This window comes from Pipistrellus hanaki (genome assembly GCF_964339955.1).
Source record: "Pipistrellus hanaki genome assembly, chromosome: 15".
NCBI lineage: Eukaryota > Metazoa > Chordata > Mammalia > Chiroptera > Vespertilionidae > Pipistrellus > Pipistrellus hanaki.
Genome location: NC_140517.1, coordinates 42,586,629 through 42,655,197, shown reverse-complemented (window position 1 = coordinate 42,655,197; position 68,569 = coordinate 42,586,629). Strand labels below are relative to the sequence as shown.

At 59.4% G+C, this 68,569-nt stretch overlaps 3 protein-coding genes across 3 annotated transcripts; all 3 read right to left on the bottom strand.

Moving 5' to 3' along the window:
* Positions 1–2,059: 2,059 nt before the first annotated feature.
* Positions 2,060–14,219, bottom strand: BCAM (basal cell adhesion molecule (Lutheran blood group)). The gene is made up of 15 exons (XM_084860719.1): positions 13,546–14,219; positions 11,149–11,270; positions 10,460–10,688; positions 10,251–10,321; positions 9,908–10,004; positions 9,612–9,794; positions 8,650–8,786; positions 8,284–8,440; positions 5,241–5,356; positions 5,010–5,151; positions 4,680–4,816; positions 3,949–4,093; positions 3,673–3,817; positions 2,639–2,753; positions 2,060–2,523 (listed from the first exon to the last, which is right to left on the bottom strand). Exons 1-15 carry the CDS (start codon positions 14,177–14,179, stop codon positions 2,518–2,520), a joined length of 2,436 nt encoding a protein of 811 aa, XP_084716845.1. The 5' UTR covers positions 14,180–14,219; the 3' UTR covers positions 2,060–2,517.
* A 6,355-nt stretch (positions 14,220–20,574) lies between these two features.
* Positions 20,575–36,389, bottom strand: CBLC (Cbl proto-oncogene C; the record flags this gene model as incomplete). Its single annotated transcript, XM_084860757.1, has 12 exons — positions 20,575–20,733; positions 20,840–20,913; positions 21,028–21,143; positions 23,654–23,752; positions 24,935–25,096; positions 28,045–28,176; positions 29,280–29,367; positions 29,866–30,003; positions 32,190–32,311; positions 32,455–32,611; positions 33,140–33,286; positions 36,037–36,389. 11 exons carry the CDS (start codon positions 36,387–36,389, stop codon positions 20,904–20,906), a joined length of 1,524 nt encoding a protein of 507 aa, XP_084716883.1. The 3' UTR covers positions 20,575–20,733; positions 20,840–20,903.
* A 14,326-nt stretch (positions 36,390–50,715) lies between these two features.
* On the bottom strand, positions 50,716–62,005 carry BCL3 (BCL3 transcription coactivator). The gene is made up of 9 exons (XM_084861404.1): positions 61,518–62,005; positions 59,245–59,398; positions 54,096–54,204; positions 53,082–53,286; positions 52,882–52,970; positions 52,634–52,711; positions 51,818–51,985; positions 51,459–51,573; positions 50,716–51,321 (listed from the first exon to the last, which is right to left on the bottom strand). The coding sequence occupies exons 1-9, from the start codon at positions 61,762–61,764 to the stop codon at positions 51,134–51,136; spliced, it is 1,353 nt and encodes a 450-aa protein (XP_084717530.1). The 5' UTR covers positions 61,765–62,005; the 3' UTR covers positions 50,716–51,133.
* Between the last annotated feature and the right edge of the window lie 6,564 nt (positions 62,006–68,569).

The following is a 68,569-nucleotide window of genomic DNA, read 5'->3' as shown; positions in this document are numbered from 1 at the left end:
CAGGACCCTCTGTGTGTGTCTGCTGTATTTTTTTTTTTTTAAAGAATACTCAATTCTGTTACAGAGAGAACAATAAAATCACACGGATAAGGAGACAGATGAGCCCTAACTGGTTTGGCTCAGTGGATAGAACATCGGGTTGTGGGTGCATCCCCAGTAGGAGGTGTGCGGGAAGCAGCTGATCGATGTTTCTCTCTCCTGGATGATTCTGACTCTCTATCCCTCTCCCTTCCTCTTTGTTAAAAAAAAATATATATATATATATATTTAATGGAACTTTTAAAAAAATATATTTTGATTTTTTTTACAGAGAGGAAGGGAGGATAGTTAGAAACATGGATGAGAGAGAATCATCGATCAGCTGCCTCTTGCACACCCCCTACTGGGGATGCGCCCACAACCAAGGTACGTGCCCTTGACAGAATCGAACCCGGGACCCTTCAGTCCGCGGGCCAACACTCTATCCACTGAGCCAAACTGGTTTCGGCTAAAATATATTTTTTTAAAAAGGAGGGAGACAGATGAAACAAAGGTTGATGTTAAGAAGGGACTCGTGAGGCCTGTCAGAGAGGTGAAGACTGTGAGCTAAACAGGGTGGGAAGGAGGTAAGGAAGGAGTGAGCCCCCACGTTCCACACACCCTTAAGGGGCTTCCCCGCTGGCGCCCAGCTCTGTCCCCGGGGTCCCGTGCCCACGTCCTGCATGACCCTGGCCCCTTCCAGGCGCAGCCCTGCTGGCTCCCTCCTCCTCCGAGGGTTGGACTCACAGCTGCTGTGAGAGAGACCGACACGGAGCCACACGCACCGCGGAACGCAGGTGTCCGGGAGCTCGGATCGCCGGTGCCTGCCCCTAACTAAGGTGTTCGCCTGGCCCGTCTCTTTTTGCTTCTTGCATTTGTTTTAAACGGATTCAACCAACCGTGGAACGGGAGCCCCTGAGCCAGAGGGGCGAGGGCCTCTGTGAGGCTGCGGGGCAGGCTGCTCCGTGGCCCGCCGGGCTTCGAGAGGCTCTCGTGGGGTTCCCCGGCCACGGCCACGAGGGCCCACTTTGTCCCTTTTGTGGCCGAGCAAACTGAGGACTGCGAGGTGAAGGCCCTGGCTGAGATCAGAGGCTCCTGAGCGGGAGACCTCCGTGCCTGTGTCCCACAGGATGGTCCCGTCCCCTCCTCCCGCAGCCGCACGGGGCCTGGAGCCCGAGTGTGATTTATCTCTGCGATGGGCGCGGGGTCAACATGCCGCCTCCACCGCCGCTTCTGGGCTGTCCTGGTCCCTCTGCCTCCCTTCTTTCCCTGCTTCCCTTTGTCTCTACTTGACTGTCTCCACCGCCCTCTCCCCAAACCTTTCTGTCTGTCGGACTCCAGGGCTCTCATCTCTGAGCGGCCCCAGCCTGCTTCCCCCTCTCCCCCAGGCCTTCCCGCCCCTCTCCCAAACCCCCCTTCCTCAGTGCGTCTCTCCGGCGGGCCTCGCTGCTCCTGCCGCCTCTCCTCCCTGCCCCAGGCCCCTCGTCCGGGTCTCCCCGAGCCACCCCTCCTCCCCCAGCCGAGGAGCGATGCCATCCCCAGAGGAGGCAGTTCATCTCGGATTCCATCCAGCCGGCAGCTCAGAGAGGCTCTCCTCTCCCAGCTTCAATTCCCTCGAGGGCGCTGGCAGGAGAGCCTGGGAACTTTACTTACGGGGCCAGCGCCCCACCCGCCGAGCAGGCCCTGGTCCTCAGGGGCCACGCTCAGCGCCCTCTAGACCCCCGGCTGAGTCACCCTGCGCTCGCGCTCTCTCTCTCTCTCTCTCTCTCTCTCTCTCTCTCTCACACACACACACACACACACACACACACACACACTCACACACGTCTTTCTCCATGACGTCAGACCGCTCCCAGATCTGGCCAGGGGGCACGCACACACACACACACACACACACACACACACACGCACACATGTCTTTCTCCATGACGTCAGACCGCTCCCAGATCTGGCCAGGGGGCGGAGGAGCAGCGGGGAGGGCAGCGTCACCTGGCCCCTTCCCCTCGCCTCCCCCAGAGCAGGCTCCGGCCGCCGCACGGTGTCCAAGTGACAGACAGCGTTTATTCCAGACTCCAGTGTCCTCGAGGAGGGCGGCGCGGGGGTGGGATCCAGTGTCAGACTATGTATGCAGCAGGGTCAGGTGGGGGGCCAGCCATGGAGGCAAGAGGTAAAAATAGCCTCGGCCGGCGGACCCTCGGAGCCTGGTCCCAGGCCGGGCCCCAGGCGCGGGGCCAGAGCTATTCTGGGGCCTGGGAGAGTCATGCTCCCCGGAGGAAGGTCCCGCCCACCCACGGGCGAGTGAGCGAGGGAGCGCACCCCCTCCCTTCCTCCCGGCTGTGTGTGCCGTCCCTGCCCAGCGGCAGAGGAAGGAAGGGAGGGCCGGAGAGGGAAGAGGGCAGGCCGGGAAGGCGGGGGAGGGCAGGGCGTGAGCAGGGCTGCTTCTCCGGTGCCTGCAACTCCAGGTTGTGTCCGAAGGCTGCCTCCGGGAGGCCCTCAGGCTTAGCACTGGGGAGAAAGTGGGAAGGTCAGCCTGTGCCCCAGGGGGCTGTGTGTCCCCACCCCCACCCCCCACCCCCCACAGCCGGTCCCTTCTCACCAGGGTGCCCAGGCCCGCACCCACCTCGTCTCCGAAGCCCCCGCTGCCACGCCGGGCTCCTCCGGAGGCGCCTCCCATGAGAAGGCCTGTCTGCTCGGGCCGCTGGGACCCTGCGTGGCTCAGGTCTGGCTCCCCGGGCCTGGGGAGCAGAGGCGCCATGTTGGAGGGAGTCCTGCTGGGGAAGGCGCTGGGGATGGGCTGTATCGGATGGAGGAGACAGACTCGGAGGGCAGGGGGTGGGAATGGGTTGGGGATGGGGAGGGTAATGCATCGGGGTTAGGGATGAGTTGGAGCGAGGGTCCAAGATGCTGCTGGAGTTGGAGATGGTGTTGAGTTGGGGTCAGCCCTGGGGCAGGTTTGGGGGGGAGGGGCTATGGATGGGAGCTGAGGGTGGCCATGTGATGGGGTGGGAGATGAGGTGCAATAGGGGTGGGTTTGGTGTTAGGAACGGGAGTGAGGTGGGCTGGAGGGGCCAGGGGTGGGGATTGGTTGAAGCTGGGTTTGGTGCCGGTTATGGTTGGAGCTGGGATGTGGTTGAAGCTCAGGGTTGAAGGAGTGGGGGGTGTGGTTGGGACGGAGGCTGGAGATGGGGTGGTTATGGGGGGTTGAAGATGGGGATAGAGTCAGGGTTGGAGAGGTTAGATGGAATGGGTTTGGGGATGAGGGAGGACTGGGCCTGGAGGTGGGGCTGGATGTGGGAGGAGGATGAGATCAGGGTCGGAGAGGAGACGGGTTCAATGGGGTTGTGTTTGGTGACGGTGATATTAGGGTTGGAGTTGGAGGTGGGGACAGATTGGGGTTGGAGAGGCCAGGGAGGGTGCTAACTGGGCTTACGGGTGGGTGTGAGGATGACAGAGCCGGAGGAGGCTGTTGGAGCTGGGGATGAAGCTGGGGGAGGGGATGGCCATGGACTAGGTTTGAGGTGAGAGACGGGATTGCATTGCATTTGGGTTTGGCATTGAGGACCGGCTGCTATCTACTGAGGTTGGTCACGGGGAGGGCTTGGGGCTGAGGTCAGGGAGACCTAGGGGCGGGGCTGGGTTACAGAGGTCACTCACGGAGCCCCCTTCTCCCCCTTCCGGCAGCAGCCGGGGCGCCCCTTGCGTCTCATGCAGTAGAAGGCGGCGACGACGAGGAGCAGCAGGCCCACGCTGACGGCCACGGCCATGACGGCGACGCCGGCCTGGGAGGTCTGGGGGGCCACTGCGGGGACAGACGGGGCGGGAGCTCGCCAGCAGCTCCCCACGGCCCGCGGCCCCGGCCCCGGCCCCCGCGGTCACTCCCCCGCCCCCGCGGCGGTCACTCGCGGCCCCGCCCCCGCGGCGGTCACTCACGGGGGCCGAAGTGGAAGACGTGCCGGGCGCTCCCGTGGGGGTTGGAGGCCTCGCAGGAGACGCCGCGCTGGCTCATGGTGCTGGTCAGCTTCAGGGTCAGGGAGCTGCTCACCCAGCCCTGCCCCCCGGGCAACGGCTCTGTGGACTGCGGGGCTCGGGTCAGGCCTGGGCCCATGGGATCGAGGGCTGGGGTGAGGGCGGGAGGGGGCGTCCAGCCCCTCAGGAAGTAGGAGAGGGGACACAGCGTCTGCGTCCGTGCCCCGTGGGAGCTTGGGGAGGGTGCCTGTGGCCCGGAGGGCAGAGGGGAGGGCAGAGGGGAGGGTGCCTGTGGCCCGGAGGGCAGAGGGGAGGGCAGAGGGGAGGGGGCCTGTGGCCCGCAGGGCGGAGGGGAGGGTGCCTAGGGCCCTCAGGGTGGAGGGGAGGGTGCCTGTGGCCCCCAGGGCGGAGGGGAGGAGGGAGGGAAGGGGGCCTGTGGCCAGGAGGGCAGAGGGGAGGGCGGAGGGGAGGTGCCTGTGGCCCGCAGGGTGGAGGGGAGGGCGGAGGGGAGGGGGCCTGTGGCCGGGAGGGCAGAGGGGAGGGGGCCTGTGGCCCGCAGGGTGGAGGGGAGGGCGGAGGGGAGGGGGCCTGTGGCCCGCAGGGTGGAGGGGAGGGCAGAGGGGAGGGGGCCTGTGGCCTGCAGGGCAGAGGGGAGGGGGCCTGTGGCCCGCAGGGTGGAGGGGAGGGTCCCTTACACTCTCGCCCTTTTCGCTCCAGATGAACTTGGGCTCTGGGTAGCCCTGGGCAGAGCAGACCAGCCTCACTTCTTCTCCTTCTTGCCAGCTGTCCCCGGACTGGGGCTGGATTTTCTCCGGCTTTAAGTCGGGGACCCCTGTGGGTGTGGGGCAGACGGGCGTGAGCAGGAGGCCCCGTGGAGGGGGAAAGAGGAGAGTGAGGAAGAGAAGGAGGGAGGGGAGAGGAAGAGAGGGGAGACAGAGGACCAGCCGTCGTGGTCCCTCCCCATTGGTCCTGTCAGCCGCCACCCACCCCCATTGTCCCCATCCCAGCTGCCCCTACCCCCAAACCTTCAACCAGCAGCTGGAGGGCCCGGGTGCGGCTGAGGAGGGGGACCGTGGGCGTGTAGGCCTCGCACTCGTAGGTGCCGGCGGAACTGAAGGTGACGGAGCTGAGCGAGAGCGTGGGGCCGTCCGCCAGGGGGGCGGCATCCTGGAGGGGGGGGAGAAGGGGCCAGGTGGGCCACGGGAGAAGGGGGGCGGTGTGGGGGGTCCCCCGTGGGGGTCTCCCTCCCCTCTCACCTTGGTCCAGCGCAGAGCCGGGGCGGGCCGGCCTTGCACGGAGCAGGTCACGGTCACGCTGCTGCCCAGGGGTAAGGCCAGCTCCTCCTCGCTGCTGAGCTCGATGGGGTCCAGGTCTGGGGGGGGGGACACAGAAGGTCACCGTCCGGGACCCTCCTCACATTGGTGAGGGGTGCCCGAGGGCTTTTGCGGGTACGATGTGAATGCACCATAGCCAAGAGCTCCTCACTGCTCTCCCCGACTCCGTGACCTTCTGCTCTGCCGTCGGGCCAAACCTCGAGCCCGAATCGAGGGGTCTGACCCAGACCGCTTTCCCCAGAGCCCGAATCGAGGGGTCTGACCCGGACCGCTTTCCCCAGAGCCGATGTGGGGCCCCAGGGCAACGGACAACCTCGGAGGTGGGAGGTGTTTCTTCCCTAACTTTCCGCTCACACCCCTGCCTTCTCCTCCCCACGGCCAGGTCTTCCTCTGCTCTGCCCCCAAACCGATCTTTCTGCTTCTGTCCATTTCTGGACTCCAAGTCCAGCTGCCTGGACCACTGCAGCCGCCTCCTCCCTGGCCTCCCTGCGGGGCTGGTCTCTGGTCCTTGGAGCAGCTAGATGGATCTTTCCAAAATACACTGGTCAGGCCCTGACCGGTGTGGCTCAGTGGATAGAGCGTCAGCCTAAGGACTGAAGGGTCCCAGGTTCGATTCTGGTCAAGGCACGCACCTTGGTTGCGGGCACATCCCCGGTAGGGGGTGTACAAGTGGCAGCTGATCTATGTTTCTAACTATCCCTCTCCCTTCCTCTCTGTAAAAAAAAAAAAATCAATAAAATATACTTTAGCCGAAACCGGTTTGGCTCAATGGATAGAGCGTTGGCTTGGGGACTGAAGGGTCCCGGGTTCGATTCCGGTCAAGGGCATGTACCTTGGTTGCAGGCATATCCCCAGTGGGGGATGTGCAAGAGGCAGCTGATCGATGACTCTCTCTCATCGATGTTTCTAACTCTCTATCTCTCTCACTTCCTCTCTGTACAAAATCAATAAAATATATTAAAATATATATATATATATATATATACTTAAAAAAAAAACCACACGGTTAACCCTTCCCTCTGCTTACAATCCCATGGTGGTTCCCCTCGGGGTTTCCCTCCTTAGTTCCCCCTGGGCCCTCCAGCTGCTGGCTGAGGGTTTGGGGGTAGGGGCAGGCCGGGATGGGGACAACGGGGGTGGGTGGCTGCCAGGACCAATGGGGAGGGACCACCCTAGGCCTAGAGGCCAAGTTCCTTGACGAAGCCAGCAGGTCCTCCTGGGGTGTGACCCCTGCCCTCGTCTTTGACCTCCTGTCCCACCCTCCCTTCTCCCCCCTGAGCTCCAGCTACCCTGCCCGCGTCCTGTCTGTCTCCAGCACGCCCAGCTGGGTCCTGCCTCAGGACCTTTGCATCGGCTGTTCCCTCTCCCTGGAGTGCCCTTCCTCTGCCTCGTTGCATGTCTGATCCCAGTCTACGGTTTGTTGCTCACATGGCCCTCCTCAGAGAGGCCGCTCTAACCCCCTGGCGTGGCCACTCGGCTCTCTCCTTCAGCTGTTGAGAGGGCCATCAGCTGCCAGCCCTCAGCTGTCAGCCCTTTCCCGGAACTGTGTCAGCTGCACGGAGCCCCTGCTCAAGGTCACGCCCCTTCCCCAGGCAGCCGGTGGCCCAGGACGAGCCGGTGTGGGGGTACACAAGCCAGGCCCCCTCGCCCCCCCCTTCCAAGCACCTCATACCCCCAAGGCTGTCCATGAACCTGGGGCCCCACGTCCCCGTGTGCCCAACCGAGGCCTTCTGAGACGCGGCCCAACTTCTCCCTCTGCCCGATCCTGCTTCCTTCCCCTCCCCGCCCCAGCAGAGGTGGATGCCAAGGCCCTCCACATAAACTTCCTGCCCTCAGATTTATCTCCACGGCAGAGTCTGCTTCCTGGGGATGCAGCCTGCCAACACCCCCAAACTGCTCCTGGCTCTGCCCGGCCAGTTCCTTGTCCCTTCACTCCGCACGGGGCCCTCCGACGCGGGATTGCTACCCCTGAGCATCCTGTTTCCCGTTTGCCCTCCGTCTCCCCTATCGGGCCCGGGGGCTCCGTGAAGGTGGGAGCTGGGCGGACTGTTCACGGGGGTGTCACCGCCATCAGGCCCAGGGTCTGACTCTGGAAAAGGAGACAGAAGAGCCGGGCTGGGGGCCGGGGGGCCTGAGGAGGCTCCTTCGAAGACGGACCCAAGAGACGGGTCAGAAATGGATGGAGAATAAGGCGGTGACCAGACGTTCAGCTTTTGGCGGGACAGTCCGATTTTTAACTATTTGTCCCGCGTTGCCGAAACCGGTTTGGCTCAGTGGATAGAGCGCCGGCCTGCGGACTGAAGGGTCCCCGGGTTCGGTTCCGGTCAGGGGCATGTCCCTTGGTGGCGGGCACATCCCCGGTGCGGGGTGTGCAGGAGGCAGCTGGTCGATGTTTCTCTCTCATCGACGTTTCTAGCTCTCGATCCCTCTCCCTTCCTCTCTGTGTAAAAAATCAATAAACTATATTTTAAAACAAAACAAAAACAATTTGTCCCGCGTCCCGCGGCGTTTTAAAAAAGTCCCGATTAGGACTTTTTTAAAACACCGCGGGACGCGGGACAAATTGTTAGAAATCGGGGCTGTCCCGCCAAAAGCGGGACGTCCGATCCCGGAGCTGAGAGGAGCGTGGGTGGGATGAGGAAAACGCCTCGGTGGGGAGCAGGGTCAGCCACAGGCGAAACCAAGCAGGGGGGCCTGGACCACGTGGCGAGGCCCCTGGGCTTTCCCAGAGGGCACTGGGGAGCCATGGCAGGTTCCGGAGGGGGGGCGGGGCGGAGAGGAGGTCAGGCTTGCACTTCGTAAGGGCTCTCTGGCTGCCTGGTGTGGGAGTGTAGAGGGGCCTGGGGCAGGGTGCCTGGGAGGAGGGAGGCATGTGCGATCCAAACAGGGACTGCACATTGGGAGGCAGACCCTGGAGAGGCCGCAGGGCCCGGGCCCCCTCCCGGTGGGCTCCCCAGGCTCTCACAGGCCACGCGCAGCCCCAGCGTCTGGGAGAGCTCCGCCTCCTCGGCGGCGTCGTAGTCCAAGGCCCGGCAGCCGTAGGTGCCGCTCTGGTTCCGCTGCACGGCCTCCAGCGTGAAGTTCCCGTGCAGGTTGGTGCTCAGGGTTTTCTCCTCCTGGCCCTGCGTGAGGGGGGACGGGGACCGGCTCAGAGGCCTCCTGGTAGGTAGCAGGGTCCAGGGGCCCCCCGACGGGCGGGGTCCCCCTCCAGGTGAGGGTCACGTGAGGTCAGAGCCCGCCGGTCAGGGGGCAGTGGGCGGGTTAGCCGGGGCCACGGGGTGAAAGGGGGGGAATCGAGGTCAGGGTCCCCAGGGAGCAGCGGGCCGGTCACCTGGAGGCGGTAAAACGTGAACTCGGGCGTGGGGTTGCCGTCCCCGCGGCAGACGAGCTGGACGGAGTCGCCCTCGCGCACCCAGCCCTCCGTGGTGGACGCGCTGTCCACCCAGAACTGCACGTGCTCCGTGGGATCTGCGGGGGCAGCGGGGGGCGGGTCAGTGTGGGATCCGGGGGCCCAGCTCGGTGCAGGAGGCTGCCGGACGGCGTGTGGCCGTTAAACTCCCAGAGTGCTCTGGGGGGGAGGGAGGTCAGAAGTCAGGTGGCGCCGAAACCGGTTTGGCTCAGTGGATAGAGCGTCGGTCTGCGGACTGAAAGTTCCCTGGTTCGATTCCGGTCAAGGGAGGCAGGGGTGTACAGGAGGCAGGGGTGTGCAGGAGGCAGCTGGTCGATGTTTCTCTCTCGTCGATGTTTCTAGCTCTCTATCCCTCTCCCTTCCTCTCTGTAAAAAAGTCAATAAAATATTTTTTTTGGTTTAAACAAACAAACAAACAAAAAAACACCAAAAAAAACCTCAATTGTCTAATACTTCCTTTAAAAAAGAAGAAGAAGAAGAAGAAGAAGAAGAAGCAGCCGAAACCGGTTTGGCTCAGTGGACAGAGCATCTGCCTGCAGACTGAAAGGTCCCAGGTTCGATTCCGGTCAAGGGCATGTACATTGGTTGCGAGCACGTCCCCAGTAGGGAGCGTGCAGGAGGCAGCTGGCCGATGTTTCTCTCTCATCGATGTTTCTAGTTCTCTATGCCTCTCCCTTCCTCTCTGTAAAAAAATCAATAAAATATATTAAAAAAAAAAAAAAAAAAGAAAGTCAGGTGGCGCTCATGGGACTCCTCGAGGTCACAGTTCAGCCTAAGGCAGGGGATGGGGGCCGGCGTGTGGGCCGAGGCTGGCTGGCCGCAGGAGGGTCAGGCTTCCGGGGGTGTGAAGCCCAAGGTCAAGGTCGGGGCGGGCGGGGACGCACAGTGCAGGGTGAGGCCGAAGGCCTGGCTGTCCAGGTGGCCGTGCTGGCCGCGGGGCAGCTTGTAGTGCGCGGAGCAGTGGAAGCGGGCGTCCCGGTCCTCCTTGTGCACCCGCAGGTAGAGGGTGCTGGTGAGAGACTGCAGGCCCGAGGCCTCCCGCACGGTGCGGCTGGTCATGTAGCTGTCTGCGAGGGAGGGAGGGAGAGAAGGAGGGAGGGAGAGAGGGAAGGCCGTCAGCCAGCTCCGCCCCCACCCCGCACCCCTCCGCCAGCCCAGCCGGGCTCCTGCCCCCGCTCACTTGAGTTCACCTCCATGGGCACCTGCAGGGGCTGCCCGTTCCGGTACCACTTGATCTGGGGGGCGGGGTTCCCGTTGAGGCTGTGGCAGGTGGCGATCTGGGGGGGCGGACACAGGCACGGCCCGAGGCTCTGAGCCAGTCCTCGGAGCGCTGAGGGTACCCCGTCCCCGGAGGAGTTCTCCCCCTCGGATCCAGGGCCCCGGGCCCCCCTCCCTCTGCCCCGCCCCGGGGAGCGGGAGTCAGGCACGCCTGCCCCTCCCACCTCAGGACCCCAGGACCCAGGATTCTAGGCCCCCAGCCTGCCTTCCCCTGGGCCCCTGGAAGCAGAGCCGGGCCGCGGTACCTCCTGGGCAGACTCATCCATCACAGACAGCGTGCCCAGGTTGGGGGAGACGTCGGTGGTCTCTGGCTTTGCTGTGGGGGGGATGGCAGGGTCAGGAACCCCTTCCCGGGCTCCCCGGCCCCGCCCCCTGCCCCGCCCCGGCGCCCCCGGCCCCGCCCCGGCGCCCCCTGCCCCGCCCCGGCCCCGCCCCGGCGCCCACGGACACTCACCGAACACCTGCAGCTTGGCGGTGGCCTCGGCGGTGCCGGCCGCCCCCGCGGTCACCACGCACACGTAGTCCCGCTCGTCCTTCACCTGGGCCTCCACCAGCACCAGGTGGCCCTGGCCCTGCAGCTGGTACGGGGGACTGCGGCCCCGGGAGGCGTGCACCCGGGCCTGCACCTCGGAGCCCTGCACCTGGGCCTCGGCCAGGAGGTGGCGGGTCCCGGAGCGGTCGGCCTGCGGGTGGGCGGGGAGGGCCTGGGCTCAGGGCCGCCCGGAGGCCCGCCACCGTGTCCACGTCCCTTCCCTTCTGCTGCTCTGGGGCCCCCTTCCCGTGGTTCCCTCTGCCCTCTCTCGGCCTCCCCCTTTCTCTATCTCACTCTGGTTCCGCTTATCTCCCTCTACCACCCTCCCTCTGCGCTTTCTCTCCTCTCTCCCTCTCTCAGTCCCACCCCCAGTCCTGCGTCCTGGGTGTCAGTCTCCAGATGTTCTCTCTCTCTCTCTCTCCAGAGCCAGCCGAAACTAAAGCATGCCTTTCCCTGCTGGCCTCAGTTTCCCCGGCTGCAGAATGGGAAGGCAGCGAGGTGGCGTACTCAGGGCCCTTCCACTTCCGATGGAGGAAGGAACGGTTGCAGCCCCCCCGGGCTCTGGCTTTCAGATCCCCCTCCGCCCCCGGCCCCCAGCCCCCAGCACTCACCAGGAACCACTTCAGCTGGTACTGGCCATAGTCCCCCAAAGGGGTGCAGTCCAGGGTCACCGTCTCCCCCCGCATCACCTCCACCAGCGGCGCCACGGACACCTGCATGGCCGCCTGGACACCTGCAGGACCGCCACAGGCTCTGGCCACGGCCACCGTGGGAGAGAGCCCTGCGGACAGAGCCCTCTTCCCGGGACAAAGGAGTCCAGAACCCGCCCCCCCCCCCCATCAGCGCTCCCGCCCCCTCCATCTCTCATCTGTGTGTCTCTGGACTCAGATCCCACCAGTGTTTCTCTCCAGCTCCCCCTCCACGTGCAGAGCTGAGGGCTCCTCCCACTGGGCCACACAGGCAGCCACCTGGGGCGGCACTGCTCTCGCCAGGAAAAGCATCACCTGTCCCTGCTTTTACCACCAAACCGAACGCCCGCCAAGGGCAGGGCCGGGCCGGGCCGGGCCGGGGCTGGCTCATCCCGTTGCCTCCGCTGCCCTGCGCAGGGCCTGGCACGCAGTGGCATGAGCTAAGCGTCTCCGTCTCTGCCCGCATCCCTCCTCCTGGGGCTCCATCTCTTAGCTCCGCGCCGCCTCTGCCTCCGTCTCTCTCAGCCTCTCAGCCTCGGGGGCTGAGGTGGGGTGTGGGCTGCGGCTGGGCCTGGAGCTGAGGCGGATGGGTGTGTGGGGTGGTGAGGGGGGAACAGGGCTGGGCAGGTTTCAGGAATGTGGGAGGGACAGGCTGGCTCAGACATGCCCGACCTGGCGCCAGAGCCCCCTACTCGCCCCGTGGCCCCCCTGCCTCTTTGATAGGGTGGGGAAGGGGTGAGGTGGGGAAGGGGTGAGGTGGGGAAGGGGTGAGGTGCATCATCTCACAACGGGATTGAGGCCCTACATCTAGGTCCTGAGGGAGGAGGGCTGGGTACCTGGACTCCTGGGTCTGAGGGAGGAGGGGCTGGGGGCCTGGACTCCTGGGTCTGAGGGAGGAGGGCTGGGGGCCTGGACTCCTGGGTCTGAGGGAGGAGGGCTGGGGGCCTGGACTCCTGGGTCTGAGGGAGGAGGGGCTGGGGGCCTGGACTCCTGGGTCTGAGGGAGGAGGGCTGGGGGCCTGGACTCCTGGGTCTGAGGGAGGAGGGGCTGGGGGCCTGGACTCCTGGGTCTGAGGGAGGAGGGCTGGGGGCCTGGACTCCTGGGTCTGAGGGAGGAGGCGGGGCTGGGGGCCTGGGTCTGAGGGAGCAGGGTCTGGGGCCTGGACTTGTGGGTCTGAGGGAGATGGATTGGGGGCCTGGACCCCTGGGTCTGAGGGAGGAGGAGGGGTTGGGGGCCCGGACTCCTGGGTCTGAGGGAGGAGGCGGGGCTGGGGGCCTGGACTCCTGGGTCTGAGGGAGGAGGGGCTGGGGGCCTGGACTCCTGGGTCTGAGGGAGGAGGCGGGGCTGGGGGCCTGGACTCCTGGGTCCTAGGGGACTAGGTGGCTGGGTCTGGACTCTTGTCCTAATATCCTGGCAGAGGCAGCTGCTCTCAGCAGGAAACCACGCTCTCTCACCCTCTGGGCTGGCATCCTGGCATCAGTGCTCATTTCTTAGAACCTCCTCCCCCCCCCCCCCCAGCCCGGCCCATCCCTGCCCCTGGAGACCACTATTGGCTATGCTCCTGCCAGGGGCCTGGATTCCCAGGCGCCCACCTCTGGCCCAGGCCTGTCCCCGGGGAGGGGGCACGGGGCCAGGCTGCCGCTGGGCTGGGGCTGAGCAGCTGCGGGCGGGCGAGGCGCGGGAAGAGGGAAGGATCGCCCTCCTCCCCAGCCCCTCACTCCGGCCGCCCGCCGCGGGGCGGCTCCCTCCCGCCAGCACACAGGTGCGGGCTAATCTGGGGCCCCGGAAGGGGCACTGCCACTAGGAAACACTTTGTTCACTGTCAGTGCCGCGGCTGGCGCTCCAGCCTTCCCGAGGGAGGCGGGCCCTTCGGAGTCTGGGCTCTGAACCCCTCAGATGCCCTGCTCCCGGGTTCTGGCTGTAGGATTCTCTCCAAACTTGAGACTCTCTCAGGAGGGGCGTGCTGGTGTCCTGGGCCCCCTGGGAGGAAGCCACCGGAGCCTGGACCTCTCCCTGGGTCTGGGGGTGCAGGGGACCTGGGACCCCGATCCAGGGGCAGCGGAGAGAGGGGCTGGGGGTCCCAGCTCCTGTTGGAGTGGGAGGGGCTCTGACCTCTCGGGGGGTCTCTGCCCACTGCCCTGGTGTCCCCGGCTCCTCTGCCTGGCTGTCCCCCCAGATCTCTCCTGGGGACGGGCGCCCCGCATGCCCCCAGACCCCTCCTTCCCGGGGTCCCCCAGGTTTGGCTCCCTGGGGTGGCTCCAAGGCCCTTTCCCCTTCCGTCCCCGGGGCACCCCCCCTCGCACCCTGCACCCAGCATACCTGGGTGCGCGCCCAGCAGGAGCGCCAGCAGCAGCAGCAGCCGCGGGGCCCGGGCGCCCGGGGGCTCCATGTCCTCCCGCAGCGGCGGCGGCGAAGGCACTGAGCCCCAGCGCCCGGCTGGGAGGAGGCGGCGGCCCCGCCCCGCCCCGCGCCCCGCCCTCCGGCCCCCGGGCCCCCCCAGGCCGGGCGCCGGGCCAGGACCTCCCAGCGCCGCCCCGAGCCGCTCCTCCGTCTCTCGCCCCGGGCGGCCGCTCACGCGGACCAGCGGCGGGCCGGGCGGGTGGCCGGCCAGACCAGTCCGGCCGGTGCAGGGGCCTCGGCGCTCAGCCGGGACCCTCTCCCCCTCCGACCGGCCCGTGTGCATGTGACCCGGCTGCACCGGCTGCACCAGCACGGCCAGCGGCCCGCACCGGCCTCTCCGCGCAGCCAGCGGCCCAGTGGCCAGAACAGCGGCGCCCAGTCTGCCCCGGGAGGCCCCCCTGGGGCCTGCACTCCGGGCTGCTTTCCTGCCTGCCCGCTGGCCTGGAACCTTTCCGTTTAATCTCCTCCGAATGGCCTCCGAGCTCCGGCCCTGCCCGGGCTGTGTGTGTGAGGTGCTCTCCCTTTGGCTCAGGGCTGACTCTCTCCCCCACATCCAGGGAATCCCAGGAATGCCACCCCCCTTCCTCCCCGCTGCTTCCCTTCCCGCCCCACCTAGGGGGAGGGGAGGAGAGCAGGCTGGCAGCAGCAGGTGAGTGGGAGAGGGGCGGGGGCAGGGCACCTGAGGGGCGGGGGAGGAGCTTGCCCATGCGTCCAGGGAAGGGTCACAGGTCACAGATCAGAGGGCCCCGGCTCCTCACGAGCTGCAGGTCAGACTGCTGGCGGAGGGGTCAGGGGTCAGGGGAGGTCACTGGTTACCAGGGAGAAATGGCCGGAATGGGGGGTCACCAGGAAGCCTGGGCTTTGCCCATCTGGCACAGAGGGAAGGCTCGGGTTACAGGTCCACCTGGGTGCGCGGCTGGGCAGAGCTCCTCCGTCCGTCCCCGATACAGGGGAGCGATTGTTGCACCAGGAGAGGTGACCTTTCCTACCGGCCGCCCCATGCCCTCCTCCAGGAAGGAGCCCTTCCCGGTGTCCTGCCCGCAGCACCCCGCTGGGTCCGGTGCCCCCTCTGGGCTCCCTCACCCCCACCCCCAGGCCTCCCCGACTGCAGTCCTGCACTCCGGGTCGTCCCCGCCGGGGGCCAGGCCTGTCTCCCCGCTGGACTGGGAGTCCATGCGAGGAAGGCCGGAGCTGTCCCGGGCACGTCTGTGTCCCCAGCACCAGGCCCGACGCACCGCAGACACGCCGGTGAGGCTCACAGGCTTACCCTCAGGAGCGCCCTGCTCCTGTGCAGACGGCCCAGCCAGATGGACAACACAGACCCCTCGTGGACAGAGGCGGGCGCACCCCCAGACAAGCTGGCCCCGTGTGACCCCGGACGCCCCCTCCCCGGCTCCCCCGCCCTGGCTGGGCCCCGGGAGGCACCTCTCACCAGCCGCCCCCTTCCACTTTCCTCAGGAGCCCGGCCAGCGAAGTTCCTAGGGGAGGAAGGACTAGCATGGATGGTGTTTGAAGGAGCCAGTTTACTTAGGATTCCAGCCGCAGACGTGCAGAAACGAGCCCTCTCACATCAGCTGTCCTTGTCCCCTATAATCTATCCCCACAAAACAGCCATTCGGACGTGCGTTAACGGCATAAGCCGAGCTCAGAGGCCTCCCCCGGCTCCTTTCACTGAGGAAAGGCAGAATTGGACTCCTGGCTGCCGAAACCGGGTTGGCTCAGTGGTAGAGCATCGGTCTTCGGACTGAAAGGTCCCAGGTTTGATTCCGATCGAGGGCATGGACCTTGGTTGTGGGCACATCTCCAGTAGGGGGTGTGCAGGAGGCAGCTGGTCGATGTTTCTCTCTCATCGATGTTTCTAGTTTTCTATCCCTCTCCCTTCCTCTCTGTAAAAAGTCAATAAAATATATTAAAAAAAATAATAATAATAGCCGAAACCGGTTTGGCTCAGTGGTAGAGCGTCTGTCTGCGGACTGAAAGGTCCCAGGTTCAATTCCGGTCGAGGGCATGTACATTGGTTGCGGGCACATCCCCAGTAGGGGGTGTGCAAGAGGCAGCTGGTGATGTTTCTCTCTCATCGACGTTTCTAGCTCTCTATCTCTCTCCCTTCCTCTCTGTAAAAAAAATCAATAAAAAAATAATATTAATAATAATAATTGGACGCCTGGGCTCACAGGTCCTGGTTACCTCCCTGGCTCACTCTTCCTCCCTCTCATCCTCGGTTCCAGGCCGCTCTGCGTTTGCCCTGTTCTCTTGCTCTAAGGAAGGTCACACCAGCAGGCGTGTTCCGGCCCCAGGGCCTTTGCACTTGCTTTTTCCCCTGCCGGCATTCTTTCCTCACATACTTGCTTCAAGTTTCTAGTCCCAGAGCTTCCCCGACCCTCTTACCTAAAATAGCAATTCCTGCCCTCTCAGCCACGCCTTACATCTCTTATCTCACTACAGTCTCTTCCACAGCACTTATCACGGACGCATACCTACGTAAGTGGTCTTGTTCAGTTTTTACAGTGCCTGGGAGTGCTTGGCCCGAGGAGCTGAGTAAAAATTCAATGAATTAAGGTTCCAATTCCATCCTTGTTTTCATGGGCACATGCTTACATATTTTAATGAGCAGGCCTTATCTTTTCCCCACCTTATCTTTCGCCCATTATTTTACATGCAACGTGTGATGACGGTTAGCTTTTTGTTTTATTAAAGTATTTTATTGATTTTCTTACAGAGGAAGAGAGAGGGATAGAGATAGAGAGCTAGAAACATTGATGAGAGAGAAACATTAATCAGCTGCCCACAACCAAGGTACGTGCCCTTGACCGGAATCGAACCCGGAACTCTTCATTCTGCAGGCCGACGCTTTATCCAGAACCAAACCGTTTCGGCTAGCTTTTTGTTTTAATATTTTTTTAAAATTGATTTTAGAGAAGAAGGGAGAGGGAGCGATAGAAACATCAATGAGGAGAGTCATTGATCGGCTGCCTCCTACATGGGATTGAGCCTGCAACACAGGCATGTTCCTTTGACCGGAATCAAACCTGGGACCCTTCAGTCGGCAGGCCGATGCTCTATCCACTGAGCCACACCAGCAAGGGCGATGGTTAGCTTTTTAAATATTTTTATTTATTTCTGAGAGGAAGGGCAAGGGAGAGGTAGAAACATCAATGATGAGAGTCATTGATCAGCTCCCCCTGCATGCCTCCCACTGGGGATCCAGCCTGCAACCTGGGCATGTGCCCTGACCGCAGATATTCAGCCGTGACCTTCGGGTCCCTAGGTTGACACTCAGCCACTGAGCCACGTCAGCGGGCACGACAGTTACCTTTAAAATGAGCTCACGGTTCCTGGAATACAGGATCATGACACATTTCAAGGACCAGGGCTGTCCCCCAATGATTCCAGCCTGGCACCTGGGAAATGTAACAACCGGGAATTTGTGTTGTCTTGGGGGGCAGTGTGAATGCATTTTTGGTTGGACAAGAGTTAGTTATGCAGGGAGTTATTTTATTTTTAAAAAAATCTATTTTATTGATTTTTTTTACAGAGAGGAAGGGAGAGAGATAGTTAGAAACATCAATGAAAGTCATCAATCAGCTGCCTCTTGCACACCCCCTACTGGGAATGTGCCCGCAACCAAGATACATGCCCTTGACCGGAATCGAACCAGGGACCCTTCAGTCCTCAGGCCGATGCTCTATCCACTGAGCCACACCAATCAGAGCTGAGCAGGGAGCTTAGATAACAGAATGGAAGCGTAGAAGAAAGGGTACATTCGGTAGTGAGTGTTCAAAGGGGTGGACTGTGGAGGTCTTGGGGGGCTAGCATCTGCACCCTCTCCCCACAGCGAGAAAAGTGTCTGCTGTCAGAGAGCCAGCTGCCCTCTGTGGAGGCCACAAGGACACCTTTGCTTTCTGTGTCTGCTGGCGCTCAGGTGACCTTGGCAAATCCGACTCTGCTTGGGAACCGGGGGCTGATCACATCAGAGAGGGCGGGACTGGGGAAAATGTCCTCACCGGGGCAGCAGGGACAGTCTGTCTTCCAGAGATGGCTGCGGCAGCCTCTCTCATCCTACCTGCTCTCCTAACATCTGATGCTTTCTTTTGTATATTTTTATTAATTTTTTACAGAGAGGAAGGGAGAGAGAGAGTTAGAAACATCGATGAGAGAGAAGCATCGATCAGCTGCCTCCTGCACATCCCCCACTGGGGATGTGGCCGCAACCAAGGTACATGCCCTTGACCGGAATCGAACCTGGGACCCTTCAGTCTCCAGGCCGACGTTCTATCCAGTGAGCCAAACCAGCTAGGGCTGACCTGGATGCTCTTCCCACCAAGAAGTGGGGCCTGTGTCCCTGCCTCTTACGTGTGTGGCTCACATGGAACCAGTAGACTGTGGCAGAAATGGCACTGCAGGACTCCCGAGATTAGGTAGAAAAGCCATGTAGTCGCCGTCACTGAAATACTGCCCCTGACGCCTTCAGCTCCATAGAAGCAGTCTGACCCCCTGGAGGCAGCCATGTTGTGGGGAAGCCCAAGCCAGCAAGTGTGAGAGAGAGCACACGGGAAGGTCTGAGACGGCAGAGGGAGGCCTGGGCAGCCCCCCGGGCCCCGCCCCGAGCACGACCACCCAGCTCCTGGCCCACAGCACCCACGAGAGACACCAATGGTTATGGTTCGCCCAGACATTTCGGTGCCATTTGTTCTGAGCAGCACCCAGGGGACACAGGTTGCTTCTGGGGCAGCAGAGGCGAGGTGACAGGTGTCCAGTGGTCACCAGTATCTCCTCATCAGACCGGTCCTGTGGCGTGACGGTGGCTGTGGTGTGAGGCCAGAGGCCGGGGTTGCTGCTCACTCTCCAATCCTGGTTCTCGAATCACTTCCAGGATTCTGCATGTGATCGATCTCGAGTCCTCTCACTCAATGTCCTTTCTGCCCCAGGGGTGGCTTCTGTTGCTTGAAACTTAATCTGTGGCGCACATTTCCAGCTCCATGTACACTGGAATACCTTCTGCTCCTCCCTTCGGTTTTATTTTTTTTTAACTTTAATTTTTAAAATATATTTTATTTATTTTTCACAGAGAGGAAGGGAGAAGGATAGAGAACTAGAAACATCGATGAGAGAGATACTTCGACCAGCTGCCTCCTGCACACCCCCCACCAGGGATGTGCCCGCAACCAATGTACATGCCCTTGACGGGAATCGAACCTGGGACCTTTCAGTCCGCAGGCAGACGCTCTATCCACTGAGCCAAACCGGTTTCGGCCTCCCTTCAGTTTTAGCTTGGACGTCCCTTCCTCCTGGAAGCCCTCCTTGACCGCCCAGGCTGGGTCAGCTGCCGGCTCTGCGCTCCCCCAGCCTAGCCCTGCAATGGGTCTGTCTCCCATCGGGCTGTAAGCCCGGGGGCAGCGATGGCTGCTTCATGCTCAGCGCTGTCCAGCCAGGGCCGGGCACAGGGCAGGGGCTCGGGTACCGGCCTGCTTTCAGCCTGCTCAGCTGGAGGCGGACCGGAAGGCACTGCCACGCCCTCTTCCCTCGGAGCTTCTCCCAGAGGAGCAGAGAGAGAGGCGTGAGCCCTAGCCTGTGTGGTTGGCTGGACAGACTGCTGGCCCTTGGACTGAAGGGTGCCGGGCTCGATCCCAGTCAAGGGCACAGGACTTGGTTGCAGGCTTGATCTCGGGGGACATGCGGGAGGCAGTTCATGTATGACACATGGATGTTTCTCTCTGTCTCCCTCCCTCCCTTTCACTCTCAGAAGCAATGGGAAAAACACCCTCAGGTGAGGATTAACAAAGCAACACACATACACACACACACACACACACACACACTCACACTCACACACACACACACACACACACTCACACACACACTCACACACACACACACTCACACACACACACACACACTCACACACACACTCACACTCACACACACTCACACACACACACACACACACACACACACAGAGGGAGAGGAAGAGGGAGAGAGAGAGGGAGAGAGAGGACAGATGTGACATCTGGGACATCGCTCTCAGGGGAACATGTGCTCTTTTTGACTAAGGGACTTAGAACGTGGATGGCTGGGTCTGACTGGAGGGATTTTTGCCCTGATGGGGAAAGGAGGTTGGCTCTCTCCCTGAGAATTTGGGAGTTTGAATCCCTGGGTCTGAGGCTGGGGGCCTGGACTCCTGGGTCTGAGGGAGGAGGGCTGGGTACCGGGACTCCTGGGTCTGAGGGAGGAGGGCTGGGGGCCTGGACTCCTGGGTCTGAGGGAGGAGGGGCTAGGGGTGCAGATTCCTGGGTCTGAGGGAGGAGGGGCTGGGGGCCTGGACCCCTGGGTCTGAGGGAGGAGGGCTGGGGGCCTGGACTCCTGGGTCTGAGGGAGGAGGGCTGGGGGCCTGGACTCCTGGGTCTGAGGGAGGAGGGACTGGGGGCCTGGACTCCTGGGTCTGAGGGAGGAGGGCTGGGGCCTGGACTCCTGGGTCTGAGGGAGGAGGGGCTGGGGACCTGGACTCCTGGGTCTGAGGGAGGAGGGGCTAGGGGTGCAGATTCCTGGGTCTGAGGGAGGAGGGGCTGGGGGCCTGGACCCCTGGGTCTGAGGGAGGAGGGCTGGGGGCCTGGACTCCTGGGTCTGAGGAAGGAGGGCTGGGGGCCTGGACTCCTGGGTCTGAGGGAGGAGGGACTGGGGGCCTGGACTCCTGGGTCTGAGGGAGGAGGGCTGGGGCCTGGACTCCTGGGTCTGAGGGAGGAGGGGCTAGGGGTGCAGATTCCTGGGTCTGAGGGGGGAGGGGCTGGGGGTGCAGATTCCTGGGTCTGAGGGAGGAGGGGCTGGGGGCCTGGACTCCTGGGTCTGAGGGAGGAGGGGCTGGGGGCCTGGGCTCCTGGCCAGCTGGGTCCCCCAGCTGTGGCTTTCTGATCTCAGACCCCTGGGTTAACCAGGTGGGGCTCAGGGCTCAGGGCCCACGTGTTCCCGGTGCCAAGCTGCCCCCTAGTGGCCGCTGCACGCTCTCCACACACGGAGGACAGACCAGGCTGGGCAACGGCAGTTTATTTCCATCTCACAAACCCCTCCAGCCGGGAAGCCACTGGGGCTCCTTCAGCAGCAGATCTGTGTGCCCTGTGAGGCGGGGAGAGAGAGGTGACTCAGATAACGTCATATCCGGTGGGGTGGGGTGGGGGCCATAGGAGGGAACCGGGGCGGGGGGGGGGGGGGAGACACTCACCTGGCCTCCAGGCCTGGGCAGCGACCAGGGGTCCCACAGGGGCAGCTGGAGGGGTGACTTCCCGTTAAGAGTTTCTGTAACGGGGGTTTGAGGGGGGCCGGTGATTTTTAGGATCAATGATTCCCTCCTGCTCCCGCCCTCTTCCCTCAGGCCCAGGAGTTGGGGGCCCGGCGACCCTCTGCACTTACTCTGCGGCTCCCTCCCCGGCCCGGGGCCTGGAGGTGGCTTCCGGAGGGGCTGAGAGCGAAGTCCTGATTCTTGGCAGAAGAAGAGGGGCCCGCAGTTTGGGGAAGGCCGGAGGCCCCTGGAGGGAAGGAGAGGAGGAGAGTTTTCAGCCGAGCTGCCGCTGTGCTGCACCTCACAGGCCCAGACAGGGTGACCCCGCGGTGGAGGGGGACTGGGGTGGTGACAGGGCCTGTTCCCAGCACATGCTTTCCCCGATAAGACCTCTGGCTTGAGTAGGAAGAAGCTTTAATTTGTTTGTGCGTCCGTCTACCCACCCACCCACTCACCCACCCACCTACCCATCCATCATCCATCCATTCAAACTGTGGCTGGGGACTGAGCCTGCAACCCAGGTACGTGCCCTTGGCGGGAATCGAGCCCCGGACCCTTTAGTCCGCAGGCCGATGCTCTATCCACTGAATCAAAAACAACTAGGGCATGATATATTTATTTTTATAATATTCATTGCAGCCCTAGCCGGTTTGGCTCAGTGGACTGAGCATCGCCCTGCAGACTGAAGGGTCCAGGGTTCCATTCCAGCCAAGGGCACCTGCCTGGGGTGCAGGCTCCATCCCCAGTGGGGGGTTGTGCAGGAGGCAGCTGATCCATGATTCTCTCTCATCCCCGATGTTTCTATCTCTTTCGCCCTGTCCCTTCCTCTCTCAAATCAATAAAAATATACTTAAAAAAATAATAATATTGTAATCACTTTGCACAGGGACAGGGGGTTACTAGACTGAGTGGGGCGACCACAGGAAGGCATAGGGAGTGCTGAGCCGCGATGCTGTACAGCCGGAGCGCACGTAATGCTGAAGGTCCACTCTGCTTACAGCGATTGCCCCAGGAAGCAGTGCCGTCATCACTCGGCAAAGGGGAGGGATTCACACGGTGACGGTCACCGGTCACCGCGCTGGGAGCAGGGCCGCCCGCCCGCCCGCCCGCCCGCCCGCCTGCCTGCGGGGTTTGGAAGGAGGAAGGAGTAGGAGTTGCCTTCATCTGTACCAGGCAGGGTTTGGGGAGGAGGGGAAGGGCGTGCCAGCGGAGGGCACAGGCTAGGCAGAGGGGTGGCAGGTGGCCAGCCGTGCCCCTCGGCCTGGCGCTCTGGAAGGCTGTGTCCCCCGCGCTGTCCTCGGGGAGCCGGCTGAGTGGCTCCTAATGTTTCCATTTGCTCTTGGCTGCAGGTTGGGATCTGTTTTTAGCTTCCCTGGCTGGTCTCACTCCCCGCCCCCCCTTCCTGCTGGCTCTCTTGTTTGCCCGGTAGAATGATGTTCCCAGACTTCCTGAGTTGTTTGTTTGAAGTCAGCGGGGGATTGATTGGATCTGTGTGTGCTCAGCCCAGATGCTCTCAGAGACCTGCCCTGCCCTGGGGGCCAGGGTCTGGGGAAAACCCCGGGAGGGAGGGGAGGGTGGGGGCAGAAGAGAGCGAGGCTGCTCCCTGGGGAGAGAAGCAGGGGATGGTAAGGCCCCCCACGCGGGCTTTTCCTCTCCCCGGCCTGAGGGTTTGGGCGGCCGCAGGCCCCCTCGGGCTGTGCTCCTCTGCAGAACGGGGAGAGGAACATTCTCGATCGCACAGGGCTGTTGGGAAGACTTAGTTCCACTTCTCATTCGCCACCTACTGACTTATTTATTAAATATAGTTCTGCTGATTTCAGAGAGGAAGGGAGAGGGAGAGAGAGAGGAAAACATCAATGATAAGAATCGCTGATCAGCCCTGGCCGGTTTGGCCTAGTGGATAGAGCGTCGGCCTGCTCTGGTCAAGGGCATGTACCTTGGTTGCGGGCACATCCCCAGTAGGGGGTGTGCAGGAGGCAGCTGATGGATGTTTCTCTCTCATCAATGTTTCTAGCTCTCTATCCCTCTCCCTTCCTCTCTGTAAAAAAAAAATCAATAAAATATATTTTTTTTAAATTAAAAAAGAATCATTGGTCAGCCGACTCCTGCATGCCCCCTACTAGGGATCAAGCCTGCAACCTGGGCATGTGCCCTGACTGGGTATGCCTGGTTCACAGGTAGATGCACAACCACTGAGCCACACCGGCTGGGCTCAACCTCTATTGAATGAGCACCTACTAGGTGTCAGGCCCTGTTCTAGTCTCTGGCGGTATCAGGAGGACAAGGCAAAGCCCTAAGCTTCAGGACAGCGATGCCCTGCTGACGGTGACAGACAGCAGCAGGACGGTCCCCTCTGCCAGGGGATGGGGGCGTGTGAGAACGCAGCGGGCAGGGGCCTGGCGGGACGGGGGCTCTGTGGTCCATAGGGTGGGCCCGGAAGGAGGGGATGGGAAAGTGAGCCTGGACAAAGGAGATCCAGGCGGCAGGAACCACTGGTGCAAAGGCCCTGGGGCAGGCCCTGCCCGGGAAGCTGGGAGGAGAGCCGGAAAGCCGGCTAGGTGAGGGGGAATGAGGAAGGACGAGCACCGGAGAAGAGGCCTGGGTGGTGTGGATGCCAAATCACACGGCGCCTTGTAGACAGGGGGGAGGGAATGGGGGGGCCGGGAACAAGGGCCTGGCACCCCGAGTGCCTGGCTGGACCAGGGACCCTGTGGCTGAAGGAGACCCAGCTGCTCCCTCAGACCACGCCGCACTCACCACCTTCAGCTGGCCTTTACTTCTGGGCTGCTCCGGAGGCAGGTCCAGGGGAGGGGGCAGATCCAGGTGAGGGGACAGCGGGGGGGCTGAGGGGACCACCTGGGGAGACAGAGGGTGATGTTGTCCTGCCTGGCTTCCCAGCACCAGGCCTGTTCCTGACCCTGCACATACAGTGGAGAATAAGACAGAGTCCTGCCCTACCCGGCCTGGCTCAGTGGATAGAGCGTCGGCCTGCGGACTCAAGGGTCCCAGGTTCGATTCCGGTCAAGGGCATGTACCTTGGTTGCGGGCGCATACCCAGTAGGGAATGTGCAGGAGGCAGCTGGTCGATGTTTCTCTCTCATCAATGTTTCTGACTCTCTATCCCTCTCCCTTCCTCTCTGTAAAAAAATCAATAAAATATATATTTTTAAAAAGACAGAGTCCTAACCCTCAGGAGGGTTCAGATGAGAGCAGCCATGGCCCCAGACCCTCGGGGAACAAAAGTCCAGGCCCCCTAGACCCCGAATCCTGCCACCAGCCCCTCCTCCCTCTGACCCAGGAGTCCAGGCCCCCAGCCCCTCCTCCCTCTGACCCAGGAGTCCAGGCCCCCAGCCCTCCTCCCTCACACCCAGGAGTCCAGGCCCCCAGTCCCTCCTCCCTCAGACCCAGGAGTCCAGGCCCCCAGCCCCTCCTCCCTCAGACCCAGGAGTCCAGGCCCCCAGCCCTCCTCCCTCACACCCAGGAGTCCAGGCCCCCCAGCCCCTCCTCCCTCACACCCAGGAGTCCAGGTCCCCAGCCCCTCCTCCCTCACACCCAGGAGTCCAGGCCCCCAGCCCTCCCCCCTCAGACCCAGGAGTCCAGGCCCCCAGCCCCTCCTTCCTCAGACCCAGGAGTTCAGGCTCCCAGCCCCTCCCCCCTCAGACCCAGGGGTCCAGGCCCCCAGCCCCTCCTCCCTCAGACCCAGGAGTCCAGGCCCCCAGCCCCTCCCCCCTCAGACCCAGGAGTCCAGGCCCCCCAGCCCCTCCTTCCTCAGACCCAGGAGTCCAGGCCCCCCAGCCCCTCCTTCCTCAGACCCAGGAGTTCAGGCTCCCAGCCCCTCCCCCCTCAGACCCAGGGGTCCAGCCCCCCAGCCCCTCCCCCCTCAGACCCAGGAGTCCAGGCCCCCCAGCCCCTCCTTCCTCAGACCCAGGAGTTCAGGCCCCCAGCCCCTCCTCCCTCACACCCAGGAGTCCAGCCCCCCAGCCCCCTCCTGCCTCGGACCCAGCAGTTTTAGCTCCAGCCCCCGCCTGGGCTGCTCACCTGCCCCAGCGTGTCCTCTCCGTTTTCCTGGCCGTCGCTGCTCCCCGGGCTCACAGCAGCGGCTCTGGCTTCCGCCGGCCTCCCTCCGGACCGATGGATACTCACGACCTCTCGGCCCTTGATCTGGCTTCGGCAGAAGGGGCAGGTCTGGCTGTCTGATTGCTGGGGGGATGTGGGGGGAAGAGTCAGAGTCTCCCTGTTCTTCTCCAAGTCCTCTGGGACCACAGGGCCTTCACCTCCAGCAGAGGGAGGTGGGGAGGACAGACAGAGGGAGGGAGCCACCGAGGGAGGGAGATGGGAGAGCCATGCAGGACAGGAAGGAGGGACTGGACCAGAGCCCGAGGCTAGGGGGGTGCACACATGGGGAGCCCAGTGGAGCCAGGGTGTGGGCCCCAGCCACGGACAGTGATGCTCTGGGCAAGGAAGGCCTGAGGCACCTGCCTAGGCCTCCAGAGACCCCCCCCCACACACACACACCGGGGCCAGGGTAGAGGCTGGGCCAGCCCTGGTGGGTCTTATCATGGCCGCAGGGTGCACCTCAGCAAAAGCCATCAGGGAACTTGGGAGAACGAGATTTATCACTCAGATCCCGGAGGGTATTTTTCCATTGGGTTTTAGAGAGAGTGGAAGGGAGAGAGAGAGACACTGATGTGAGAGAGACACATCGACTGGCTGCCTCCTCCATGTGCAGCCAATGTGTACGTGCCCTTGACTGGAATCGAACCCATAAGCTTTCAGCCTGTGGGCCTACACTCTAACCACTGAGCAACACCAGCTAGGGCAAGGGTTCACTTAAAAATTTTAAAAAAATATATATTTTATTGGCTCTGACCAGTTTGGCTCAGTGGATAGAGCATCGGCCTGTGGACTGAAGGGTCCCAGGTTCGATTCCAGTCAAGGGCATGTACCTTAGTTGCGGGCACATCCCCAGTAGGGGGTGTGCAGGAGGCAGCTAATGGATGTCTCTCTCATTGATGTTTCTAACTCTCTATCCCTCTCCCTTCCTCTCTGTAGAAAATCAATATATATATATATATATATATATATATATATATTAATAAAATAAATATATTTTATTGAATTTTTTATAGAGAGAAAGGGAGAGGGATAGAGAGCTAGAAACATCGATGAAAGAGAATCATCAACCAGCTGCCTCCTGCACATCCCCCACCAGGGTACATGCCCTTGACCGGAATCGAACCCAGGACCTTTCAGTCCACTCTATCCACTGAGACAAACCGGTTTCGGCTTAAAATTTTTTAAAAAATTGATTTCAGAGAGGAAGGGGAAGGAGAAACATCAATGATGAGAGAGAATCATGGATTGGCTGCCTCCTGCACACCTCCGCTGGGGATCAAGCCCTCCTGGTTCAAAGGTCAGTGCTCCATCACTGAGCCACACCAACTGGGCAAGAGTTCACTTTTTATTGGTGAATTTCAAGCATAGGAGTGGCCCTGGGCGGGTGGCACAGTTGGCTGCAGCATCGTCCTGTACACCAAAAGGGTTTCAGGTCCCACCCGGTCAGGGACATGCCTGAGTGTGGGCTCGATCCCAGCTCCATCCTTCAGGGCCATAGAGTAGGCAACTGATCAATGTTTCTCAAATCAATTTTCAAAAAACCATATCCTCAAGTGAGGATTTTAAAAAAATCATAGGCCGAAACCGGTTTGGCTCAGTGGACAGAGCGTCAGCCTGCGGACTTGAAAGGTCCCGGGTTCAATCCCGGTCAAGGGCATGTACCTTGGTTGCGGGCACATCCCCAGAAGGGGATGTGCAGGAGGCAGCTGGTCAATGTTTCTCTCTCATCGATGTTTCTAGCTCTCTATCCCTCTCTCTTCCTCTCTGTGAAAGATCAATAAAATATATTTAAAAAAAAAAATAAATCATAGGAGCAGGAATTAGGGTGTAGAAAGGAAAAAGCCTGGTCACTTAAGTAGGTTCCCCAGGGCTTTCTAAAGGGGAACTTCAGCCCAGCCAGTGTGGCTCAGTGGTTGAGCTTTGATCTGTAAACCAGTGGTTGAGCTTTGATCTGCTCCCCGGGCTCCCAGGAGGCCATGGTTAGATTCCTGGTCAGGGCACATGCCCGGGTTTTGGGCTCGATCCCCAGTGGGGGGCATGCAGGAGGCAGCTGATCCATGACTCACTCTCATCACTGATGTTTCTATCTCCATCTCCCATTTCCCTTCATCTCTCTCTCTGAAATCCATAACAAATCCTATACAATAAAAGCCTTATATGCTAAGTGATTCATTCAACCAATCAAAGTGTAATATGCTAATGAATGCTAAGGCCGCTCAACTGCTCGCTATGATGCGCACTGACCACCAGGAGGCAGTCAGTCAACTGGTCAACCAGTCGCTATGACATGCACTAACCACCAGAGGGCAGATGCTCCAACCGGTAGGTTAGCTTGCTGCTGGGGTCTGGCTGATTGGGTCTGAGCAAGATGGGCTGGACACACCTGGAGCCCTCCTGCGGTCCCTCCCCCTGCCTGCCCCACCTCCATTGGGCCCCCATCCCCATTGGGGTGGGCCCGGCTGGACCCCACCCCTGCACAAATTCATGCACCAGGCCTCTAATATTAAATAAAATAAAATAAAATAAAATAAAATAAAATAAAATAAAATGGGGAACTTCATCGTTCCTTATCTGCTGCTTTTGCTGGTTGCTGTGTCATGCATCTGGCAATTTGCTTATTGGAGATGGATTACCTTTGAAATGGATGACTCAGCTTGACGCCAGGCTTTTACATTACCATAAAAGCAGGTGACGTCATGCACTGGCCTCAGCTCCCCTCCCCAAGGGGGCCTTCCCTGAGGGCGTCAGGGCTCGGACCCTCACTGCGGCCTTGGGAGGTGACCACTGCCAGCTCCGTTCTCCAGAGAGGAGGCAGCTGAGGCTCAGAAGGAGGAGCTCTTTTCATGAATAACGCAGCTGGAGGAGGAGAAGCGGAGGTGACAGATGCAGAGTGAGACCGGGACGGGCGCAGACAGGCAGGCTCCAGGCCCTTGCTCCGGAGTGACCCTGAGCAGGTCTCTGCTCTCCTGGGCCCCAGTGCCCCATCGGACCCCCGAGGCCCAGGGGAGACCCTCCGGGGGAGGGAGGCCCACCTGCCAGGCGGCCAGGCAGCGGCTGCACAGCAGGTGCCCGCAGGGCTCGATCTTCACGTCCTTGTTGCTCTCGGCACAGATCTTGCAGAGCTCGAAGGTGGAGTTCATGGCCCAGTACAGCTGCAGCTGCTCCTGGAAGGGGACAAGGTGGACGGGGTGGCGTGAGCCGGGGGCACAGAGCCGGGCCACGGGAGAAGGTCCGGAGCCTCTGTGCCAGCCCCCGGCCCGCTCCCAGGCCCCAGGCCGTGCCCGCTGCCTCCTGCGTACACCCGAGCTGTGGGATGTGACCCCTGGGGCAGCCTGCTCTCGGGGTAGCCGGATGTAGCCACTAAAATCGCAGGATGTGCTTGGCGTGTTGTCAGGTGCACTCAAAGGCTGCAGGTCGAATGACTGGTCAGTACACGTGCCCAGGTTGGGGGTTTGATACCTGGTTGTTGGGGTGGGGGAAGGGCGTGCTATGGGAGGCAGTCGATGGGTGTTTCTCTCTCTCTTCCTTTATCTCTAAAAAAATAATTCCTTAGGCGATGATTCAAAAATACAGGATGGCTCAGTGGATAAAGCGTTAGCCTGCGGACTCAAGGGTCCTAAGTTCGAACCCGGTCAAGGGCATGTACCTTGGTTGCAGGCACATCCCCATGTAGAAGGTGTGCAGGAGGCAGCTGGTCGGAGTCGCTCTCTCATCTATGTTTCTAACTCTCTATCCCTCTCCCTTCCTCTCTGTAAAAAAAAAATCAATAAAATATATTTACAAAAGAATACAGGATGCCCTGTGACATTTGGTTTTCAGAATAAAGAATAAAGGAAAAAGTCTGGTATTTTAGGTATAAGTATGTCCCAAACATCGTGTGGGAAATGCTTACACTTTAAAAAAAAATGTATTTGTTGTTTCTCTGCGGCACACGGGTGGCTGGGCAGACCCGGGGCTGGGGCTGTGAATGCTCAAGCGCCTCAGCTGTGCCGAGGACCTCACGAGTCCCATTCCCGGGTCTAATCCCCAGAAAAGCCCTGAGCAGCGGCAGGAGGAACAGAGCCTCAGAGAGGCCAAGTGATTTACATCGGGTCCCGTGGCCTTCACACTGCACAAACCCCTAGCCCTGGGACTCCAGGCCTGACTCGGCGAGAGGGAATTCCTGAGCCACGCGTGTCTGTGTGTGTGTGTGTGTATGTGTGTCTGTGTGTGTGGGGGGGGGAGGGGGGGAGGCGGGCGGGTGAGGGGGCGCGGGCCTGAGCTTCACCTCTGACACGTGGATGAGCTGATGGGGTTCCATGTGGCAGAGCTCAGTCAGGTCTGGGTTGTGGTTCTTCCCGTCTGGGTAGAGGTAGCTGGGGAGGGAACAGAAGCACGTGAAGATCGTGCTTGGCAGGAGCACGGCTGCTTATCTCTCTGTGCATCTCAGATTGTACTGCATGGATGTGACTGCTGAGAGGGCTCAGGGGAAAGGTCCACCTGGGACCTCACCTGCCTTCCCCTTTCCCCCCCAAGGCAGCTTCTGAGAGAGGCCCTGGGCAGCCCAGGTTACGGAAGGAACACCACCAGCCCCGCTGTTTGCCCCCGTCTCTTTCTGCTCTAACATCTGGCTTCTGCACCACGATATGGAGACCCAGCAGCCAAAGCTCTGAGTGAACTAAGGAATGGTGGTGCTCCACTCCCCTCACCCTTCTCCCAACCGCTGGGGGCCCAGATGGCAACCTTGTGGGAACCAGAAAAGGCGCCTCGCCTGCCACCTGCTGGGACACTGCAGTATTGCAGGTTTATGGTGTCCGCGGTGCCAAGTGCAGTGAGCGGACACCCTCCCTTTGCCTGCCAGGATGGGGACTCACAAGCCTTCCTTCTGTCCGTCCAGGAGCGCCTCGAACAGGGGTTTGTTCTGAGGGATGGTCTGCAGGATGCTGCCGTCTGAGCTCACGTGGCCGATGGCCCAGTGCCCGAGGCGTGTGCAGCTGGGTCGGAAGATGTAGCTGGAGGAAGGGGTTGCGGGGAGAATGGTCACCACTGTCCCTCTGGGACTCCCAGCCCCTCACACTGTTGGGAATCAAGGTGTCTAAGTTCCCACTCTGGTTCCCTGCTTTTTAGGCGATGCGGCCTTACATCATTGTCGGCCCTACTCCCTCGCTCAGCAGGGTGTGGACCGGGCTGATTCTGGCTTGGCCAATCGGTGCGCTCCAGGACCCCTGAGGGGAGTCAGCCCTGGGGCCTTTGCTGGGAGCTCCAGTGAGGTACCCGTTTCTACAGAGGCGGCTAAGCGGGTAGCGAATACAGCTGGGGGTTCTAGAATCCCCGGGGAGAGACCGTGTCTGTGGACCAAGCTAACACAGACGGAAGCAGAGGCAGGGGATAGGAAGCAGGATCTGGGGCTTGACCACGGCCCGTGGGCACCTGGACCGGGCTCTGCCCGAAGCCCGGAGAGACACGTGGTCTTTTCGACGATGTGAGTGAATCTGCCCCCTTTCTGTCCCCGCACACCAGGTTGCAGAGTGACTGGAGAAGTGCTAATCCACCTGCAAACACTCACAAATCTCACCTCCTAGTCCCTTGGCCTCTTGGTATTCTAGGGAGCTCAGCCCCTCAATTCTTTCTTTTTTTTAAACACATATTTTTATTGATTCCAGAAAGGAAGGGAGAGGGAGAGAGAGAGAAACATCAATGACGAGAGAGAATCACTGATCGGCTGCCCCCTGCAAACCTCCCACTGGGAATCTAGCCTGCAACCTGGGCATATGCCCCTAACTGGAATCAAACCCAGGACCCTTCAGTCCATAGGCCGACACCCTATCCACTGAGCCAAACAGGCCAGGGACAGCCCCTCAATTCTTAACCCTCTACGGAGACCCAACAGTCTAAAGCTCCTGGCCTGAAATAATTTCAGGATTCAGGTGTCTGGTTCCCAGTCTCCTACCCTAGATACGGGAATTCCTATTAAAAATACTTAATAGGCCGAAACGGTGTGGCTCAGTGGATAGAGCATCAGCCTGTGGACTGAAGGGTCACGGGTTCGATTCCGGTCAAGGGCATGTACCTTGGTTGCAGGCACATCCCCAGTAGGGGGCGTGCAAGAGGAAGCTGATGGATGACTCTCTCATCGATGTTTCTAACTTTCTCTCTCCCTTCCTCTCTGTAAAAAATCAATAAAATATATTTTAAAAATACTTACTATCCCTGGCCAGTGTGGCCCAGTGGTTGAAGCATCATCCTTCCCACAGAAGGGTCAAAGGTTTGATTCCCAGTCTAGGGATGCATGCTGGAGGCAACCAATCAACGTTTTTCTCTCACATCAATGTTCCTCTCTCTCTCTCTCTCTCTCTCTCTCTCTCTCTCTCTACCTCCCTCCCTCCCTCTTTCACTCTCTTTAAAATCAATGGAGCCCTAGCCAGTTTGGCTCAGTGGATAGAGCATCGGCCTGCAGACTGAAGGGTCCCAGGTTCGATTCCGGTCATGCACACATGCCCGGGTTGCAGGCTCGATCCTCTGTGGGGGAGTGCAGGAGGCAGTCGATCAATGATTCTCTCTCATCATTGATGTTTCTATCTCTCTCTCCCTCTCCCTTCCTCTCTGAAATCAATAAAAATATGTTTTTAAAAAATCAATGGAAAAATATTCTTGGGTGAGGATTCACAACAACAAACGTTAGTAAACGGCCGAAGCCGGTTTGGCTCAGTGGTAGAGCGTCGGTCTGTGGACTGAAAGGTCCCGGGTTCGATTCCAGTCAAGGGCATGTACCTTGGTTGCGGGCACATCCCTGGTAGGGGGTGTGCAAGAGGCAACTGGTCGATGTTTCTCTCTCATCGATGTTTCTAGCTCTCTATCTCTCTCCCTTCCTCTCTGTAATAAAAAAATCAATAAAATATATTTTTAAAAAACGTTAGTAAACGGCCCAGTGCGGGTTCTGACCTATCAGAAACAGACCGTATCCTGGGGCAGGTTTAGCCCTGGATGGTGGGAGGGTCCGGGAGGTCTCAGGAGAAGAGGTGGGTGGGAGGGGCACTCAGTAACCTACCTCTGAGTTCTCCACTCTCAGGATCCCAGGTACCTCGCCTCTTCCTTTCTTGCTTTCTCTGAAGGATGTCTGGGTTCCTACCACCTCCCAGCCCGGAACCAAGAGCCTGGACCCCCCCCTCTTCCCCCCTCCCCCGAGGCCGCCCTTTACCTGCCCGGCTTGTCCCTGCAGGCCTGCAGGCGCGCGCAGACCTCATCGTAGGTGAGGAAGGCCATGTAGCCTGGGTGGTTGACCGCCAGGAGCTCCCAGTTCTTGAGGAGCGTGGGCCATGGCTGCAGAGGGTGGCGCCTGGGTCAGGGAGGGGCCCTGGGAGCAGCCGCCTCTCCTAGTGCTTCCCGGGGCCCAGGAGTCAAGGACCCCGCCCCTCCTCCCACAGGACCCCCCAGTCTGGGCCCCCAGCCTGGGCCTCCCCCACCTGGAAGAGCCTGGTGAAGATGTCAAACTCGAAGATGGACACCTGGCCGTTGCAGGTGAGGTCGATGGTGGCGCGCAAGGCGAGGGCCGTGGAGCCGGACTCCACCGGGTGGCAGGTGCACAGGAGAGACTCAAACTCAGCCCAGGGCAGCACGCACCTGTGCAGAGGGGCACGGGGGGGGGGGGGCGGAGTGAGGCCTCTGGGAGCCCAGGAGAGACATCCAGGAGGGAGGCAGCTGGGGCTGAACTCCTGGGTCAGAGGGAGGAGGGGTTGGGGGCCTGGACTCCTGGGTGTGAGGGAGGAGGGGCTGGGGGCCTGGACCCCTGGGTCTGAGGGGGGAGGGCTGGGGGCCTGGACCCCTGGGTCTGAGGGGGGAGGGCTGGGGGCCTGGACCCCTGGGTCTGAGGGAGGAGGGCTGGGGGCCTGGACCCCTGGGTTTGAGGGAGGAGGGGCCTGGACCCCTGGGTGTGAGGGAGGAGGGCTGGGGGCCTGGACTCCTGGTCTGAGGGAGGAGGGGCTGGGGGCCTGGACTCCTGGTCTGAGGGAGGAGGGGCTGGGGGCCTGGACCCCTGGGTCTGAGGGAGGAGGGGCTGGGGGCCTGGACTCCTGGTCTGAGGGAGGAGGGGCTGGGGGCCTGGACCCCTGGGACCCTGGGCAGGGCAGGATGGGGCTCCGGCCCGCTCACCGGGCTCCGCAGTGCTCCCGCCAGAAGGTGTGGGCGGCGGTCTTGGTGAGCTGGTACGTGTGTCCGCAGTACTTTCCCGCGGGGAAGAGCGCGCTCAGCTCCGAGTACATGTGGCTGAAGATGAGGGCCAGCTTGGCCAGCTGTCGCCTGTGGGGATGGGATCTGAGCACCGGCTGGACTCTGGGGCCCCCACGGACACCTCCCCCTCCGCAGAGAGCACCCAGAGGCCCGGCCTCCGATGCGGGGGGGGAGGGTGGAGTGGGCTCCTACACTGCCTGCTGCGGCCCCAGCCCCGATGCCCCTCCCAGAGCCTCAGCTTCCTCCTCGCTGCCGGCCCAGGGGCCAGAGGAGAACCTGGCCTGGCTGCTCCTGGGACCCTGGGGCTGAGGGCATCGTGTGCCCGGCCAGCACCCAGCAGGCCCTGCTCTCTCCGGCGGCGGCCTCCCTGAGGAATGACCAGGGTGTGGGCGGCAGCAGAGGCCAATCTGACACTCAGCTCCGTGACTTTTGACAAGTTCCTTTTTAAAACAAATGTACACTGACTGGCCAGATCTCTGAACGCATAATAATCTGGCCACTCAGTGTACATCCTATATAATAAAAGGCTAATATGCAGATTGTCCCCTCAACCAGGAGTTTCGACCAGCAGGCAGGTCGGCCAACCACCCATGTCCCCTCTCCCTGGCCATGGTTGGCCGGACCCCACCCATGCACAAATTCATGCACCGGGCCTCTATCACATAGATATAGGAATAGGTATAGATATAGATATATAGATATAGATATAGATATAGATATAGATATATAGATATAGATAATAGATATACATATACACACTGAGTGGCCAGATTATTATGCATTCAGAGATCATAATAATCTGGCCACTCAGTGTATATAGATTTCAGAGGGGAAGGGAGAGGGAGAGAGAGACAGAAACATCAACGATGGACCTTGTGGGTTTGGCTCAATGGATAGAGTGTGGCCTGCGGACTGAAGGGTCCCAAGGTTCGATTCTGGTCAAGGGCACGCCGGGTTGTGGGCTCCATCACCAAGAGGGGGCGTGCAAGAGGCAGCTGATCAATGATTCTCTCTCACTCACCATTGATGTTTCTATCTCTCTCTCCCTCTCCCTCCCTCTCTGAAATCAATAAAAAATATAAAGAAACCTCAATGATGAGAGAGAATCATGGATCAGCCGCCTCCTGCACATCCCACACTGGGGACTGAACCCATAACCCGGGCATGTGCCCTGACCAGGAATCAAATCGTGACCTCCAGCTGAAACCGGTTTGGCTCAGTGGATAGAGCGTCAGCCTGTGGACTGAAAGGTCTCGGGTTCGAATCTGGTCAAGGGCATGTACTGTGGTTGTGGGCACATCCCCAGTGGGGGGAGGGGGTGTGTGCAGGAGGTAGCTGATCGATGATTCTCTCTCATCGATGTTTCTAATTCTCTATCCCTCTCTCTTCCTCTCTGTAAAAAAAAAATCAATATAATATATTTTAAAAAAATAAATAAAAACCTTTAAAAACAATCGTGACCTCCTGGTGCACAGATCAATGCTCAACCACTGAGCCACACTGGCCGGGCTTGGCAAGCTCCTTTATCCCCACCCCAAGCCTCAGTTTCCCCAACTTTGAAATGAGCATAAGCCCAGCCCCTCCCTCACAGGGGGAGTGATGAGGCTTCTTACCAGCACATAAAATACAGTCGGTACTCAGTGCACATTAATTTTTTGTTAATTCTCACCTGAAGACAGTTTTTTCCATTGAATTTTAGAGAGCTTGGAAGGGGAGGAGTGGGGGAGAGAGAAACATTGGGGTGAGAGAGACACTTTGATGGGTTGCCTCCAGCAGGCACCCTGGACTGGGAATCGAACTCCTGACCTTTCAGTGCTCAGACCAATAATGCTCTAACCACTGAGCCACACCAGGCTCTATACTGGGCTTTACAGAAACTCAACTCTCCTGACTCAGCACAGTGATGCTCCCCCACGGGCCAGAGTCCGCTCCTCAGTCCAGCCTGGCAGAATAATTGTGATTGTGCCTTGGCATTTCCACTAGAAATGTCGGTAATTTTATTATAAAGAACATTCTTTTTATCACTCCCTTGTAATAAAATTTTAGGGCCGAGACTCCTGGTGTGAGAAAGGAGGGGCTGGGGCCTGGACCCCTGGGTCTGAGGGAGGAGGGGCTGGGGGCCTGGACCCCTGGGTCCGAGGGAGGAGGGCTGGGGGCCTGGACTCCTGGGTCCGAGGGAGGAGGGCTGGGGGCCTGGACTCTGGGTCTGAGGGAGGAGGGCCTGGGGGTCTGGTCCCCTGGGTGTGAGGGAGGAGGGGCTGGGGGCCTGGACCCCTGGGTCTGGGGGAGGAGGGAGGGGCTGGGGGCCTGGACTCCTGGGTGTGAGGGAGGAGGGTGTGGGCCTGGACTCCTGGGTGTGAGGGAGGAGGGTGGGGGCCTGGACTCCTGGGTCTGAGGGAGGAGGGCTGGGGGCCTGGACTCCTGGGTCTGAGGGAGGAGGGCTGGGGGCCTGGACCCCTGGGTCTGGGGGAGGAGGGTGGGGGTCTGGTCCCCTGGGTGTGAGGGAGGAGGGCTGGGGGGCCTGGACTCCTGGGTCTGAGGGAGGAGGGCTGGGGGCCTGGACTCCTGGGTCTGAGGGAGGAGGGCTGGGGGCCTGGACTCCTGGGTCTGAGGGAGGAGGGTGGGGGCCTGGACTCCTGGGTGTGAGGGAGGAGGGTGGGGGCCTGGACTCCTGGGTCTGAGGGAGGAGGGCTGGGGGCCTGGACCCCTGGGTCTGGGGGCGGAGGCCTGGGGGTGGACTCCGGTTCAGAGGGAGGAAGAGTGGGCGCAGGACCTCGGCCCCCCCGCTGACCTCACTGATGGGGCTCGCACTCACTCACCTGAGCATGGAGCCCTCCTGGAGGAGCTGGTCGCCGGCGCCGCGCTGGCCCCGGGGCGGCAGGAGCGCGGCCACCTGCCTGGCCTTGGCCTCCAGGTTGGCCAGGAAGAGGGCCAGGAAGTCCGCGGCGCCGCCGGGGCCCTCGGGGCCGCCGCCCGCCGCGCGCCGGGCGCGCGCCACGTCCCGCAGCAGCTGCGCCGTGCGCGGCAGCAGGTCCCGCAGCGCCGGCGGGTTCGCGCCCAGCCGCGCGGCCGCGCTCCGCTCCTGCAGGCGCTGCAGCAGCCGCACGGCCCGCGCCAGCGCGCGCGGCTCCGCGTCCTGGCCCCGCCGCGGGCCCGCCGCCGCCGCAGCCATGAGTCCGGTGCGGGAGGCGGCGGGAGGGGCGGCCCCGCCCGGGCAGGTGGGGGCGGGCCCCGAGCACCTGGGCCCCGGAGAGGGCGGGGCCTGGGGCTCCGCGCCTGAGGGCCCGAGAGATGGGGTTCAGAGTGTGACCCCAGCCAGAACCGGTGTGGCTCACTGGTTAGAGCGTCGGCCTGAAGGGTCCCGGGTTCGATTCCGGTCAAGGGCATGTACCTTGGTTGCGGGCACATCCCCAGTAGGGGGCGTGCAGGAGGCAGCTGATCGATGTTTCTGACTATTCCTCTCCCTTCTCTGTAAAAAATCAATAAAATATATATTTAAAAAAAAAATAGAAAGAAAGTGTGACCCCCAAAGGACCGCCAGGTGGGGTGGCTGCGGTGGAGGATGCCTGGGCCCGTTAGGGAGGGGCTGAGGGTCTGGGAGGAGAGAGACCTGGGGTTTTCCTGGGGGCGGGGCCTGTCCGCACCCACAGGCAGGTGGGGCTGGGACGTGGCACTCCTGGGTGACGTTGAAGATTTGGATCTTAGGTTGTGACTCGGGATGAAAGGTCGGAGCTGAGCTTTCTAGGAGGGAAGGTCAGAGAGATAGTGCGATCCCTGTGTCTCCGAGAAGGAAACACAGCGTGACCCATGGTCTGCAAACTGCGGCTCGCGAGCCACATGCGGCTCTTGGGTCCCTTGAGTGTGGCTCTTCCACAAAATACCACGGCCTGGGCGAGTCTGTTTTGAAGAAGTGGCGTGAGAAGAAGTTTAAGTTTAAAATATTTGGCTCTCAAAAGAAATTTCTATCGTTGTCCTGTTGATATTTGGCTCTGTTGACTTAGAAGTTTGCCGACCACTGCCCTAGTTAGTCCCTTAGGAGCAGGGGCTGGGTGGAGGGTGTCTGAGGGAGCAAGAACTTGGTGGCAGCCCGGGCGGCGTGGTTCAGTGGATAGAGCGTCGGCCTGCGGACTGAAGGGTTCCAGGTTCGATTCCTGTCAAGGGCATGCACCTTGGTTTTGGGCACATCCCAGTACGGAGTGTGCAGGAGACAGCTGATCGATGTTTCTCTGTCATCGATGTTTCTAACTCTCTTTTCCTCTCTGTAAAAAATCAATAAGGTATATTTTAAAAAAGAAAGAATTCGGTGACCTAATGCCTGGGTTCCCAGGAGCCTGCGGGAAGTCAGGCTGCTCCGCGGGGCTGGAGGGCGTGGTTTGCTCACAAACCGGGGCCGCCTGCGCCAGGTGCTCAGCCCTGCAGAGCGCTGGGCGGCCACCAGGGGCGCTGCGGGCCGGGCGGCCCCTCCGCTCCCGCCGCCGCAGGCCACGCCCCCGGCCGGCAGGGCCAAGTTCAGATCGCAGATACACACCTAGTTAAAGAATTCCGAATCAGAGAATAATATTCATGTCTAACATTTATTGAATACTCTCTGTCGGTACCTGTGTGTCTCACTACATTTTTCTCATTGGATTTTCTTTTCTTTCTTTTAAAAAAAATATATTTTATTGATTTTTTTTACAGAGAGGAAGAGAGAGGGACAGAGAGTCAGAAACATCGATGAGAGAGAAACACCGACCAGCCGCCTCCTGCACACCCCCTACTGGAGATGTGCCCGAAACCAAGGTACATGCCCTTGACCAGAATCGAACCCAGGACCTTTTTCAGTCCCCAGGCTGATGCTCTATCCACTGAGACAAACCGGTTTTGGCTCATTGGATTTTCAAAAGCCCTTTGAGGTGGAGGGAGGAGGAGAGAGTTTAGCTCAGCCCTCAACCCCCGTCTCTTAGAAACAGAGAATCATTAACTCGAGGGATCTTCCACACGGCACCTCAGACTGAGCGGAGGTCGGTGTTTGCTCCCAGCTTCTTGCATTGCTGACCGCTGAGTCAGCCCCCCCCCCCCAAAAAAAAAAAAACAGGGTGGAACCCCATGGGCCTGGCAAAAATTCAAATTTTTGTCTATAACAAAGAGCAGATGGAAGCGTCAGTGGGCAGAGGACTTTGGAGGGGACTTTGGTGGGGCCCGTCAGACCTCTGACAGGGCGGGTTCACGGCCCCGCACAGCCTTCGGAGACGTGGCTTGCAAACCCGTCGGCTCACATCAGGACGCTGTGCACCTGAAACCGTTACCCGGGGCCAGCCATCCTTACCCCGGCCGTGTGCGTGTGCCCTGATGGCTTCCATCCTGTTCAATTCCATTTCATTAAAGGGAAAATGGTTTGCAGCCCACTAAATTGATTTCACAGCCCGCTAATGGATCTTGTCCGGCAGGTTGAGAAACATCCAGCTCAGCGACTCCCAGAGGCAGGTTCCAGGACGCTAACGGGCAGCCTTCTGGGAAATGGAGAAAACGGGACCCCGGGCGGGTGCCCCACCGGGAGAAAGGAGGGATGAATCGTGGGGTGCTCTCACAGAGGACGCCCACATAGCAGCTGGGATGAGTGACGTGGACACGCACAGCCGTCTCAGGAACTGTGAAAACGCCATGAGTGTGCTGGGTTGAACCGTGCCCCTCCCCCACCCATTCATGTCCCCCGGAACCGGGCTTATTTAGAAACGGAGCTTTAGCCAAGACCGGTTTGGCTCAATGGATAGAGCGTCGGCTTGGGGACTGAAAGGTCCCGGGTTCGATTCCGGTCAAGGGCATGTACTTTGGTTGCAGGCATATCCCCAGTAGGGGGTGTGCAAGAGGCAGCTGATCGATGTCTATCTCTCTTCGATGTTTCTAACTCTCTATCTCTCTCCCTTCCTCTCTGTACAAAATCAATAAAATATATTAAAAAAAAAAAAAAAAAAAAAAAAAGAAACGGAGCTTTAGCAGGTGTAACCACGTGTAGATGAGGTCAGATTGAACTAGGGTGGGCCCTACACCCAATAGGACTGGAAATGTAGGCCCAGGCTCAGGTCCTCTCACGGGGAAAGCCAGGTGATGACGAAGGCAGAGATTGGAGCGATGCGTGTATAAGCCCAGGAACGCCAGGGTTATGGCAAACCCTAGGAACCAGGACGAGGCCAGGAGGGACCCTCCCTCGGAGCCTGCGGAGGGAGCACGGCCCTGAGCACACCTTGATTTGGGGCCCTGAGTGTCCCGAATTGTGAGAGAGTGCAGGTTTCTGTTGTTTCGCTCACTCCGTTTGCAGTCCTTTGTTACAGCAGCCCCAGGGAACTAATACAATGAGTAAAAGAAAAGCGTGCAGAAGAATTAGCACAGTACAGCAGCCTATATAATAAAAGCGTACTTTGCAAATTGTCCCCTCCACCGAGGGTTTGTCCAGGAGTTCGACCAGGAAACAGAGCCAGTCGGGGGAAGGGAGGAGGTCTCAGCCAGCAGCCAGCAGCCAGCAGCCGCTAGGGACCCTTCCAGTGCACGCATTTCGTGCACTGAGCCTCTAGCCATTTATACCAAGTTTGGAAACCTGCCAAACCAGGGCTATAAATCACGTGGGGAGCCGGGACCGGTTTGTCTCAATGGATAGAGCGTCGGCTTGGGGACTGAAGGGTCCCGGGTTCGATTCCGGTCAAGGGCATGTACCTTGGTTGCGGGCATATCCCCAGTAGGGGGTGTGCAAGAGGCAGCTGATCGATGGCTCTCTCTCATCGATGTTTCTAACTCTCTATCTCTCTCCCTTCCTCTCTGTATAAAATCAATAAAATATATTAAAAAAAAAATAAATCACGTGGGGATACATTTGTGCAGGATAACCGGATGGACATGTGCGGTAGCGCTGAGCCGTACACGCGGGATACGGAGCAGGAAGAGGATGGACTCTGAGAAGGATACCCTGAGACTTCAGCAACATCATTAATGTTTCAGTTTGAAAAGCTGGCTCCAGGACGGCAGAGACGGTTAAAGCTTCGTGTGGTTGCATAGTGGGTGCAAAAGAAGTGGGTGACAGGAAAAGATGCTCAGCGCCATCACCAGTGAGGGAGAGGCGAGTCCAAACCACAGTGCGAGCCCGCCTCACACCCACCGGACGGCGCTGAGAGTAAGTGAGCCTCGGAGAGGCTGCGGACGGTACTCTGCTGGTGGGAATGTACGATATGGTGCCGCTGCTTTTTATTATTATTTTATTAATTTCTTTATTGATTAAGGTGTCACATATTTGTCCTCAACCCCCCATTCCAATCCCCCCCCACACTCAAGTCCCCACCCCCTATTGTCCATGACCACTGGTTAGGCTCATATGTGTGCACATAAGTCCTTTGGTTGATCTCTCCCTTTTATCCCCATCCTCCCTCTGAGGTCCAACCGTCTGACCCATGGCTCCTTATCCCTGGGTCTGTTCTTGTTCATCTGTCTGTGTTGTTCACCATTTCCCCTGGATGAGTGAGATCATGTCCTACTGGAAATATACTAAGAATAAAAAATGAGACAAGCAATAGTCGTTATGCTGAAAGGCATATGAGTCAGTCTGTAGTGAGCTTCTTTCTGGGCCAACAGTTCTTTTGAGACCCAATTTCAATATGTTGAACAGCCTGGCAGGTCCTCAGAAGGCTAAACATGGACTTATCGCATGACCCAGCCTCCTCTGTACATATAGCCCAGAGAACAGAAAACATACACCCATGCAAAGATTGGTTGAAACCACCTACTAAATGTTCAACTGATAAATGGATAAATTAAATGCAGTACACCCATGCGATGGACTGTTATTTGGCCGCTGAAAGCAGTGAATTACCGATAACACACTGAAATTCAAATGGGGAACCTCAAAAACATTATGCTAAGTGGAAGAAGCCAGTCACGTGTTGTATGGTTCGGTTTATGTAAAATGTCCAGCATAGGCAAATCTATAGACAGAAAGTATATTCGGGGTTGCCTGAGGCTGAAGGGGGGGTGAGTGAAGGAATGTTTTAAAATTGATTGTGGCCCTAACCGGTTTGGTTCAGTGGATAGAGCATCTGCCTGCGGACTGAAAGGCCCCAGGTTCGATTCTGGTCAAGGGCATGTACCTTGGTTGCAGGCACATCCCCAGTGAGAGGTGTGCAGAGGCAGCTGATTGATTGTGGTCCTGATCGCACAACTCTTGATCTTGCTAAAACCATTGAATTGTACACTTATAGTTAAATTGCTGGGTATATGCATTATCTCTATAAGTTGTTTTTTAAAAGGGCAAGGCCCTTTCTGGCTGGTGTGGCTCAGTGGTTGAGCATTGACCAGGAGGTCATGGTTGGATTCTCATCATTGATGTGATGTTTCTATCTCTTCCTTCCTCTCTGATATCAATAATATATATATATATATATATATATATATATATATATATATATATATATATATATATATATATAAAAGGTCAGGCCAGATCTCAGGGTAGCCGCGAGAGGGCGCTCTAAGTACAGACAACTCCTCCCTTGGGAACAGAATTTCTCAGGCCTTGCCCCAGATTCCGGCCACACCTCCGAGAGTTTAGCCACGTCCCCCAAATTCTGAACCTTGGATACTGCCTGCCTCTCATCCCAACCACGCTTCTGAGACTCTGGCCACACCCCTAAACCTAACTACACCCTAAGGTCCTAGTCAGACCTCAAGGCAGTGTCTGAAGCAGCAAATTCACCCTCCCCGCTCCCCACACTGACCACAGATGCAAGCACAGACTAGATACTCTCAGAGACACAAGCCTTAAAACCATGACTTTTAATTTGCAATCATTTTTTTTCTTTTTTTGGAATCATTTTTACCTTACAGAAAAGTTGCAAGAATAAGACAAAGCTTTCTGTATAACCTTCATCTGGGTTCACCAATTGTTAACACTTTACCAGTTTGCTTTATCATCGGCTCTTTCTCTCCTCCTCTTCTCCCTGGCCATTTGAGAGTAGTTTCAGACATTTTGCCCCTTTGTGTATTTCCAGGTTTACGGGCATTCTCTCACACAGTACAGTTATCAAAAGCAGGGCATTTAACATTTAACAACACTAGTATCTAACTCAGTCTGTAGTCAAATCACCAGTTGTCCCCAAACTGTCCTTTTTTCAAAATATATGTCCATTGATTTCAGAGAGGAAGGGAGAGAGAGAGAGAGAGATAGAAACATCCATGATGAGAGAGAATCAATGATTGGCTGCCTCCTGCACGCCCCCTACTGGGGATCGACTCCACAACCCAGGTGTGTGTCCTTGACCGGAATCCAACCCAGCAGCATCCTTCAGTCCACAGGCTGATGCTCTATCCACTCAGCAAAACCAGCTAGGGCCCCAAACTGTCCCCCCTCCTCCCCCCTGCCTTAAAATATGAAATGTTTCGAGAATTTGCACGTCATCCTTGCATGGGGCCATGCTAATCTTCTCTGTATCGTTCCAATTTTTTAAGGATCTGTGCTGCCTAAGCGGGCACCAAACTGTCCTTGTTAACAAGACGTTATTCCCCAGTCCAGGATCCAATCTGAGGTCATGGCTGGTGCCATTGCTCAGCCCGCCTTGTGCTTCACGGAGTTGACATTTTTATTTTTATTTATATTTATTTATTTATTTATTTTTAAATATATATTTTATTGATTTTTGTACAGAGAGGAAGAGAGAAGGATAGAGAGTTAGAAACATTGATGAGAGAGAGTCATTGATCAGCTGCCTCTTGCACACCCCCTACTGGGGATATGCCCGCAACCAAGGTACATGCCCTTGACCGGAATTGAACCCGGGACCTTTCAGTCCCCAGGCCGACGCTCTATCCATTGAGCCAAACTGGTTTCGGCGGAGTTGACATTTTTAAACATTACAGGACAGTCCCTTGGTAAGAGGTCCTCCTAGATCAGGGTTAGTCTGATATTTCCTTTCGACTAGATTCTGGCAGCAGGATGAGCTGTCCTTCTCAGCGTACTGGGCCAGAGGTAACATGATGTTGGTTGGCACATTATTGGTGATGAATTCCATCACGTGGCTAAGGTGAAACTGGAATCCCTGACTCATAGATCCCTGACTCACCAGGTCAGTTTCTTTCCTTTCTGGGCCTCAGTTTCCCTTTTCTTTAAAAGGGAGGTGTGGGCCCTGGCCGGTTTGGCTCAGTGGATAGAGTGGACTGAAGGGTCCCTGGTTCAATTCCGGCCAAGGGCACATACCTGGATTGTGGGCTTGATCCCCAGTAGGGGGTGTGCAGGAGGCAACCAATCAATGATTCTCTCTCATCATTGATGTTTCTCTCTCTCTCTGTCTCTCTCTCCCTCTCCCTTCCTCTCTGAAATCAATAAAGAAATATATTTAAAATGGAGGTGTGGCCTGGCCAGTATGGCTTAGTGTTGAGCATCGACCTATGAAGCAGGAAGTCATGGGTTCACTTCCCTGTCAGGGCATATGCCCAGTATGCGGGCTCCGAGGGGAGAGACAGAGAGAGAAACATTGATGTGAGAGAGACACATATATTGGTGGCCTCCCACATACGACAGGATCCTGCAACCAAGGTACATGCCCTTGAGCGGAAACAAACCCAGGACTGTTCACTGGACAGGACCAATGCTCTATCCACTGAGCCAAACCAGCTAGGGCAATAAAAACATATTTAAAAAAAAAAAAATAGGCCCAGCTGGGTGTGGCTCAGGGTTTGAGCTTCGACCCAGGAACACAGAGGTCAGTATGGCTTAGTGTTGAGCGTCGATCTATAAACCAGGAGGTCACGGGTTCAATGTCCAGTCAGGGCACATGCCTGGGTTGTGGGCTCAATCCCCAGTAGGGGGCGTGCTGGAGACAGCCCATCAATGATTCTCTCTCATCACTGATGTTTCTATCTCTCTCTCCCTCTCCCTTCCTCTCTGAAATCAATAAAAATAAAAATGGAGGCTTACACGAGGGTCTGCAAACAACCAGCAGATGTGTTCTCTGTAGTTCTCATGCTCTTAAAACTTATTTATTTTTATTTTTTTAATTGAACATGCCAACACGTAAATCTGGTAGCTTTCATGCCTGCACCTGGAAGAGAAGTTCTCTGAATGTCTGGGTTTACCCAGGATGCTGATAACAAGTGAAACTTGGCAGCCAGGGTTGGGGCCTCCTGAGCAATGATTGAAAGTGTGACTTCTGCCTGCAGAGAGCTAGGGCCCTCACCGGGGAGCGCGGTCTCGGTGGCATTGGTTAAGGGATGGGCGCTTCATTGTGCCGGGACGGGGGGGCGGGGGGGGGGCTGGAGACCCTCCCTCTGAGCCCCCTCCCTGGAGCCTGGCTTTCCCTGGGGGAAGGGAGATGGGTGTGGAAGGACACAGGCCCAGGCCTGAGGTCAGGAGGCTGAGGGGATTTCCATGTGTGGAGAAGCCAGATTCTTTGTTTTAGAGAAGTGACTGAACCAAGGTCAGCGCTGGGTTCAGCTCTTGGATCCGGGGCTAGTTCCTCACCGAGAGGCACAGCGCCCGCGGCCTGGCCCCCCCGGCACCAGGGGATGCCCAGCACACATTCCAGCGGATCCTGGCCAGGACCTGTGCCAGCCACCTGGTGCCTACGGCCTCAGTAGATGCTCTCCAAACCGCCAACACAGAGCTGAGTATCATTTCCACTTTACAGACGAAGAGACGGAGGCTCAGGGCAGTAAGGTCCCGGTGCCTGAGGGTCACACCGCCATCGGGTGGCAGAGCCCTGGTGCGACAGATGCACCGCTGTCCCCATTGTACCGTCACTTCCCGAGGGCCCACTCCATGCCAGGCAGGGTGCTTGCTGCTGTGGGCAGGGCAGCGGCAGCGAAGGCTCTGGAACTCGGGTCTGTGGAGGGACCGTTGCTGCGATGGCCGTGCCCACGGGCTGGGATTATGGCGCGGGAGTTCTCACACAGCTGCTCCAGGGCCCAGCTCTCACCCTCTGGGGCGGGTTGGATGGTAGCCCTCACAAAGATCTGCCCCTGGAACCTGTGGATGTAGCCTTATGTGGACAAGGGTCTTTGCAGATGTCATTAAGAGAAGGATTTTGCCCGGCTGGCATGGCTCAGTGGATAGAGCATTAGCCTGTGGACTGAAGGGTCCCAGGTTAGAATCCAGCCAAGGGCACATGCCTGGGGTGCAGGCTCCATCCCCAGAGGGCAGGAGGCAGCCAGTCAATGATCCTCTCTCATTACTGGTGTTTCTATCTCTCCCCCTTCCTCTCTGAAATCAATAAAAATATATTTTAAAAAAAAAGAAAGAGGAGAGAAAGAGAGAGAGAGAGAGAGAGAGAGAGAGAGAGAGAGAGAGAGAGAGAGAAAGAGAGAGAGAAGGATCTTGCCTGGCTGGTGTGGCTCAGTTGTTGAGTGTTGACCTATGAACCAAGAGGTCATGATTCGATTCCAGGTCAGGGCATATGCCTGAGTTGTGGGCTTGGTCCCCAGTGTTTCTCTCTCTCTCTCTCCCTGCCTCCCTCCCTCTCCATTCCCTTTTCTAAAACTAAAAAGGAAAAAATATAAGCACCTGAATTACTCTATGGGCCCTAAACCCAATGACAAGTGTCCCCCTCAGAGATGTAAGAGAAAACACAGACACAGAGGGGACACAGACACAGACACAGAGGGGACACAGACACAGGCACAGACACAGACACAGGCACAGAGGGGACACAGACACAGGCACAGACACAGACACAGAGGGGACACAGACACAGACACAGAGGGGACACAGACACAGGCACAGACACAGACACAGGCACAGGCACAGGCACAGGCACAGACACAGACAGACACAGAAACACAGACACCCAGACACAGAGGGGACACAGACACAGGCACAGGCATAGACACAGACACAGAGGGGACACAGGCACAGACACAGACACAGACAGACACAGAGGGGACACAGACACAGACACAGACACAGGCACAGGCACAGACACAGACACAGACACAGGCACAGACACAGACACAGAGGGGACACAGACACAGGCACAGGCATAGACACAGACACAGAGGGGACACAGACACAGGCACAGACACAGACACAGACAGACACAGAGGGGACACAGACACAGACACAGACACAGACACAGGCACAGGCACAGACACAGAGGAGACACAGACACAGGCACAGACAGACACACAGACACACAGACACAGGCACAGACACAGACACAGGCACAGACAGACACACAGACACACAGACACAGGCACAGACACAGACACAGGCACAGGCACAGGCACAGGCACAGACACAGACACAGAGGGGACACAGACACAGGCACAGGCACAGGCACAGGCACAGGCACAGACACAGGCACAGTCACAGGTACAGGCACAGACACAGACAGACACAGACACACAGACACACAGACAGACACAGAGGGGACACAGACACAGACACAGGCACAGGCACAGGCACAGACACAGGCACAGGCACAGACACAGGCACAGGCACAGGCACACAGACAGACACAGACACACAGACACACAGACAGACACAGAGGGGACACAGACACAGACACAGACACAGAGGGGACACAGACACAGGCACAGGCACAGACACAGACAGACACAGACACACAGACAGACACAGAGGGGACACAGACACAGACACAGACACAGAGGGGACACAGACACAGACACAGGCACAGACACAGGCACAGGCACAGGCACAGGCACAGGCACAGACACAGACACAGACACAGACACACAGACACACAGACAGACACAGAGGGGACACAGGCACTGGCACAGGCACAGACACAGACACAGGCACAGGCACAGACGGGAAGGCCGTGAAGATGGAGACAGCTTGGAGAGGCAGCCACAGGCTGAGAAATGACTGGAACCACCAGAAGGGGGAAGAGGCGAGGAAGGGCTGTGTGGCTCAGTTGGGTGGAGTACACCAAAAGGTTTCGGGTTCAATTCCCGGGCAAGGCACATACCTAGGTTGCAAATTTGATACCCAGTCAGGGTATGTGCAGGAAGCAATGGATTGATGTTTCTCTCTCATGTTGACATTTCTCTTTCTCTCTGAAAATCAATAAAAACATAGCCTCTGGAGAGGATTAAAAATATCCTATATAATAAAAGCCTAATATGCTAAGTGTCTGACCATTCGACAGCTCCCTATGATGTGCACTGACCACCAGGGGGCAGATGCTCTGACTGGTAGGTTAGCTTGCTGCTGGGGTCTGGTGGGTTGGACATGCCCTGGAGCCCTCCCGTGGTATCTCCTCAGCCCTGATTGTGTACCGGTGGGGTCCCTTGGCCAACCTGTGCCCTCTTGAAACCCAGGACCCCTCAGGGGATGTCAGAGAGCCGGTTTCAGTCCAATCCTCACAGGCCAGGCCGAGGAACCCCACGGGTGCACGAATCTGTGCACTGGGCCTCTAGTGAATAAATAGATAATCAATCAATCAATCTCCCCTGGAGCCTTTGGAGAGAGCGTGGCCCTGCCCACACCTCAATTTTGGACTTCTGGCTTCCAGAACTGTGAGAGAATACATTTCTGTTTTAAGTCACCAAGTTAGTGGTCGTAAAGCCAATACACCTTCCAAGTCAGCGGCTCTAGGGACACCATTGCCCAGAGAGAGGGGCAGAAACACAGCCACATGATCACAACACACCTAAGTCAGGAGAGCCAGGAGAGTACTAGTCACTCAGCCAGAGCTGACCGGAAGTGGGTGTGCATGGGTGTGCGTACATGCGTTCACACACACATATGTACACCCAGCCACTCATGAAACCCAACAGTGCCTTCCAGGAAGACGTTAAGGCAGTTGGTCCCACACATACATGTGGTAGGAATCATGGCAGCAGAAACATTCACACGTCCCAAGACATACGAAGACCCCAGGGCCCAGCGAGGTCCCCAGACTAAAGAAGAGCAGCACAGTCCTAGCTGGTTTGGCTCAGTGGATAGAGCGTCCGCCTGCAGATTCAAGTCAAGGGCACATGCCTGAGTTGTGGGCTCCTCGATTGCCAGTAGGGGGCGGGCAGGAGGCAGCCAATCAATGATCCTCTCAGAGCGTTGATGTTCCTGTGTCTCTCTCCCTCTCTGAAATCAGTAAGAAACAATATTAAAAAAAAACAAAACAAAACAAAAAAACCCAGCCCTAACCAGTTTGGCTCAGTGGATAGAGCGTTAGCCTGTGGACTCAAGGGTCCCGGGGTCGATTCCAGTCAAGGGCATGCACCTTGGTTGCAGGCACATCCCCAGTAGGAGGTGTGCAGGAGGCAGCTGATTGATGTTTCTCTCCCATCGATGTTTCTAACTCTCTATCACTCTCCCTTCTTCTCTGTAAAAAGTCAATAAAATATATTTAAAAAACAAAAACAAAAAAGGAAAACAGCACTACCGTTACTCAGAAACACATGATCACTCATGAAGCCCAGTACAGTGGGACCAGGGTCATCAGTGTCTCTCAAAGGACAGCCCATTCTTCCAGGCCAGGGGGTGTGGGGGCAGTTAGAGCTCCAGCCCTTCCTCAGGGGTCCCAGCTTGTCCCTGCGTCCCCACTGCACACCCACGTCCCTTTCCTGCAGATCAGTCAATTCCCGCAGCAAATTTCTTATCCCTACACCCATCTCCTAGAAACGTCCATTCTCTGATGGAGCCTGGCGTCAGCTGAATCAAGGCTCCTAATGTCCTTGTCCTAATCCCTAGAAACTCTGATGTCACTTTACCTGGCAAAGCACTTTACAGACTGGGTGAGGTGAAGGATCTGGAGATGAGATTATCCTGGGCCCAATGCAATCCCAGGATCCTCCTAAGAGGAAGGCAGGAGATCAGAGTAGGAGATGTGCAGATGGAAGCAGAAGGTTGTAGACACAAGGAAGGGGCCATGAGCCAAGGAATGCAGGCCAACCTCTAGGAGCTGGAGAATGCAAGGGAACGGGTTCTCCCCTAGAGCTGCCCGAAGGGACCAGTCCTGTGGAGACCTTGGCCCAGTGAAACTGATTTTATACTTTTTTATTAAAAAATTAAAAAAATATTTTATTGATTTTTTACAGAGAGGATGAGAGAGGGATAGTTAGAAACATCGATGAGAGAGAATCATCGATCAGCTGCCTCTTGCACACCCCCTAGTAGGGATGTGCCTGCAACCAAGGTACATGCCCTTGACCGAAATCGAACCTGGGACCTTTCAGTCTGCAGGCCGATGCTCTATCCACTGAGACAAAGCAGTTTCGGTATACACTTTAAAAAAAAAAAAATGCCCTTATTGATTTTTAGAGAGAGGGAGAGAGAGAGAAACATCAATGAGAAACATCATCAATGGGCTGCCTCCTGCACGCCCCCTACTGGGAATCAAGCCCAAAACCTGAGCATGTGCCCTGACCAGGAATTGAACTAGCGACCTCTTGGTTCCTGGGTTGACACTGAACCACTGAGCCACACCTGCTGGGCTGATGTCACACTTCTGACCTCTGGAACCACAAGACAATACACTTAGATGTGTTGTTTTAAGCCATTGTTGGCAAACTGTGTCTCGAGAGCCACATGCGGCTCTTTGGCCCCTTGAGTGTGTGTGGCTCTTCCACAGAATACCACATGCGGGCACCCACGTTCAGTGTGATTGAAACTTCGTGGCCCATGCGCAGAAGTCGGTTTTCGGCTCTCAAAAGAAATTTCAATCGTTGTACTGTTGATATTTGGCTCTGTTGACTAATGAGTTTGCCCACCAGTGGTTTTTTTTTTTTTTGTTTTTTTTTTTTTAAATATATTTTATTGATTTTTTTACAAAGATGAAGAGAAAGGGAGATTTAGAAACATCGATGAGAGAGAATCACCGATCAGCTGCCTCCTGCACACCCTCTCCTGGGGATGTGCCCGCAACCAAGGTACATGCCCTTGACCGGAATCGCACCTGGGACCCGTCAGTCCGCTGGCCGACGCTCTATCCACTGAGCCAAACCGGTTTCGGCCCACCAGTGTTTTAAGCCACTTAATTTGTGGTGCTTTGCTGGAGTGGTAACAGGCAATGGATGCTTGATTCACAAGAGATGTGTCCACAGAGTCCAGACACAGACATTGTATTCAGGGGCCCGAGAGCCGCTGAGTAAAACGTGACACATCAGGAGAGGCAGGCACATGGGAACAGTCCTATGATGACCGCAGGTCTCACAAATGCCACAGAGTCAACCGCAGAGTCACACACCAGTCATCTGTGGCACTCCTCGGAAATGCACGCGCGCACACACACACACACACACACACACCCGGGGTCGCTGTGGAATGTAACAGGGCCTCCTGGAGAGATGTCACACATTAGGTAAGCCCCAGAAACAACGGCACCGTGTCACCACGATGGAACATTCGAACACACCGGCCATCCTAGAGTCACTCACACGCCATCGCCGTTCTGGGACTCACAGGTCACGCGTGGAGTCAGCGGGGCACGGCATGCGGGATACGGGGTATGGTGTACGGGGGTGCGCACACAAACACACACACGTCTGCAGACCTCCTCAGGAAAGTGGGCCAGCCACGCCAGGGCTATGTTACAAAAATAGTTTATTACAAAAGAAATCCAACCAAAAACGCCTAATAATTTACACGGTTATAAGTGCCCCACGGCAGTCCGTCTCTCCCTCCTCATGGGCGGAGGGCAGGGGGGGGGGCAGGTGTCCCCTGGTTCCGCCAGCTCTGAGAGAGGAGACGGAAGTGCATGATCGAGTGGAATTCTGGGTGCCTGAGAGGGACAGGGGAGAGAGTCCTGGGCGGGAGACGGGAGATGAGGTTGGGGGGCGGGTATCTGTGCTCAAAAGAAGGGGCAAATGCATTTGCCTCTGTGCAAATGGTTCGAAGATGGGGGGGGGGGGGCAGAGTGAGATCTTCACAGTTTCCAGGAGGGTTGACTCCACAGGGCAGGGAGGTCCCTCCTCATGAGTCCAAGATCTGCCCCCCCATCCCTCTCAGCTGCCTCCTGGAGCTGGGGCGGGGGGCACCGGCCGGCCGGGGGCCTGGAGGACCCCGACAAAGGGCAGGAAGGCAGGTGGAGGTGAGGGAGAGAGGAAGAAACTGGGGGGAGCCAGGGGAAATCCAAGGGAATCCTTGGGAGGGGACTGGGAGGGCGAGGAGGATGGTGATGCCGAGAGAAGACCTGTGGAGAGAAGAGAGAAGAAGGGTGAGGGAGGGCAGTGAGAGACCAGATCCAGAGAGAAGGGGGCCTGTCCGACTCCCGGATTCTAAGCGGCAGGAAGGAGGCGCTGGGGGCAGGGCTGCAGGCTGGCTTCTCACCGTTGGAGCTGAGGCGGCTGCTGCTCTCCGGGGAGGTGGTGGCACTCCGGTCAGAGGGCTCTGGCTGTGACTCGGGGGCAGGTCGAGTGGCCTTCCCCCTCAGGATGTCGATGACCTGTAGGGAGATGGGGGTCACCACCAACCCACCCCCTTCCCTCCCCTCCGCTTGCTCCAGGGCTGTCAGTGACGCCGAAGGTGGGCACGTGGCCTTTCTTTGTGCCTCAGTCTCTCCTCCTGTCTAGACCTCACACCCCGACTCCCTCCTCTCCCTCCACGCACGGGCACAGGCGCACACGCACACCCTGGGTCTGCTCCACGGACCCACACGCGGGAACAGCCTCCCCGCGCCGCGCACTCACCCGGCGGCTGCGCGCCACCATGAGCGGCGTGTCGTTGTGGCAGTTCTTGAGGCTGCTGTCCGCGCCGCTGCGGACCAGCGTGCGCACCAGCGGGAGGAGCCCGCGGCCCGACGCCGAGTGCAGCGCCGAGCTGCCCGAGTACATCTGCGCGTTCACGTTGGCGCCGTGCTGCGGGCGGAGGGCGGGTCAGGACAGGCCCACCCGCGACCCCGGCCCAGGGCGAGGGGGGCGGGGCCCTGGAGGGGCGGGGCCAAGGCCAGGGGCGGGGCCAGTGCCCGGGGCTGGACCACTCGCGGGCCCGACCCAGGGTGATGGGGCGGGGCAATGGAGGGGCGGGACCATATGGAGGGGAGGGGCCAGGGCGAAGGCGGAGCCAGACCACTCGCGGGCCCGACCCAGGGGATGGGGGCGGGGCCAGATGGAGGGGCGGGGCCAGTGCCCGGGGCTGGACCACTCCCGGGCCCTGGTGATGGAGAGAAGGATGGGAGCTAGAGTCCCGGCGCAGGACTAGGCGGGCGGCGCTGAATGAAACCGAGCCCGAGCCAGACTCCGGGTCCGGCCGACGTAGGGGCGGAGTCAGAGAGGGGAAGGGGCTGGGGTTGAGGAAGGTCGGCGGGGGCAGGGCCTGGGCCGTCAGGGGCGGCGGAGGAGTGGGGGAGGGCCCAGGAAGAGTTCGCCTCCTGGGGGGTAAAGTCTAAGGGCTGCCAGAACGAGGCCTAGGAGGAAGGCTCAGAGCCGGACGGAGGCGGACGGAGGCGGGCGATGCGGGTGGGTGCCGGGAGAAGGGTGGAGAGGCCGCGGGCAGGGCCCACCCACCTGCAGCAGCAGCTGCACCATGCTCAGGCTGTTGTTCTCCACGGCGTGGATGAGCGGGGAGCGGCCGCTCTTAATGTCCTGCGGCGGAGAGGGAAGGGCCTTGAGTCTTTCCGAGCTCTGACCCCACAGCTGGCAATCTGGTCCGCATCCCCACCGCCCAGGCGGGACGGAGACCTGGAGCCCCGGCCACCCACGCAGGCGCCCCCCACGCCAGCCCCGCCCTCTTCGGGCTCCGCTCCCTCGCTCACCACCGCGTCGATGTCTGCACCATGCTCCAGCAAGAGCAGCACCGCTTCCTGGCACTCGGTGTTGACGGCCACGTGCAGGGCAGTGAGCCCTAAAACACAGGGAGGTCCAGTCAGGCTCGGGCTTGGGACTCTGCAGCCGCAGAAGGACGCCAGGCCCTGCCTGATGGCCCCACCCTGCGCCCGCGCCCCTCCGTCCTCACCGTCGTAATTGCGGGCCTCCAGGTCCACCGTGCCCGGGGCCGCGCTGTCCAGCAGGGCCCGCAGGCACGTGGGGCTGCGGTGCTCACACGCCAGGTGGGCTGCTGTCTGGCCGTGGCGGTCCAGGGCCATGGGGCTGGCTCCGGCCATCACCAGTAGCCGGACCACCGACGGCAGCGTGGTGATCACAGCCAGGTGCAGCGGTGTCTGGACAATAGAGATTGTGAGGGACCGGCCCTGGTCCTAGTCCTGCCTCCCTCAGAATTTCCCGGTCCTGACCCCCAGCTGCAGTCTTCCTCAGGAGCCAGAAATCTGGAACTCCTCCTCCTCCCTCAGATTCAAGAGGACTTCCTCCCCTAGGACCCAGAAGTCTGAACACCCAGCCCCTCCTCCCTCAGACCCAGGAGTCCAGGCCCCCAGCTCCTCCTCCCTTAGACCCAGGAGTCCAGGCCCCCCAGTCCCTCCTTCCTCAGACCAGGAGTCCAGGCCCCCACCCTCCTCCCTCAGACCCAGGAGTCCAGGCCCCCAGCCCCTCCTCCCTCAGACCAGGAGTCCAGGCCCCCAGCCCCTCCTCCCTCACACCCAGGAGTCCAGGTCCCCAGCCCCTCCTCCCTCACACCCAGGAGTCCAGGTCCCCAGCCCCTCCTCCCTCACACCCAGGAGTCCAGGCCCCCTGCCCCTCCTCCCTCAGACCCAGGGGTCCAGGCCCCCAGCCCCTCCTCCCTCAGACCCAGGAGTCCAGGTCCCCAGCCCCTTCTCCCTCAGACCCAGGAGTCCAGGCCCCCTGCCCCTCCTCCCTCAGACCCAGGAGTCCAGGCCCCCTGCCCCTCCTCCCTCACACCCAGGAGTCCAGGTCCCCAGCCCCTTCTCCCTCACACCCAGGAGTCCAGGCCCCCAATCCTCCTCCCTCAGACCCAGGAGTCCAGGCCCCCAGCCCCTCCTCCCTCAGACCCAGGAGTCCAGGCCCCCAGCCCTCCTCCCTCAGACCCGGAGCCTGGCCGCAGGCCCAGCCTCACCTGCCTGAGGTGGTTGTAGATGTCCAGCTCCCGGCCCCCGTGCTGGAAGAGGCTGACGAGTCGATGCACAGCTGGCAGGTTGCCCTGCACCACGGCGATGTGGAGTGGCCTGGGGGCGAGGGTCACAGACATGAGGGCCCGGCCACCTCTCACCGGCACTCTCTCAGCAGCGCCTTCTCCCGCCGATACTTTGGGAATCCCTCCAGAATCCAGTCACTCCTCCCACCCCCACTCTCTCCATGCTGACCCAGCCCCCATCAGCCTGGACTGTCTCCTCCTCACCGGCTCCACTGCTCCCCCCAGAGCCCCCCGTCTGTCCCCCACGGAGCCGCCAGAGGGATCCTGTTAGGCCCCAAGTCAAGGCATGCCCCCCCCACTTCTGCTCAGAACCCTCCGAGTAAAGGCCACGTCCTCACAGGCCCACAGGCCTTGAGTGATCCTGTCTCCCGCTCTTCACCCCTTTTTTAAAACTTATTTTTATTATTATTTTAAAAAAATATATTTTATTGATTTCTTACAGAGAGGAAGAGAGAGGGAGAGTTAGAAATATCGATGAGAGAATCATCGATCAGCTGCCTCTTCCTTGCACGCCCCCCAACTGGGGATGTGCCCACAACCAAGGTACATGCCCTTGACCAGAATCAAACCTGGGGCCTTTCAGTCCACAGGCCGATGCTCTATCCACTGAGCCAAACTTCACCCCTTTGGCCTCCTCTCCCTCTGCCCTCCTCCTCCTGCTCTGACCACTGGCCTCCTCGCTGCTACTCAAACAGAACACGCATGCTTGCCTGCCGGGCCTTTGCTCTGGCCGTTCCCTCCGTCTGGAATGCGCTCCTGCCACCTACGTGCAGGGCCTCCCTCCGCCAAAGTGGGATGGCATCGGCTCCATCCTCCTCCCCTCCTCCCCCTGCTTCATTTCCCTCCACTTGACATTGGACCGTTTCCTTGTTTCCTGTCCGAATCCCACTCCTCCCCCACCCCTCCTAGGAGGTTAACTCCACCAGGACAGGCTGTTTGGTCTGCTTGGGCCACCGCCCAGGGCCGAGGACAGTGCCCAGTGCTGAGCAGGCGCTCCGCGCACGTGAATAAATGAGTCCGCCCGCCCACCCACCCTCGAAGCCGGTGGCCACGTCCCCGCCCCTTTGGGGGCCACGGTTTTCTCAGGTGTGAAACGAGTGGGGAAGAACCAGATGCCATTGAAGTTCCATCATTTGTGACTCCACATCCCACAGTCAGCCGGAAGAGCATGTGTGGGGAGAAAAGTTCTGCCCCAGAGGGAAGTGGGATGGGGTCACTGTTCTGGAGTCTGGGCTGTTTTGTGCAACGGAAGGTCCCATGCCCCCAGCTTCTGGGAAGGCCGTCAGCTCTCCGCATTCTCCGGGAGTTGCCCTCTGCCGCAGAGCACGGTGTGTGCCCGGGCGCGAGGGGGGCAGCCACCATCTGGGGGCCTACGGGGTCCGGCAGACCCACCTCAGCTGGGAGAGCCACTCCGGCCGCAGCACCCCCGTGGGACACACAGCAGCTCCACTTCTCCCGGGGCCCAGCCCATAAGCATTTGCCGGCTTCCCAGGGCCCCCAAGGGCAGCAGCCAATTCCAGCGGAGGGCAGTCTGGGATGGCTGCGCATGGGCCACCGCCTGTCCGCTCAGGGTCGGGGACAGTAGCCCCGAGGGCCCAAGCTGACTGCAAGTATGCAGCTCACGTCACTTTCCAAGTCCATTGACTGGATCAACGGTCTTCTCACCCATTACTGCCTGCTTCCGGGCCAAGGCCTCCCACTGGGGAATGTGCATCCTGGACCCACCTTTTTTTTTTTTTTTTTTTAAATATATTTTATTGATTTTTTTACAGAGAGGAAGGGAGAGTTAGAAACATCGATGAGGAAGAAACATCGAGCAGCTGCCTCCTGCACACTTCCTACTGGGGATGTGCCCGCAACCAAGGCACATGGCCTTGACCGGAATCGAACCCGGGGCCTTTCCGTCTGCAGGCCGACGCTCTATCCACTGAGCCAAACCGGTCTCGGCTGGACCCACCTTGGAAACCAGCTCCCGAGGTGCTTGGCTGGGGATAGGGACGCCCTGCAGCCCACAGGGCTCTGGGGGGCTAAGGAGGCCCGGGTTGCACATTGGGTTGTGCCCCCCCCCCCCAAGCTGTGCGTGCTAAGACGAAGTCACGTGGCCCTCCGGGGCCTCGGTCTTCTCTTTGGTGAAGTGTAACCCCCCTCCCAGGAGGAGAGGATGCAGGAGAAACGCGGAACCTGGTCCCTGATCCTTGAAAGCACCCCCCCCCCCAAAAAAAAAAAAATGTTGGGGAGAAGGGCCGGACCCGGGCCTCCTGGGAAGGGGTCCCTCCCTCCCTTCTTCCCCCGCTTGTTTCGGTACGCACCCCCTCTTCCCCCCCCCTCTCCGCCCCCCTCCGCGCGGGCGGGGTTACGTGAGGGCAGAGGGAGCAATGATTTCAGAGAAACCGTCCAGGCCTGAGTTCCCATAAACGCGCGGGCCGCAGGGGGTGGGGCGGGGCTGGAGGAAGTGGGGACGGGAGGGGCGGCCCTGCCCTCGGACTTCCAGTAACAGGTCTGCGGGGCGGGGCTCCGCTTCCTGCTCCCGGGGGAGGGAAGCCTGAGCCGCGGGGATCTACCGGGCCGCCCGCCCCCTCCCCCGGCACCCCGGCTTCCACCCGCGAGTGGGGGTACAGGAGGGGGTAGCCCGACCCAAAAAAGACCTGGCTTTTCTGGAAGGAAAGACCCCAAGCCTCCAGCCTGGAGGCCCCTCGGGTGCGCCTCAGACCCCAGATGGGTTCTGGTCCCCCCTCATCCCAGCATCCACCTCAGAGTCGCCTGGGACCCTGCCTCTTCGCTGATGCGGACTCTGCAACCCCTCTCAGCTCTAGATGCCCCAGCTGCCCTGCACCCTGTTCCTCTCCGCATCAGAGACCCAGGGATGCTGTGCCCCCAGCTCTGCTGCCTGGGACTCAGTGGTCCTCTCCCACCCCCCACCCCCTAACCCCCCAGACCCAGACTTTGCCTGCCAGTGCCTGACCTCTTGGGGGCCCAGAAGCCCTGAGATCCTTGCACCCCGAGTCCCTAGAAGTCTAGCCTCCCAGCCAAGCTTTGCAACTTCGGGGACCCGGCCTTCCTTCGCGTGTCCTCCTCCCCCGCCCCCGGGCTGTGCCAGCTGCCCATTCCGGTAAAGCCTGGCCCCAGCGGAAGGGGTTAAGGCTAGAGGGAGCGCCGGGAGGGGGAGGCTGCGAGTGAGTGACGGCTGCTGACGTGGGGGAGGCAGAGCAGCTGGGCTGCGGTCAGGTTCTGCGGGAAGGGATTTCCCCGGGCCAGCAGCTGAGGCAGAAGTGTTTGCTTTGGGGGAGAGGGGGGAGAGGCGGGAGAGCGAGAGAGCGGGGGAGGGCGGGCGGGGCGCGGGGCTCAGGCCTGGCGGGCCAGGTCTCCTCCTGCACCCTGCTTGCACAGGCTGCAAACAACTCGCCCCTGGGGGCAGATAACACAAGAAATCTGTTCCACAGATGACCCCAGGGGAGGAAACGAGCTTTATGGAGTCCATCACATAGATCTCAGACACTTTCTCCGGCCTGCTCCAACAGCATCCACCCACAGGCATGGAGCACCTACTGTGTGCGCTGGGCCCCGGTCCGTGCATGGTGTGTATGTTGACCATGGCACGGAACCCTCGCTGTGATAGCTGCTCTTACGGGCTGTGGATTTCCCGATAGAAACCTGAGGCTCAGGGATGTGAAGTCACCTCACACCCAGCAGTGGGCCGGCCAGGAGTGGAGCCCTCGCCCCCCCCTCTTCCCTGCAGAAACAGGCTTGTCAATCGTGCCTACCCGTGGTTTGCAGTCCCCAAACCTATTCCCAGAGAAGGCCATACAGAAACCACCTCATACTCGCCTCGCAGAGACCCCTGCACACTCACGGTTCCTGTTTTTGCAGGGGGAAACTGAGACAGAGAGGGCTGAGAAAGTGGCTAGCTGAGATAGTCAAACGGAAGTCGAGAGGATTATAAGCCTGATGGTCAAGTATGCCAAGTGGCTGGCAGAGGGCTAAACTTCTCAGCAGCTTCAAGAATATGTTCTTCAGCCCTAACCGGTTTGGCTCAGTGGATAGAGTGTCGGTCTGCGGACTGAAAGGTCCCAGGTTTGATTCCGGTCAAGGGCATGTACGTTGGTTGTGGGCACATCCCCGGTAGGGGGTGTGCAAGAGGCAGCTGGTCGATGTTTCTCTCTCATCGACATTTCTAGCTCTCTATCTCTCTCCCTTCCTCCTCTCTGTAAAATATCAATAAAATATATTAAAAAAAAAAAAAGAAAAAGAATATGTTCTTCAGCCCTAACCGTTTTGGCTCAGTAGATAGAGTGTCGGCCTGTGGACTGAAGGGTCTCAGGTTCGATTCCGGCCAGGGGCGTGTGCCTTGGTTGCGGGCACATCCCCAGTGGGGGGTGTGAGGGAGGCAGCTGATCAATGTTTCTCTCTCATCAATGTTTCTAACTCTCTCTCCCTCTCCCTTCCTCTCTGTAAAAAAACCGGTAAAATATATATATTTTTAAAAAGAATATATTCCTCGAGCTGCAGGTGACAAAGCCATGGGATTTGTGAAATCGGTTGAAGGGATGGTGAAATCAATTTAGTGGGTTATGACCACGAAGCAATGAGAAATGCACTAGAGTAAAAAGCACTAAAGGAGGTCCCACGGAGTGAGGGCATGGTTTTGTTTGGTGCAGTTTTTATTTCTGGTTTATATGTGTGTGTGCCGAGTTTAATACAAAATAACAATAATAACATTAACTGATACCTACAGAGCACTCATCATTGACCATGCTCAGCGCTAGGAGCTTAGCAGGTATAATTCATGTAATAAGTCAACCACTGAAATGTCTCTCTCCTTCTTGGAGTGTGACGACAAATCTGAAGCCCCTTGCTCCAAAGTTGGTACCAGGAGGTCTGTGCTCTCAGGACACCCCCTTTTTTCAGAAGAGGAGACTGAGGCTCCGAGAGGGAATGGCCGCTGCTCAGAGTCACACAGCCAGCGGCGGAGCGGACTAGAAAGGCCAGGCTGAGCGCCCCTGGGTTGTGGGGAGTGAAGGTGAGAGCCGGCTTTCCCCGTCCCGCTCCCCGTTAACGGGGGGCTGGTACTCACGTGTCTCCGTCCTCGTCCGCGCGGGTGGCCATGGCGATGTCGGCTGAAAGGGGGTGTTCCATTGAGCACATCATGGGGTACAGGGGCGGAGGCAGGCTCAGCAGAGGAAAGGGGGAGCCCATGGTTGGGGTAGGATACAGAGGCAGTAAAGGTCCTGGGCAGAGAAAAGACAGGGGTGAGGCCAAGCCCCAGACCCTCAACCCTCTCCCCACCTCCAGGCCTTTGCTCCCGCAGCGCCACCTGCCCTTTCCCAGGCCCCTCTTGCGTCTCATTCTGCGTCCAGAAGGCTCAAGACAAAGCTCCTTCCCATTCCCTCCTCTGGGCTCCACACTCCCCCCACTCAGTCCCTGTCCCCCGGTCCTGGTCACTCTCATGGCCACTTTTAAAATATATATATATATTTTTTTTATTAATTTCAGAGAGGAAGGAAGAGAGAGAAATAGAAACATCAATGATGAGAGAGAATCATTGATTGGCTGCCTCCCGGGGATCAAGCCCGAAACCCGGGCATGTGCCCTTGACCAGAATCGAACCTGGGATCCTTTAGTCCGCAGGTTGTAGCTCTATCCACTGAGCCAAACCGGCTAGGGCTCACTGTCATTCCAAAATATATATATATATATATATATATTTTTTTATTGATTTCAGAGAGGAAAGGAGTGGGGGAGGGAGAGATAGGAACATCAGCGATGAGAGAGAATCATCCATCGGCTGCCGCCGGCACGTCCCCCACTGGGGATTGCACCCGGGAAGCGAACTGTGACCTCCTGGTTCACAGGTCCGTGCTCAGACACCGAGCCCCGCTGGGCTCGTCCTCACTGTTCGTGTTTCTGACTCTCCTCCCCTGCTAGGCAAAAAGTCCCTCAGACTGAACCCCATCACCAGCCGGGGATCCTCGGGGCCTGTTTGCTGAGTGAATGTGTGGCCCAGGGAGGCGCAGACAGGATGAAGTGCTGGGTGTGGGGTGTGGGGTGAGCGCCTAGAGCGTTTGGGGAGAGGGGTGCGTCGGAAGGTGAGAGAAGGTGACACCAGAAGCCTGTTCAGATCACACAGTTGGAAGGGGACCTTGGCAACAGGAAAGTCCGTATCGACCCAGCACATGGAGGGGGAAACTGAGGCCCGGGCTCTCACCTGGGGAATGGGAAGGGGAGGCAGTAGCAGGCCTCCGGATGCACAGCTAGAGGCTGTACCCCAATGGGGCACAGAAACTGGCCAGAGGTTGGGAGGCACTACGCATGGGCTTTGTCACTTTGCGGGTCTCTTGGGGATGGGGTGGCGAGCTGTGGCAGGGGCTGCCCCTGCCTTGAGGTCAGGGATGGAGACGGGATGGGGAGAATGGTGTCTGGCCTCCTCTGTCATCGCCTCATCACTGGGAGTCCTGAACGCCCCAAGTTTCCTGGTCCCCGTCCTGGGGCCTCCTAAAGATCCCCAAATCCTTCGTCCTGGCCCCAAATTCGTGAGTCCCAGACTCCCCCGTCCTGTCCCCTATTATTAGAACCCTCAGCCCCAAGCCCTCTATACCACCTGGTCTTGTGACCCCCATGAAGCTCTGAGCCATGGTGACCGCACATAACTGGGTGCCCAGCACCTGCGCCCCTGTCCTGCTGGGTTAGGATCCCCGGTGTCTGGGCCTATTTCCTTGTTTCTCTCTGATCCCAGACACTGGGGCGCTCAGAGCTCTGACTCTGCTCTCCTAACCCCCCCAGTCTCCCGATGTCCTGGTTCCTGGGATCCCTAATATCCGTCCCCTTAGAACCCAGTCTCCGTTCCCCTGACTTCCCTGGACCCCACACATCTGGATGCCCAGAACCTCAGCGTCTTGAGCCGAGCCCGGATTCCTCAGAACCCTGGGGTAGACGCCGGGGTCTCGAGTTTGTAATTCTGTGTTCCCGAGACTTCAGGCTCTTGATTCCCTGAGCCCCCAAATCTGTCCTGCTAGCCACTGTCCCCTGGGTCTCCATATCTGTCGCGTTCAGACCCCAGGCTCCGTCCCTCAGGCCCCCTGCACCCAGCTTCCTGGGATGCCCCTATAGCTCTGTCCCAAGGCACGGCTTCCTGATGCTTCCATGTCTGTAGCCCAGGGACAGGGGCCTGCACCCCCCCCCCCCCCAGTGTCCCAGGAGCCCCCTATCTGTTTTGGGACCTTGGCTTCTCCTTCTGTCCCCCCCAGCTCCCAGCAGCCCCCTGCACTGTGCCTGAGCTCTGCGCCTTGCCTCCCCTGACCCAGTGCCCTGTGGCCCCCAGCCCGACCTTGACCGCAGAGGGGCACTCACCCTGGTAGTAAAGGGCCTCGGGCCGGGCCAGGCCGGGGCGGGACGCCGGGGCGGCGGGCCCGCTGGCGCCGCCGGGCAGGGGCTCCGGGGCGGCCGGGGCGCAGCGCGGGGCGGCGGGCGCCGGGGAGGGCGGCCGCAGCGGGCGCTTACGGAGCGGCAGCGCGGCGCCCGGGAGCGCGGCGGCCTTGGGCCGGGTGCGCAGGTCCACGGGCCCCTCGTCCATGGCCCCCGCGGGGCATCGGGGCATGGGGCCGCCGGGGGGGCGGCCGAGGGCGGCCGGAGCGCGGCGCGGCTCGGCGGCTGCGGGAGGCTGCGCCGGGCGCCGGGACTTCCCCTGCCGCCGGCGGAGCTGAAGGGACTTTTGTCGGCCGGGGCGGTGCCGGCAGCCGCTCCACGCCCCCCGCCCCCCCGCGGGCCACCGCCCGCCCAGGGGTTTCCTGGACCCCGGCCGCTCCCGGCCCCGAGCCTCGCCCGCGCCCGCCCCTCTGGCCCCGCGGCGCCCGGGGCGGCAGGGCCGGGGCTGGGGGGGGGGGGGGTCAGGGGGCGGGGTCAGGGGGCGGCTCGGGTCCGGGCTGCGGGCCTCTGGGTGTCGGGTCTCTGTCTCTGCCTCTGTCTCTGTCTCTGCCTCTGTCTCTGTCTCTGTCTCTGTCTCTGCCTCTGTCTCTCTGCCTCTGCCTCTGCCTCACTGTCTGTCTCTGTTGTCTCTTTGCATCTACGATCTCTTTGCCTCTGGAGCTCGGTCTCTCCCCAAGGGAAGCGATTCCACGGCTCCCAGGGGTCGTTAGGGTGCGGGTTCGAGTCCTGACTCCCACTTCCTCGCGCGGTGACCTTGACCACGCACTTCCCCTCCCCCGGCCGTTTCCTCCTCGGTCAGAGCGAAAGGACGCACCCGGGCCGGGCGGGCCGACGCCTGCACTCTGCCCCTGCCTGCACCCCACCCCCGCGGTGCCTGCACCCTCCCCTGTGCCCGCCCCCCCTGTGCCTGCCCCCCCGCGGTGCCTGCACCCTCCCCTGTGCCTGCCCCTCCTGTGCCTGCACCCCCTGTGCCTGCCCCCCCTGTGCCTGCACCCCCTGTGCCTGCCCCCCCTGTGCCTGCACCCCCCCCACGGTGCCTGCCCCCCTCCCCTGTGCCTGCCCCCCCTGTGCCTGCACCCCCTGTGCCTGCCCCCCCGCGGTGCCTGCACCCCCTGTGCCTGCCCCCCCGTGTCTGCTCCCCCCCCTGTGCCTGCACCCCCCCACACACGGTGCCTGCCCCCTCCCCTGTGCCTGCCCCCCATGTGCCTGCACCCCCGGCTTCCTCTGTGCCTGCCCCCCCTGTGCCTGCACCCCTCCCCACGGTGCCTGCCCCCCCTGTGCCTATACCCCCCCCCACGGTGCCTGCCCCCCTCCTCTGTGCCTGCCCCCCCTGTGCCTGCCCCGCCCAGGGTCTGCCCTGCGCCGGGGCGGGTGGACGCGCTGGGGGAGCTCAGAGGGACCTGGGTTGTGTCTCCCCGCGCGGGGTCCCTGCACCCAGCCCTGCCGCCAGGCACCGGGAACCCTGAAAACACAGAGAAACAGACGTTGGCAACAGAGGCTCAGAGACTGAGACCGAGGAGGAGAGGGACGGAGGGAGAGCAGGAGCCAGACACGCAGACAGACTCGGTGGACCGAAGTCCGGGCGGGGGTGCGGGAGTCACGCCCCCTCCCGGCCGGGCGGGGCACTGAGGAGGAACTGGCCGGGCGGGTTGGGGGACGTGACTCAGGCCGGCGGGATTGGGGGGGCGGATGGGGGGGCGGGCTCTCCCGGCCCCTCCCCTGCGGTCCCCTCCCCTGCGCCCTTCTCCCCACCCCAGGGCGGGGCGGGCAGCCGGGGCTTTCCCGGATTTCCCTGGGGGCGGGGCGGCCGCCGGGGTTGAGTCCGGGTCACTGAGCTGCCGGAGACCGAGGAGGAGGCTTTTTAGGGGGGCGAGGGCATGGGGGCTACACCCAGGGTCTGCCAGGCGGCACGCAGGTCCTCTCAGTGCATCCCCCACATCCCTGCAGCTCCGTCCCTCACCCCCGGCCTCCCTCTCGCGGCCTGCGGCCTGCCCCATCTCTGTGTGTCTCCTGGTATTTGTCTGCCTGTCTGTCTCCCCAGAAGCGTCTCTCTGGGACCCCGAAATTGGGTGTGGGGCCCTGGTCCCCAAGAAGGGACTTAACCCGGGGGGTGAGGAGCCGCGGTGGACAGAGGCCTGACCTCTTCCTTATTCTTTCTCTCCCCGGCTCCCCCCCTCAGCCCTGCAATGGGGGGGCATCTCTGGGCAAGACCTGAGTCCAGGTGCCACCCTGGGACCTCGGACAGCCCTCCTGAGACTCAGCCTGTCCTGGCAAACGGGCTGATGCCAACCCCTGCCTCTCAGTGCTGTGAGGGCGACAGCAAGAGGGGGGACTGGAAGTGTGGGTGCTGTGGGCGCTGCCCACCCAGCCTTCGTCTCCGGAGACTTTCAGACCCAGGAGAGGGGTGGGGTGGAGAGCCTGACCCCACAGAGCAGAAAAGGGAAGCTGAGCCTCAGCGGGCGGGGCTCACCGAGGGGGTGACCCCAGGAGGCATAGGGTGGGAAGGGAGCAGTGGCTCTGGGCCCAGGCAGGTGGGGTGTGTGTGTGTGTGTGTGTGTGGCATCTGTGTGTGGCCCGGAGTGGGGCTTGGAAGGGCTGAGGGAGAGGGGGTTCCCAGTCTGAGGATGGACGAGGGATAAAAAGAGTCCGAGGGAGGAGGATCTGAAGGAGAAAGATGGGTCTGATTGAGAGAGAAATAAAATGGCATCAGGAGGGGAGGGTGTCGGAGGAAGGGGGCGTGGTCTGAGGAACTCAGGAGGACCCCGTGAGGACCTTGAGGACTGAGGCTCTGAGGGGGGAGGGGAGAGCTGGGGGGGGAGGGTCTGAGGGTGGAGGTGGATTCTGACAGTCTGAGGGTCTGAGGGGGGAGGGGAGAGCTGGGGGGGAGGGTCTGAGGGTGGAGGTGGATTCTGACAGTCTGAGGGTCTGAGGGGGGAGGGGAGAGCTGGGGGGGGAAGAAGGGTCTGAGGGTGGAGGTGGATTCTGACAGTCTGAGGGTCTGACGGGGGAGGCTCGGTCTGTGGGAGGAGGAGCGGCTGGAGGAGGGCCTCCAGGGGGAACCGTTGGGGACTGGGGGAGGGCAGAAGCGGGAGGCCTGGAGTCAGCCCCGCCCTGTAGCTGTCTCTGATTTCCCAGAACCTTCTGCTGCTCAGGAAAGTCCCGCTCCCACAGCCCCTCCCTCAGTGTCGGGAATGAAGGATGCGGAACCAGGATGCCTGCCCCCTCCTTTCCCCCTGCCTCCCTGCCTCCGGGAGGGGAGGACTAGGGTCTCCCCTCTCTGGGCCTCGGGCGGAGGCCCCCTGCCGGCAGGGGCTGCCCCTGGAGGAGTCCCAGAGACCTCCCGGAGCAGGCCCGGAAGTCCTGCCCGGGGTCTAACCACTTTCCCTCGTCCAGATGGTCCTTCGTACCTGTTCACTGGCCCCTTCCCGCCGACGGCTTCTTTCCCTCTGCCCTCCCCGCGCCCCAGCCAAGGAAGGGCCGAGACTGTGCCTGTTCAAGGTCCCAGGAGGGACATGAAGGCCCAGCTTGAAGGCTGTGGGCTTTCTTGCTCTCAGGGCCTCAGTTTCCCCTTCTAAACGGAGAGGAGCGGGCTTGGCCTTGTCCTGCTCTGCTTCCAGCGGAGGCTTGGGTGTCAGTCCTGTCTCTCACTTGCATTAGTTAGTGACTTACCCTGATGGAACCTCAACTACCCGTAAAACATCTTTTAAAAAGTATGTTTTATAGATCTTTTACAGAGAGGAAGGGAGAGGGAGAGAGAGTTAGAAACATCGATGAGAGAGAAACATCGACCAGCTGCCTCCTGCACACCCCCCACTGGGGACGGGCCTGCAACCAAGGTACATGCCCTTGACCGGAATCGAACCTGGGACCCTTGAGTCTGCAGGCCGACGCTCTATCCACTGAGCCAAACCGGTTGGGACCACAAAACATCTTGACGTATATACAACAGACGCCACCAAGAAAAGAATGCTCCCCTCCTACAGGGCCCGGAAGTGGGATAGAAAGTGCTGGGTTCCATGTGGCTGCATCGGTTATTGTTCCTCCGATAGCCGTCGCAATAATAACAGTAATTATCATCGGCATCCACCAACCCACATTTTCAACAGCAGGACCCGTGTCATCGAGGAAATTAGCATTCAAACACGGTGGCTTTAGAGACGTGGGTTTGAGCCCCAGCTCTGCCCTGTGTTTGCTGTGTGGCCTCAGAGAGATGGCTTTCCCTCTCTGTGCCTTTGTAGGGACTATCGTTGGGGATGGTCACAGCTCCCGCCTTGTGGGGTGGCGTGGCAGAGCAGATGAAGAGACAGCAGGTGTGCAGAGTGAATGAATGAATGAATGAGTGATAGCCTTTCCCGTCTCCACATGGCTTGCCTCGACCCATCAGGCTAGGCCTTCCTTGTCTCCCTTTTCCACCCGGAGATGAGATAAGATGGCCCCATTCCCTCTGGGCCCGGCTCCCACTACGAATTTGCCCACTGCATCCTCTTTTTAAAAAATATATTTTATTGATTTTTTTTACAGAGAGGAAGAGAGAGGGGATAGAGAGTTAGAAACATCGATGAGAGAGAATAATTGATCAGCTGCCTCTTGCACACCCCCTACTGGGGATGTGCCCGCAACCAAGGTACATGCCCTTGACCGGAATCGAACCCGAGACCCCGAGTCCGCCGGCTGAAGCTCTATCCACTGAGCCAAACCGGTTTCAGCCCACTTCATCCTCTTGAGAAGCTTATGAGGAAAATTCACCCCTAACCCCCGCCTGACAGAGAGGGAGGCCAGCGAGAGGAGTGAGGTCAGAGCCTGGGGCCAGGCCGTGAGGCCCGGATGGTAAGCCAGGTCTGCGATCCCGGAACCCTGGCTGCTGCACCCGCTGACTGGGAGGTGCGGTCATGAGTCCCAGAAACCGCAGGCCTTCCCTCCCCGCTCAGTCCCTGGGCCTCATTTCCTGGGAAGCAGCGGGTCAGCTGGGGAGACAGGCCCGGAGCGGCCCAGGCCTGCGCCCCGGGGCACCGTGAGGAGCAGCATGTCCACAGGCCCGGCGCCGGGCGGGCGGAGCAGAGAGAGGGCCGGGGCGGCAGGGGGGACAGGCTGAGACTTCCGAGGGGCCCGGGGAGAGCACGTCCATGTCACAGACCGGAAGGCAGATGCGGTGAGTCTAGTTCAAGGTCGGGAAGACCGGTCTGGGTCTGCAGGCAACTCGCTCCCCGGGGCTGCCCCACCCCCACCCCAGGGTGAGCACAGGCGGCTTCCTAGAGCCTGGCTTGCACCTCCTGGTTCCTCCCCACCCCGGGGCCTTGGCAGCGGCTGGCACCAAGCAGGATCGGCCCACTTGGGGACGAGGCCAGCACTTAATCTTCCCCTTTCTCCTTCTTGCTGGGTCTGCACGCACGGCGCTGAGTCAGAGGATTGCGACATCCTGGTTGGAGACTGGACACCCTCTCCCCACCCCCACACGCCGCCTTGATCAATCAGGGCTGACGCAGCGGGAGGCGGGGGGGGGGGGGGTGTCTGGGAAGGTCAGGGTGGGGCAGAGGGTCCCAGCAAGCGATGGTGGGCAGCCAGGCAGTGTGACGCTGGCCTCAGGGTCCTCGTATGTAACTGGGGCTCCCTGTCTGACCGTGTGGGTTTGGGTCCCAGCTCTGCCACTTACCAGCTTTGTGGCCCTGGGCGGGACTTGCCCTCTCTGAGCCTCAGTGTACTCATCTCTAAAACGGGAGCAAAAATAGGGCATGCCTCACGGGGCTGTTGTGAGGGTCAGATGAGTTCACACACACACACTCACACACACTCACACACTCACACATTCATACACTCACACACACACACATTCACACACACACACTCACACACACGCACACACACACGACACACACACACACTCACACACACTCACACACATTCACACACACTCACACACACGCACACACACACACTCACACATTCACACATTCACACACTCACACACACACACTCACACATTCACACACACACTCACACACACGCACACACGACACACACACACTCACACACACTCACACACACATTCACACACACTCACACACACACACTCACACACACACACTCACACACATTCACACACTCACACACACACACACACTCACACACACATTCACACACACTCACACACACACTCACACACACACACACTCACACACACACACACACTCACACACACATTCACACACTCACACACACTCACACACACACTCACACACACATTCACACACACTCACACACACTCACACACACACTCACACACACATTCACACACACTCACACACACTCACACACACACACACACATTCACACACATTCACACACACTCACACACACACTCACACACACACTTACACACACATTCACACACACACACGCACACACACATTCACACACACTCACACTCACACACACACTCACACACACACATTCACACACTCACACGCACACGCACACACACACACTCACACGCACACGCACACACACACACACGTTGGCACAGGCCGGCACGGAGTAAGTGTTGAGGAAATGGAAGATATTATTTCTGAAGGATTGCTATCTGTATAATAAAAACCAGTGGTTGTAACACCATGACGACCAAAGACGGGTCACCAGGAGGTGCCTTGATGCTGCGTCCGCGGTGTTGGAGATGAGAGTGACCGCCACTGAGGCACACTGCTTGGTCCCCCTTTAAGAAAAGACTTGTGGCCGAAACCGGTGTGGCTCAGTGGATAGAGCGTCGGCCTGCAGACTGAAGGGTCCCAGGTTCGATTCTGGTCAAGGGCATGTACCTTGGTTTTGGGCACATCCCCAGTTTGGGGGGGGGGGTGTGTGTGCAGGAGGCAGCTGGTGGATGCTTCTTTCTCACTGATGTTTCTTTCTATCCCTTTCTCTTCCTCTCTGTAAAAAAGAAAGAAAAGAAAGGAAGAGAAAAGAAAAGAAGAGGAAAGGAAAGAAAA

What these genes read in the sequence shown, in the direction of transcription:
- BCAM (XM_084860719.1), bottom strand. Translation starts at nt 14,179, where the DNA reads ATGTGGGGGAGAGAGTCAGCCCTGAGCCAAAGGGAGAGCACCTCACAC. An exon ending in TCACGTTTTACCGCCTCCAG is followed by an intron (nt 8,441 to 8,649) that starts GTGACCGGCCCG and finishes CCCCTCACGCAG; the next exon opens with GGCCAGGAGGAGAAAACCCT. An exon ending in GCTGGGGCTGCGCGTGGCCT is followed by an intron (nt 5,357 to 8,283) that starts GTGAGAGCCTGG and finishes CCCCCCCCCCAG; the next exon opens with ACCTGGACCCCATCGAGCTC.
- BCL3 (XM_084861404.1), bottom strand. Translation starts at nt 61,764, where the DNA reads ATGCCCCGATGCCCCGCGGGGGCCATGGACGAGGGGCCCGTGGACCTG. An exon ending in GCGGACGAGGACGGAGACAC is followed by an intron (nt 54,205 to 59,244) that starts GTGAGTACCAGC and finishes CCTCGCCCCCAG; the next exon opens with GCCACTCCACATCGCCGTGG. An exon ending in TGGTGGCGCGCAGCCGCCGG is followed by an intron (nt 51,574 to 51,817) that starts GTGAGTGCGCGG and finishes ATCTCCCTACAG; the next exon opens with GTCATCGACATCCTGAGGGG.